Genomic DNA, 58,409 nt, shown 5'->3' with positions numbered 1-58,409 from the left:
AATAATAATAATAATAATAATAATAACAATAATAATAATAATAATAATAATAATAATATCCACAAAAATAATAAAAATAATAATAATAATAATAACAATAATAATAATAATAATAATAATAATAATAATAATAATAATAATAATAATAATAATAATAATAATAAAAATAACAATAACAATAATAATAATAATAATAATAATAATAATAATAATAATAATAATAATAATAATAATAATAATAATAATTATAATAATAATAATAATAATAATAATAATAATAATAATAATAATAATAATAATAATAATAATAATATCAACAATAATAATAAAAATAATAATAATAATAACACTAATAATAATAATAATAATAATAATAATAATAATAATAATAATAATAATAATAATAATAATAATAATAATAATAATAATAATAATAATAATAATAATAACAATAACAATAATAATAATAATAATAATAATAATAATAATAATAATAATAATAATAATAATAATAACAATAATAATAATAATAATAATAATAATAATAATAATAATAATAATAATAATAATAATAATAATAATAATATCAACAAAAATAATAAAAATAAAAATAAAAATAATAATAATAATAATAATAATAATAATAATAATAATAATAATAATAATAACAATAATAATAACAATAATAATAACAATAATAATAATAATAATAATAATTTAATAATAATAATAATAATAATAATAATAATAATAATAATAATAATAATAATAATAATAAAATAATAATAATAATAATAATAATAATAATAATAATAATAATAAAAATAATAATAATAATATCAACAATAATAATAAAAAAAATAATAATAATAACAATAATAATAATAATAATAATAATAATAATAATAATAATAATAATAATAATAATATAATAATAATAAAATAACAACAATAATAATAATAATAATAATATTAAATATATTATTTTTTAAAAAAAATTTTAAAAAAATAATTAAATAAAAGCGAGTCGCGTGCGAATCGGCCGCGGCTCAGTCGCACTAAACCCGTGACTCGGCCGCGGCTCAGTCGCACGCGACTCACTTTTATTTTTTTTTAGTTTTTTTAAAAAAATTAAATTTAATTAAATTCGTATGAAAATTACCTCGATTATTAATTTGCGGTTTGATTTCCTTAACTTTTGTTGCACAAATTTTAGGTTGTAATTTAGTTTTTTAACAGTGATAAGGGTGTTATTTAGTAACGTTGGAGTATATATAAAAAATTTTAAGTCTAGGAAAAAAATCATAAATTCATTAAAATAGAGGTGACGATAAAATGAAAAGAATGACTATGTTTAAAAATTGTGATTAATATTTTGGATAGATACAAATATGGGGAGAATGTATTCGCATCGCACCTACCTGCCCACTTCCCATCCCTAGCCAAGGTCATTTGGTTTAACAAATTAAAGCCCATATAATACTCCTTTCGACTACCAACTTTATCAAGCTTATATATTAGACTATTAGTACTTTTCTCTCTCTAATTTGATACGAGATTACATGTGAATTATGTATGTTATTTTCTCGATTGACAACCAAAATTTCAGTTCGGATAAAAACATTATTCACTTCATTTCCTTTTGCTTGTCCACTTTACTTTTTACACGTATTTTAAAGCAAATTTTAGCTTCAATATCTCTAAATACATATCATTAAAAAATAGTAAAATTATTTTATTTATTAAAAGAATTTTGCATTAAGACGAATCTTACAACATCCTATATGAATATATTGTATCTTCAATGTATATATCAAAAATCTAATTTAAATTTCTTTCTTCTAAAGTAGAAAAACTTAAAGTGAACAAATAAAAAGAAAAGGAGGAAAAGTAAAATTAGGTAAAATTTAGTGGGTGTTTGGCAATTGACTGTTGGCTTTTATAGTTAGCTTGTTTAACCAGGTGGAAATGCTGATTGTTTTTGTTGGCTTTTAAGTTAGTTGAAAAAACTAACTGTTTGTGGAGATATTTGGTAAATTTGAGTATTAACCGTTAGCTGTTTATTAGAGAAAAAGTACGCCAACAAGCCAAAAATCAACAAAAAAAGTTAATTATAGTAACTTTTTATTTTAGCTTAAAAACCAGTTTTTCAGCTACTTTAAAAATCATTTACTAAACACTTTTTCTATATATATATATATACACGACGCACGCGGATCCGGATCGTCAAAGATACGAGGCAAATATCCCAAGACTCATTTATCAACAACAACGCCCTCTTTCTTTTAGGTAAGCTATTGAAAACAACACAATTCACAGGCTTCATAATATTCCAAATAAAGTGAGATTTTACTTAATTTATTGATCCCAACACAATATTCTTCTTTTATATTACCTTTTTATACTTATTATAACACTTTTCAAAATATAAGAAAATTTTTAAATTAACTTATAAGAGTTACTCTCTTATATTTTGTTCTTGTGAAATATCACTTTTTTTTTCATTATTTACTATTTATTTTTATTTTATATTTTAATCTTGATTTTTAAATTAAAATATAATAAATTAAAATTTTGTTTATGTAAATTTTATTAATAATATTTTTTTTATAATTTTTAACCAACACAATTAGAGATATTTAAGGTTGAAATAAAATATCAATAACGATGAGTATACGAAATCAAATGAAACATTTGCTTATAATATAAGAGAATATTATATAGTGATATGAATCCAAAATTATCTAACATGATTATGAACAAAACAAATAAATAGTGTACATACCTAAGAAGACGCAAGTATTTGATTATTTGCTACCGATTCTTTCAATAAAAAAGCAATGAACGACCAAGTAATATAAAACGTATAATATAAAACGACCAACTCAAAATAAAAAAATCCATATAATAATAATAATTATACTTCTATTATTTCAAAATACTTACACTATTTGACTTTTTACGCAGTATAATATATCAATTCAATTCATAATATCGTTAATTATGGATAATAAACAAATATAAAAATTTGATATTAATAATCTTTGTATTTAGACAAATAAAACAAAATCTTACCTAATTATGTTTTGACTTAAAGATTAAAAATTAATCATAAATTAAAGTCGATGAATGAAAAGTGCACTTGTAACGTTGCAAGTAATATAAAACGTAAGAAGTATTAGTTAGGCTATTCGGCCAATACCGTCTCACACAATAATTTGTATTCATCAAATTAAAACTGATAATCCATAAATTTTACCAAGTATTTAGCATACAAGAGCAAAAGGTGATCCAAAATTAACATTGAAATAACCCTTGTAATAAAATTATAATTACTCCATGATACTAATACTAACATTTAACCTCTCTAAGCATTATTAAGCTCTCTAAACATAGAGTATATTTATACTTTATACCAATGCAATGTAATACCCCAAATTAACCATCAAACTCAAGAATCGAGTCTTATATCACTTAAAAGCATATACCATTTTACTCGAACAAAACTCGAGTTCTATTCTCGCAATCCCAACCCTTCCCTCAGCCTAGCCCGCAATAAAACAACAATCAAACTCGTAGCAAATAAACACTAAGTTCCGGACCCCCACTTCCATCCGGATCCGGGTTCACCATATAAAACGCTTCCGAATCTTTAGATCCGACAATCCTCTCAAATTTAGCTCTCATATACATCAACTCCCCCTCAAACTGAACACCATTACCATCCTTTTCTACGTCGGCTCCGCCGGGCAAAACACCCGCCCCCATCGTAATGGGCCCCAAAGATTGTAACACCCGCCACTCATGGGGCCCACAATCCCGGCGCAAAGCATACCCACACTTTTTCCCATTACAATAAGCCCTCCAAAGAGGCTCTTCCAACAATTTCATCCCCTTTTTATCCCACTTTTTATCACATTCCAATGCAACCCTTACTAACCCAGAAGCCATTTCTCTAACAAGAACACTAGTAGGAGTAGAAAGTTCAATCAAAAAAGCAGGTGTAGTTTTAGGGTTTTGTTGAAATGCAATATGAACATGCCCACGTCTATACCCAAATAGAGTACCCACAAGTTTAGACCCAAGATCTCCTGATTTGGATTTTGTAAAAAATGATGAGAATTTTGAAACTGAGAGTTTCTTTTTAGTTTTTGTTTTAGGATTATAGTAGTGGATAGTTTCATCATAAGGAAAACCAGAAAAGGAATGAGAAGATGAATCAAAAGTAAGAGATTCTTCATCATTTGTAAGATCTTGATCTTGATCATGATCTGGTTTCTTTTTCCAGTTAAAATATCTTCTTGAGAATGAAAAGGATGTTATTTCTTGACCCATTAATGTGTTCATGTTTTATATTTTCTTTTAAGGGTGTGTTTGGAGAATTTGTGGTTGTTATGGGGTGGAATGTAGGAGAAATTAATATAAGGGTTGTGAAAAGTAAGGATGGGAAATGTTTGTTTGTTTGTTTGTGTGAGGAATGAAGAAGAAACAAAAAGGGGAGGAGGAGAAGGAAGGTGATCAGTCTTTACCTAATTAACATTAACAGAATCATTTTAAGTGAATTGTTGACAAAACAAACAGACAATAAGTAGACTTTTTGAGCTCAAAATGAGGAGGAGAAAAACATGAAAGAGAAAAGAGTTGAAATTTGGAAGGATTGGATGGGACACTCACAGGAGTACTTACAAACTATTCATTGTTGGAATTTATTTTTGGTGTATTTAATTTATGATTTTTAGCTTACTTTTTTTTTGTTGGATTTTAGTTTTTGACTTGTTCGTTGGTCAAACAGCAAAAAAAATATTTGAGTAAAGTAGCTCAAAAAAAATATTTTGGTTTAGTTTTTTAGTTGGATTTTGGCTTCTAACTTGTTCGTTGGTTTTTAAAGCAGCTGGAAAGCTGACTATTAAACCAAAATAAAAAAGCTGCTCTAGCTAGATTTTTGGTTAGCTTTTGGCTTGTTGGCCCACTTTTTCACTAATAAACAGCTAACAGCGAATACTCAAATTTACCAAACTTATCCACAAACAGTTGTCTTTTTAAGCTAGCTTAAAAGCCAATACAAACAGCCAACACTTTCAGCTGATCAAACAAGCTAATGAAAAAATCCAACCGTAAACAGCCAACAACCAATTGCCAAACCTTATTTTTATACTTTGCAACTAATGTGTAAGAAAAAATATAGTCGAATACTTGTTTGAATTGTCAAATAGCATACTTTCATAATATTAAATTTTTGTAATTTATAAATGTGTATAGATCAATATAAAAATTATCAATATAACACAATACATTGCATAAAAATTCAAATATAATAATACGGTGGAACAAAAAAAGTTTATTTTTTGAATTTTAGAATAGAAATAAGAAAAGAGGATATATGCTACAGGTGATATTCGATTTCAAAATCTTAAATAAAAAAATATGATAGTTTTATAACTTTTGGATGTGATGTTTTGTAATGTGTATTTATATACATTGAGATGTCTAAGATTAATTTGAAAATAGTGAAGAGTTAATGAAAATGGGAAAAAAAGAGCGAAAAGTAGTGAAGAGGGCATCCAGCATATTATTCATCAATAAATACTGTTTTGTGTATAATAAATATTATTGATTAAAATATTATTAGATTTATTTTAACGTATATTTTTATGATATTAACCTATTATAAATTTTAATTAAGCATGATTAAAACACTCAAAGGTCAAAATAGCACATTAAACAATAAAAAAATTAAAAAATATATAGCAAGTAAATCAAATTAAAAAATTTTCGGTTTTATTTAATTTTTCTTTAATTTAATTGGAGTATTTGTTTAGATTGCAAATTTGAAAAAAATATTAAAAAAATAATTTTTTAAAAATTAGTCCGTATGTACTTTATCAAAAGATATTGTTTTATTTTTAATACGTAAAGCTTGAGGGAGACAAAAGCTGTGTCGCATTGGGTGGCTTATACTGTATTTCGGTTTGAGGTCCCGGCAAAGAAAATAGAGGCGCTGTTTTTTTTCTGGAGTCTATATGCTTCTAGTATGCTAGAAATAGATTCTGTAGTAGTAGTATTGTACTTCCTCCGTTTCATAATATTTACTATATTTTTTATTTTTAATAATTTTATATTACTTGCTACATTTTTATTTTTAGTAATAAATAACCATATTAAAATTTACTTTACCCCTATTTTTATCCTACTTTATACCTCATTAACTTTTTTCTCTCTTCAATTAAGAATTAAAATGGAGGTATGTTGTATTTTATATGATGTGTTTACCTTTTCTTAATTCTCATGTCCATGCGAATGTAGATGCGAATGTAGCAACAATATCAGAACAGAGAAAGTATAATACTTGGTTCTTTCAAACATTTGTTTTTTTATGCAGTTTAATGTCTTAATTAAATTTTTAATATCTAATTATGTATCATAAAAAATTATAAAAATTTGATATTAATAATCTTTGCAATGAGACGATTCAAATAAGATTTTACTTGACTATGTTTTAATCTATAGATTAAAAATTGATCACAAATTAAGAGTGTTGAATGAATTGTGCCATTAATCTAATGTTGCAACAACCCCTCTTGTAGGAAACCGTCTCACCGTAAAACATGTTCTATAAAAGTTTCATTATGATAAATGTTTCTTTATTGGGCTATTTAACTCAAGTATAGGACACTTCTTATGATGAAACCGTCTCATACAAGAATTTGTAATGTTGTAACTAATTTAAAATGGAGGAAGTACTCATTATATTTCATTAGTAATATTATTTATGTCCAATCTTGTTTCGATAATTCTGACTTATGCATAATTAATAATACACTCTCTGTTTTCATTTTTTTTTCCATTCACTTTTTGCACATATTCTATGCAAACTTAAACATTAAATAGTTTTAATTTTTAGTTTTTAAAAATTTTAAAAAATTGATATTTAAAAAATACGTACTGAGAATCTATGAAGATTCCACATGATTGTGTTTTTCATATAGATCAATAAAAAATCATAATCAAGATTTGACGCTAAATTCGTAAATTCTATTTAAGAAAAACATATAAATACAGAGGGAGTATAATAATATAAGATCTTGTTTTATTCTTCTTAAACCCTAATTTTTAATAGGTAATTTTCATAATTTTCCGTTTAGTCAAATTAAAGATATGTAATATCAATATATATATATATATATATATATATATATATATATATATATATATATATATATATATATATATATATATATATATATATGTATATATATGTATATATATATATATATATATATATATATATATATATATATATATATATATATATATATATATATATATATATATATATATATATATATATATATATATATATATATATATATATATATATATATATATTGAATTATGTGCAAAAAGAAATACAACAAGTATTGAGTAACGGAGGAAATAGGTCTCTTTTCCTACAAAATTTACCCTACTTTCGTTTTTAATCAATTCTACTAGGTTTACTGTATTTTCTAATTTCGGTCATAACTCACTTTCTTTTTTTATTTTATTCGTTCTTTTAAATTTTTTTCATTTAATTTACCTATTTCTCCCACTACTTTCTTTTTTAATCAATTGGTTCTTTATTTTTATCTATTTTTTTTTATTTCCCTACTAATTACTTAAGAGGTAAATTTAGTGGGGATGTGTCATTAAGGTTGTATCATTTAATTATCTAAGTTCTCAATCTGTGAGTCTTTTAAAATACATATTGCAAACTCAATAGAAAAAAAGGAATACTCTAAACAGAGTAGACTGGTCAATAGAAATAGCTTGTATGAGTTGTTTTATTCGTTTAAGCTGAAATCTATTGCTAAACTTTTTAGGGTTGCTGAAAATATAGACACAACCAATATTGACTTGGAATCATATTCATCATCATCATACCTAATATCCCGCTCGAGAACAGAGTCTGGGTGAGGAAAGTTGACGGAAAATTCATACCCGCACTCCCTTCACAGGGAGAACTAGAGGAAAGCGGTAGATTTTACCCCCAAACAGAAGAAACCCGACATAAGAGAATATGAGTGACAACATTGTCTTAAGATAGCACCTGCTTGCAGTGAAAGAGTAGGTCTACATAAAATAACATAAAAATAAAATACAAATAAAAGATAAAAAGATAGATAAAATAAAGCCACGATGAGAGAAAAAAAAAAGAAACAAAAACAGAGTGGGTAAGAAGCAACTAGACACTAGGTCATGAAGGTAGCTAGCAAAACTGATAATAGTCTAAGATATGGATCTGACGTCTCCATTTATTCCTATCCCTAGTCAAGTCCGCAGAGAGTTCAACTCACTCAAATCATTCTTTATTTGCTCGACCCACTTTTCTTAGGTCTTTCTCGATTTCTCTTACTCTCCACTATGATGCTTTCTATCCTTCTAACGGGAGAATTAAGAGTCTTTCTTTGCACATGTCCAAACCATCTTAACCTATTTTCACACATTTTCTCAGATAATGGAGTAACGCCTAACTTCTCTCTAAACTCCTTTTTCTTAATTCCATCCACAATTGTGTTACCACACATCCACCTCAGCATTCGCATCTCTACTATTCCATCTTTTGTTCATGAATCATCTTAATAGGCCAACACTCTCTCCCATAAACAGAGCTGGCCTAATGGCACATCTGTAGAATTTACCTTTTAGTCTTATCGAGAACTTTCTATTGCATAACACTCCTGTAGCCGCTCTCCACTTAAGCCAGCCCACTTGTATACGATGTGTTGAATCATATTGACTAGTAGTTTGTACTTTGTTGCTTGAGCTTCATCATCCTTTTCAAAGGACTTAAAAGTATACCATAAAATCAGACTCCGTCTTATTTACTATTATGTTCTATTTGGTTTTGACATATTTGCCAATGCATTATTTCAATTATAGATATTTCTAATTAGGCTTGATTAAAAATTATAAAAAGTTAATATTAATAAAATTTGCATTAAAACGAATCAAACAAGATCCCACTTAACCATGTTTTACTTATAGATCAAAAGCAATTCACATATTATGACTAATAATGTTCAAAAATTAAATGGGACAAAAATAACGAATAGGAGGAAGTATTTATCATCAATGCCTAAATATGAGATTCATTTTGTACATGAAAAGCTCGAACTTGAAAAATTCTGCACTTTTTGTCAATATTTTCTTCACTAATGGTCTTTCGTGCGTACTCTGATAATTTTTGAGACAATCTTAGTATTTGTCTTTTTTCACTACTGTGAAGGTGTAATAGTTTATGTGTGTATTTATTATTATTATTATTATTATTATTATTATTATTGTAAATCATTTATTTGACCAACTATAAATACATGTATATTGGTTTTCTCTCAATAAAAAAGCATGTCAAATATTTATGAAGGTATTTTGCACTAGCATTAGTACGCAATAGTAGCAACAAGAGTACTAGTAAGGTAAAACCCCACCAAAAAACATGGAACATGGAGCACTAACTCACATAATGATAACCAAAACACTCATTGCTTGCAATTTGGTGTCATCTTTTTCCTTGTTTTCCTCATATTTCTTCCCCTTGTGTGATTATTAATCCAAATGCAATTCAATCATGCTTGCACTATGTATACCATTCTATTAACCACATACTTTTATTCTTATTATTACTTTTTAGGTCCAAGTTTCTCAATGTTTCCTAATGGATTGTACCTTTATTATTAACCAAATGTGACATGACATCTTATATTTATAAGGTAATGGAAGCGAAAAGAACATTAGGTGAGAATCAAATTCAACACTTAATCTGAATGACACTTGCTCTACCACTAAGATAAAACTCAATTTTCATTTTCGTACATGTTAAAATGTACCCCACCTGGAGGTGTTCGGGTCATCGAGTTGATTTCGGGTCAAATATTTCGAATCAATTCAAAATCTAGTTTTTCGTTCATATTGGTTTTTACATAATTGTAAATCCATTTTTAAGTCAGGTCAAATCGAGTTCGATTACAAAGTCAGGTGAACATCCAACCATCTAGTCTATTTTAAACCCCTTCCCATCCACAAAAGAAACCATATTCCATTTTCAACCCAATTTTCACCACCATCAAGAATTGATCACTTTAAAGTGGAAAGGGGACTTACCTAGGATGCTCAACACATTGAAGAGCAGGTAGCCAGCAACCAATCAAAAGAGTTTGGTTGACAATTTGTTTTAGTAATCAAAATAAATAAACAATGAACATAAATAAAATATTTAACAATTACCTGAAAATAACCCATAAAAGATCCAAGGAAATCAGAGCATATTGCTTCGACAAACATGAATAAGCAACAAAGGTCAATGTTTATTATTAAATTAATATCAATATGTATTATTTAGTTATTATTGGTAATCTGATGGCCACACAATATTATAAACCTAATACCAATCTTAATGGGGCCAGGTCAAGTTCACAGATGACCTAATTGTTGATCAATAACCAACCTACCTTAAAGCTTTTCCTTTTAGACACTTCTGGATGAACCCACTTACCCTTCAGCACCTTACAATACTACAACAAACCAGATTGTAGCCTAAGATATCACATTTCACGGCATAACAGAAACCGATACTGAGAATGACATGCATACTTCACTTAACATGTAACATACATATCAGAGTTTTGATTCTTAACAGAATTACATGAGAAAACGGATGAATCATATGATCATCTAAAATAGCGGTTATGATGGCAATCAATCGGTTTGTTTTGATTCCTAACACTATTAAGAGCCGGCATGAATGAGGTTAAAAACTCATCATCATACGCAATATCCCGATCATAAAATGAAATTAAAAACTACCATGTTTAAAATGAGGCCTAAAATGCATTCTTGTGTCACCTGGTCCGCCATAATGGGGCCTTTCGGGAATTGAGATACCTCTTGGGCTGAATGACTCTCTTGGATGATAGTTGTGTCGATCTTGATGTACCGGAGGACTTGATCCAGCACTAAAGTGATTAGGAGCGTTGATGTGATTTCTTGATCGGTATGCATCATGGAAAACTCGATCATTCTGAGAGTCTAGGGGATAACCCCATCTATTTTCTGGCAGGTGCTGGTTCCAAGAACAATCGGGTGCTGGAACTATGGGCGGCATCCATTTCCTGTGGTCTGCATTCACTGGTATTGGGGCATTGATTCCGGGAAATTCTACTCTCATTTTCTTTGGAGATTGTGTAGCATCTAATAGAAGTTCACTCTTTATATGTATGTTTGAAGTTTCTTCATCACCAAATATTGCAATTCCTGAAGGCTTGTCCTCTTCTTCTTCATCTGATGAAAAACAGATAGGAGTTTAGCAGGGTGTTCCGATAGCAATTCAGAGATAGGGAAAAGGAGGAAAGGGACGAAACAATTGATCTTGATGTTTTCTTGCATATGTTTCCAACTATTGTCGTATATTTTTTATGGAGTCAAAGATCTTAAAATTCTCCAATTTCGTAATATAACATAATATCCTCTATTTCTTTTTACTTGCAACACTTTGACTTTTACACTATTCAGAAGGTATGTTTTGACCTCCTTAAGCAAAAAATATAGTCGTATGAAATCTTATTAGATCTCTCTCAATATGTATATGTAGTTTCAAAGACTTCACTTTTTATACTCCTAATTTTTACTTATGTTGTATAACTAAGTGTATTACCATTTTATTATTATTATTATTATTATTATTATTATTATTATTATTATTATTATTATTATTATTAATTTCTATTATATTATTATTATTATTATTATTATTATTATTATTATTATTTTATTATTATTTTAATTCGATTGTAAGCAAGAAAATCCTTACAAACAAAAGAAAAAGGGAATTAATAGGACTACAGTAAAAAGACTTATTATAACATATGTGAAGTTTGCAATCAAGGCTCATTCAAAAACAACCTTTTTGCTATGACAATAGTAAAGTTACGTATATCTGATTCTCAACCCCCTAGGAACCACTTTGAATTGGATAATGTTATGTTGTATATTTCAACCTTTTAAAAGGAAAAGTCAAAAAAGAAATGAAACCCCTCCATCCTTTCCTTTCTCTTTACAGACATATATTCCAAAAGCTCAAAATAAGTGTAACACCCTCCCCTTCCACTTTCTCTTCAAGTTCGGTCTTCCAAACGTATTCTAACAAAAACCTCATTGTAAACTGTATTTAAAAAAAAATTAACACTTTAAAAAAATAAATAAATAACAAGTTTTAATGTTGTTGACTTATTCAACCTAACAAGTATATTATACCAAATTATAGGCAAATAAAATATCTAGTTCATTCATAAAAGAAATTTTGAATTGCTTACCAAGATATCCAGGTGGATATCCCAGTTCCCGCATCCTATCAAGCCATGGAGGAGGATCCAGCTCCTGTAACACAAAGTAAATTTACTGTCGGTAATGTACTATGAAAATATAAGCCCGTCATTGAGCTTTTCCATTGTATATTCCAAGCAAAATGTCAATTCATCAGAAAAAAATGCTAAATTTTCCTTGCAAACTGCAATGCAGAGTATAGACTCTAGAAAGAAATAGATAACACCAAATTGCCGACAGACTGAATATGAGATGGACAGTAAACTCGATAATCAAGAGATCTCACCCCTAAACCAAGCAACTTTTTCGTTTCATCTGAAAGGGATCCTGGTTTAAGCCCATCAAATTTACCACCTGGAGATTCCTGATAGTAGCGGGTTTGGGTACGAGGACCAGTATTCTGGTTCTTCTTGTCTAAAAATTGTTTGCGAGCACTGCTTACAGTAGCTTTATTTATAGGCTTTTGACATTCATTGAGTGGGTGATTATACGATCCGCAGTTGAAGCACCGGGGAGCTTCACGCAAATCTACAATGCTGAAACCAGGAGATAACTATAATTTTCCAATAAATAACATGAACCCCAGTAATCATAGTGCTCTTCAGGCAAATAGATTTCTTCACTAACAAGCAACATCAGAGTATTCTAAAGTCTAAAAAGTCCTAGGAAGATGTCTAAGCAAACTTAGATGTCTACAACATCAGTATGCAATATATTCTATTTGGGAATGTTATTAGCAAAATTCATTTTAAAAAATTTGAAATATAACTCTTACTGCTCTTCAGTAGTCTCCTCCTCTGATGCCAAACCAACAGCATATCCTCGATCATACAATGGTGAGCAGTCGTTATTCAAAGGCGATGCCTCTAACCGTTGTCTTTTACGGACATAAACATCCATTGAAAATGACTAGCATCCATAAAAAAAATTACGTCAATAAAATGATTAGAATTGTGGGGAATTTTCTGATCTCCATTCAATCTCAGAGTTTATGGAGTTTATGAGTCATAGAAAAGCAAGCAAAAAGGAAACATGAATAACTAGAAATGCCAATATAATCTTTCTGTCCCCTGGAATTAGTAACATTTCCTCTTTAAACCATCCCATGAAATTTGATGGAAGTAAGAAACATACCACAGCTGAAGACTTCTCAGAACCAACACATAAAGCAGGAAAATGCGTTTCTTCACCAGATTCTAAACAGCCACCTGAATCCTAATAGTGTCATACATTGAAGACTTCATTGTCAGTAGGCATGTAAATGGTCCCGTTTGGTTTAAAGCAAAACAATTTTGTGCTTGTGAGCCTGGTGTCTTGAAGAACAAAGCTCACCTCAGCAGACATAAAATGCTGAGCATGCCACTCAGACCACTGGTGAAGTAGTTCGTCAAGCTTTCTTTTACTGCGACTGCAAGAAGATATAGAAAATTTTGAAGCAAATAAAAAGGCCAAAATCATAAGAAGTAGTGTAGGAAGATGTAAAAAGGTATAGGCATTTTCATTCCAACCTTGGCAAAGAACTATAGACCACACGAACTGATGACTCTTTCTTATTTTGCTCATCTTCACGTTCTTGAAAAGTTTCTAATAATAATAAACTCACATCAAGAAAAAAACTATAAACAAAAGGCATCACATATATAATATATTTCTATCCAAATATTTAAAAGGGGGAATAAGATAAAGCTAATTAAGAAAAATTCATACTCAAACTTATAATATTCAACTTAGTTTCAGTGAACACAATTTAATACATCTAACTATTTATCAACAAATTTATTTATTTTCTTTAATTTTCAGTTCTACACCATTAGACCGATGGTCATCATGTGATCGAGGTGTGCCCTTATAATTAAAGAGTAAGTTTTATCGAATGGCCTTTAGAACAAGTGACAACGCTATTATATGGATCATAATGTTGGACTTTTAGAAAAGATCATAGTGGAATGACGGAGTAGTGGAAATGAAAACGCTTTGATGGATGAGTGGATATACATTGAGCGATAGAATTCGAAACGTATATATAAGAAAGGGTTTACGAGTTACAAATATTGAGCAAAAGATGAAAGGATAATCGTTTAAGATGGTTTGGGCTGTGCAAAGACAAGGTTTAGTGAACCGGTAAAGAATATCAAAAGCTAAAGCTCGGGAGATTTAAAAAGAGGGCAAGAAAGACCGAATATGACTTAGACGACAAGAGTGGTCAGTGGTAAAGGATACGAATGACCTATGCTTACAAATTGAGATGGTAAAAATCAAAATGAATGGAGAAAAATAACCCATTTGAACGACAATTGAAACTGATATATTACTTCATGTAGCTTACCCAAATCTTTTGATTGTTGTTGATAGTTGTACTCCATAACCAAAATAACACTGACCCAACATCCGTAAATAGAATTTCACTTGTAATAATATCTTTGTACAATTTGTGTCGGCAAAACCTAGAATATTCCAGCATTGGTCTACTTAACCGAAATCGAGTATGACTCAACCCAACCCGAAAAAACCGTATTTTAATATCAATTAAAAATGTCAAGATATTAAACATATACTCAAGAACCAAAATAACCTCCCCTAAGCCCCCAAATGCACACCATTGCCAACACCTAAAAGTCAATAAAACTAAAAGGTTCATGGGATAGTTTTAATAAAGTATAATTACATGGAATAATTCCACAAAGTTTGCCGACCTTACAAAGTCATTATATTTTAAGCAACTCCATTTAAGTCATTATAACAAGTTGAAATCACATAAATACTTACCGCCAATTTTGTCTGCAACAAGTTCTTGACCGACCAAGGAACCAATACTAACCGGCAAGGATTCGACCAATTGAAGATTCTGTGTATCATTCGCATTATTTCCAATGTTGGATTTGGAATCCATATCATTCATACTATCTGAATCACTTGATTTATTGGGCTGTGAAACCTCAACCATCCTTTGTAGTTAACTCTTTCCCTAAATATCTAGCTATAAAAGAGCTTCTTTAGCAAAAAGAGCAAATGATTTTATAGATTTGCATGAATGTCATTTTACTCCATAACTAATCAGAATCAGTGGATGTTCAACAAATGTTAAGTAATGAGAAAAAGAGTGAGAATATTATAAAGAGAAAGAACAAGGGGGTACATTAACTCATAGCTATGGGTTGAATTATAGTTCGTAGAGACGTGTTTGGATCAATGTACTTGTAATTGATTTATTTGAACAAGTAACGTGACCTGTAAGGACATGAACATTATAGCACACTAAAATTATGTGTATCAAATGTCTTAGTAACTCCAAATGTACAATCCTATATATGAAAGTGCTTCTATATAAGACCCTTCATCAACAGACTTAACTTGCAAAACATCTAAAAGTGAATCAACTCCTTTAAATTTGGACTAATCTTCTCTCCATCAAAAATTCTTTGGAAAAAATAAATATTGGCAACCACACAAAAGTCAACAACCTCATGAAAAACTACTAAATGGACTTGTATTTCCCAAATTTGAGGTTTTCAAATAGAATTGTCCCGTTTAATTCAAATCTTTGTTTTACCTAACACCCTCATCATTGTTCTATGCAACACATGACCTCCACGAGCAACTAGCCGGGCAATATTTCTTTTTGGAAAAAACTCACTTTCAAGTTCTATCCTCAATTTCTACCAACTATCGAATATCCGTTTACTATCTAATCTAGTCAATGTTGAACGTTCAAATTTTTCACCAAATCTCAACTAATGGTTGAATAGAAGAGACAAGTTCAACCATATCATAATTTGAAAATCTATTTATCATAGAAAATTAAGCCAAAAAGTTGGGTAAGTTTTACTTCAAATTCCCATTCATGATCATATTTCATAAACCATGTTAATAACAAAATAATGCATTATGTTTCTTCGTCTCAAAAACACATTTATTTCATCCGCTTTATTATAGTCTTATTCTCCCATTAACAACCAACCATAATCAATATTCTATAAAACATAAACCTAGAAAATTGAGGAAAATAAGGAGTATGAACCATTTAAAAATATAGAAGGTTTCTATTTTAAATAATTGTAATATGTAAAGAAACCTTGATCAACGAGGAATTTGCAAAAAATTCTTGAGTTAAATATGGACAATGATATTGAATCATTTATTAAATCAAGGGTTCCATATTTAACTACTATTTCCCAAAATGTTGAACCAAATGAGACCAAAAGTGCTATCTAATCACATTAGCTTAAGTTCAATGATGTCAGTAAATGTTGGTCTCGTGTCCATTGCCTCACAAGGACCTTTCTTTTCTCTTCCCTTTCATATCTTTCTTTTTATCTGTAATCTATATTGTTCATGGACAAACAACCAAGCCCAACCCAGGAAAGCAACCAAGATTCACCGAGGCAGAACCAAATCAAGTGGATAATACTACTTGTCTTGACTATAGTTGTTACAACCATAAACATACTGAACCCCATCCTTAATTTAAGTGTTGCGTCACTGTGTGTGGGTATGACCTATTGTCAACATTAGTCTTTTCCGTAAACTATATAGGGTCTTTCCACAAGCATGGCTCATAACAAGCAAAGTCATCTTCCTCATAAAGCTTTGTACGACACAATTACCAAACATGGAATCCAATCCATCTTACCAAAATTTTATATAAGCTTTTTTAGGTATACAAGTATGGGTTTTGCGTGAAAGCAATTATTGAGCTGACCAGATTAAAACATTCACCTTATAAAACAAATGATCCCTTCCATCATAAAGATTAAAGACCATGGGGACTGGCAAGGTGTCAATCCCTCCTTCCCAAAACTAAGTTTTGCACCCCTTAAAATTTAAACCCTAAAACATGATCTCAGGCCCTCAACCAATACACTTCATATACCACGCTTCCAGTGTACTTGATCATTCACACACTTTATGTCAAAACAGTAAAAAGCATAAATTCTTTCTTCTAATACAATTAAGCATCAACTAAAAGCACTTCACCTCTATTAAACAAGGCCACATTTCAATCAAAACACCCCATCAATAAAACCCTAATTGTTAGTCAGTTGTCAGTCCAAAATTAAGCTTATAAAGCCCTAATACATCTAAAACGATTATCAGACCCCACAGCCACTTAGCCAAACTAAAAAATTCAAGCAGAAGAATAAGATAATATACAAATATGACTAAAATAATATCAACCCAACACCTTCAAATGCCTATTATCCAAATCAATTAACTTCAAGAATCAAGACCCTCCCAAAATCTTCATCAAGACTTAACACCTTTCCTTATTTTCTTTAACAGATAAGAAATTATTGCAGAAATTTGTCTTTTATCACAGATTCACAATTTGCATCTCAAAAAAAGAATAATAAATAAAAAAATCACTATCATAAATTCATGACTGGACTAGGAAAAATATAGAAACCAAAGAAATTAGATAAAAATAGCAAAAATTAGCAGAAATGGTTTCATATAAATGAACAACAAAAAAATCGCTGAATAATCCATTGAAGTGAGAATCAAGCAAAATGGAGACAATTGCAAAAGAAAACCCCAAAATCAGTAAATGGGGAACTTTATAAGTGCAGAAAGATTGGGTTTAAGGTAAGCACTAACCTTTTGTTGAAGGGAGTTGAGCCAACAAAGAATGGGAAGCGGTTCGCCCGCCTTTCAAATTTCAGAGCTGTAGAGCTTCCAGATTCCGAGGGAGGAGGAGAGATTCTTTTGTAGACACCTTCTCCCCCAATATATAGCCTCGAGTATAAACGAATAGGAAAAAAAAAATTATCAACAATAATTTAACTTTTATATGATTTTCTACGATAATCTCTATCTATTGATTAATTATAGATTATTTAAATTTTATGTGATATTTTCCTAGAGCAAACTTAGATAATCAGATAATTTGCTAGTTACTTTTATATAGTTTCTAATATAATTTTTTATGTACATTTTTAAAACTTTTTTTCTAATTTTATATTAATTTTCAGTTTAATTTTTTTGGTAAATTATCTTCTATAAGTTACAGATCATCCAGTTACTCAAGTTTACTCTAGAAAAATATCTCATAAGTTAAGAATATTCATAATTAATTAATAGTTGAGATTATTATAGAAAAATCATAAAAAAATTAAATTATTCTAATATAATTATATATCATACAAAAGTAGATAAACATGTAGACCGAATAAAAAAATAAGTTAAATATCTACATAAAAATTAAAGAAAAAGAGGTGAATTTTTACTTTAAAAAATAGATTTTGGGTGAATTCAATGGAGAACTTTTATACGGGTATGGATAGGATAGTCATTACACGTGCACTTTATTGCTCATGAATCGTGATTAGGGTGTGTTTATCTTAGAGCTGTCCATTCGATGAAATTTGGAATATTTATTTTAAATTAAAATAATTTCGCTTCTTAAATATATATCAATATCTTGAAGATATGAATTTAATTTTTATATACGAGTTATAACGATTGGATCGGGGTATACTCAATTTTGATAAATCTGATCAATTAGCATAGCTTTAGTTCATCCCTAGTCTTAAGTTTAATTTTAGGAGTAGACTATTAGACAAAAAAAAAAGGAATCTTAAGGTGAATCTTTGATTTTTAATATTTGAGTTAAGACTTAAGACTCTTGTAGACCCAAGCTTTGCACAACTTATCATATATTGATTGGTACAAGTGATCTTTTTATAAAAGATTCATTTTTTAACGATATGAAATGGTTTTGGGGTTCAATCTATAAGTATCTCTCTAATATTTAAATTTTTAACTGATTTTTAATTCTATTTTAATTGTAATCTTAACTTTTTAGCTTTGAACTTTTAGTTGTATTTTCCAACTCAAAAATAATTTTTTTTTAAACTTTAACTAAAGTTATTAATCTACTTTAATATTTTTACCGATTAAAGTACATCTAAACTAGAAGATGTCGGTAATACTTGATGTGGTTGATTAAAAAAATTCACATCAAAGTCAATGTTACTTCTGTTACGTAACGAATAACAAGTGCGATTCAAATCATAATACCGTTATTGCCCACAACTTTGATTTTTCAATTGAAAATAATAAAGATAGTAGATTCTTTGAAGAGATCCAAAAAAAATATAACTGAATATGTAGACCCTAAAAAATTAGATTAAACACAAGCAAACAAACAATGGAACATATACTACACAACATCTAAAAGTTTGTTACTTTAATTTATATAATCCTATGAATTATATACTCTTCCCATCCATTTTAATTTGCTACACATCTAAAAAACTGTTACTTTAATTTACATTATTTAGCAAATTTAATGAAACATATGAGTATATAATAATATGCTTGTAGATCTTGGTAAATTTATAAAAAGATAGTACACTTGTTACAATTGGTTCATCTTTAGAGCATAATAAGCCAAAATTCTAAAACCCACCAACATAATAGTAAGGGCAAGAACATCAAACCCTAAATTATGAACACCAAGATGCTTAATTGTAGGATAATCAAGCACCTTACACCTAATCTCCAACCCGCATTCATAAACTTCATATCCTTTATATTGAACTCCAACAAGAAGCTTATAACAATAATGACTAAAGGAAACATACTTCAACCAAGCAATAAAATGTGGTATATGTTGAATGTAATACCCTCCTGCTAGCAAAAGTACGAGCATTATGACCGAGGCTAATGTTGTTGCTTGCTTTACGTCCATTAGTATCGCACCTAGGGCTAGCCCGAGCCCTTGGGAAACGAGCACGTTATACAGGATGATTGTAAGGGTAAGGATAAATGTTATCGGTGAAGGCTTGAGCCCACTCATATAATATGTAATGCTTATAAAAATGGTTGGGAGTACAAGTTCCATAGGCAAGTCACCTACTATTCTTGCCATATAGTATGCTGATAGATTGTACATGCCTGAGGCTCGTTCCCTTATTAGCATTTGTCTTTCTTGTGGGAAGGCAAATATGGCATTGAATAAAGGGAAAAACCCCCAAAATATGGAGAAAAAGAAGAGTAACCCTATCTGCCCAAATGGAAAATTTATGAGAATTTTATTATAAATAAGAATTAGCTAGTAAGAATTGTTGACATGTAATTTTGTAAGTTCTGTTTGACAATAATTGTTGACTGCCAAAATGAAATGTTTATGAGAATTTTAAAAGTAAGCATTAGTAAGAATTGTTGAATTGTAATTCTGTAAATTTTATTTAACAAATGACCGTTGGGTGAAACTATTAAACGGAATGATAAACTAGAAGTATTGATTAATTTGTTAACTGTTGTTATAGAGATATTTGATAAAAATTAATTATTATTAGCTATTGATTGTTTTTTAGAAAAAAAAAGTGCAAAAATACTCAAACCCAATCAGGCTCTCTCTTAAGTTTGAGAGAGAAAGATGAATAGTTTTGTCATGAAAGAGAAAAAGGAAAACTAAAAATAGAAGTTAAAAAGCATTTTTTAGAAAATTTAGTTGTTTTTTTTTTAAATTTAAAAATTAGGCTAGTCCAAACTTAAGACGTCTTTTGTAAAGATAGTCTCAAGTAAGAATTTGTGAAATCCTATAATTAGCCAAACACTTTTTATTAAGAGAGTGTTCGATTATTTAACTAAATACTTTTTTTTAATCATACAACCAATAAAAAGCCAAAAGTCAAAGTCAAAAAACATACTTCCAAAGTTCTAACAAGGAAATTTAATTATTTAAGAAAGTGTGTGATTTAAGGAGAATTAATAGTACAATATAATGATCCATGCTTTTAATTATTTTTTAAAAATAATTTGAATATTAGAATTTAAGAAAAAAAGGAAATTGACCTGATCTTGAATATGAGTAACATCGGAGTGCCACCACAAAAGACCAGAAATGATGGCAACGGATAACACTTGGAAGATTCTTAGACCAGAATATGATTCATGTCTTCTCTCTTTCAACCCTCTTTGTAACAATATTTTGAATTGTTCCCACCATGATGTGCTCCATTCATTTTCTTCACTACCTATAATTTGCTTAAGAAATTAAGTATGATAAGTATGACGTTAATATTAGGTTGTGACAATTCGTCAATATAATCATCCTGTGGATTCACTCATGTGGATACATCTATGGGCTTGGGCCCATAAATTCATAAATAATGAGTGTTGATTCACAGGTATACTTGATGAAGTTTATTATTTCCTAAAATCATATGGTAATAAGAGAATTATTCACTAAACATTATGTACAACTCTACAACCCAATATTTTAGTGATGGCGATCTTCATCACATGTGAAGTATATTTCTTACACATGATACTTCCTAGTTTGTTAGAGTATATAACATATCCTAGGGCTTCAACCATCAGCTTAAACTTTTGGTTGAGTTGATTTCTTTACATGGTATAGAGCCAAAGTGACAAAAGATTACAGGTCCGAATCTCAATCACCCTCATTAAAAGTGTAATAATTAACTCCTATACGCATTCACAATTCTAGCCTAATGGACTCTCGTATGAGGGGGCGTGTTAAAATATATACCATATCCTAAGGACTCAAGCATCAGCTTAAGTTTTTGATTGAGTTGGTTCGTTGAGATAGTTAATCCTTTTTTCATTTCATTTTATTGATTACGATTAGAATATTCAATATAAAAATATAGATAAATTTAAATATAATTTTTAACAATATATTAGACTTGAATTATACTTTACAAATAGTAAAATACCTGATGATGGATTAAGAGTTGAATGATTTTGATCTCCGAATGTGTGGTGAGTTTCAGCCTTTAAGATAGGATAGAGGTTGTTCATATAGGAAGTTATGAGAAATTGCTTGATACAACTTGGACTATTATTATCTTGATGCTCCAACTTTGTATAGTGTTCAACATCTTGATCTTCATGCCTTGTGTCCGAGTAAATTCCTGAACATACATTAGATCATATTATAATAAAAATTAAATTGAAAAATGTTGTAAAATCAGAGTATGTTATAAAATTAGTCTTTTTTAAATTTACATAGTAGGCTGAGAGAAGATGAGAGTTAAATGAAAATCAAGTTTATGACATTTTCTGATACGTTGTAATTATTATCCAAGTAAGACAAAATTCAATTCTTAGAACAATTTTAATTAAAACCACGAGTGATTTTAGAATTAAGTGGGTCAACTGAATACATACTAAAACCCAAAAAATCAAATAGTTTAAAACAAATAATAGTTATATATAACTTTCTCTCAATTTTTTTGAATACCTAGTGGTAAGGAATTTACTATGATAAATGAGAAATTAGGGGTTTAAACCTTTATATAACCTTTGTTTTGGTAATTTATTAGTTGTTTTTTCTTAATTTAATTATTAAAATGGGTGGCTTGATAAATAAATAAATGGTTGATTTAAATTGATGATAAATCAAAATTTTGATATGTATAGTACGAGTTAGTACCTTGATTATGATTATTTACTGCATGATCTTGAATTATTTAAAAATTAGAGTTTAATTTTATTTCTATATTTTTTTTCTTAATGTAATTGCTTTATAGCTTATTCAACTTGTTGTTTTTTATATGAAATATGAAATTTTAGACAATAGAATAAGTTATTTGATTTGATAATAAAGTTCGAACCAATAGAGAAAGATTCTTCAAACAGCCATTGAATTTAAAGTAATATTAGTTTGAAATTAATTATATAATCATGCAAATTATTTTAGTCTCATAATCTTTTAGTTTGACACAACTTTAACAAAAGATAAATTATTAAATCAGAATTTTATTATTAAAAGTTGACATAATGCAAATAATTAGAGAAAAGATTATAATTATTAGGAGGGGTATCTTGTACCTTTACTAAAATTGGAAAAAATACGAGCGTTGAGTAGAAAGTTGTGCCTTTATGATGGACAAATGCATCTTATAATTGGTGATCCAAAATTATTTCTTTCTTGTATATTATTTTCACGATTCACGAATAAAACCACGTAAGACATAATTCTCAAAATTCTCAAATATGAAAGCAAAAATGAAAGAAAATTTAATAGTGGATGAATATTTTCTCTATTTCCAACGAATTGTTAGAGTTGTATATGACACAAAAATTTTAAAATTATAATTATATAAGAGAGTTGAAATATATAAATGAAATAAAATAAAATGTTAAAAATATTTTCATTAAAATAATAATATAGCAAAGGAAAATGAACGGACTAAAAAGACGCTAATAACAATTTTTTAGGGACAAAATGAATATTTTACACTTCACTTAAAGATAAAATAGCATATGGAATATCATCATTCATCAGCACGTACGTGTGAATTTTTCTTTTCTTGATTTCATTTCTAAGCGTTGCTAAACCCCTTAATATTTTTATTCACTTGGTTCAAATATGTCTTTGATAGAGTATTAAATTTCAATTTACAATTTTATGTGCGTTTTTCCTTTAATATGATATTAAAAACTAACTTGTTAAGAAATCAACTCAATAAAATTTTACGCTGATGATTGAGGCATTATAATTTGTTATATACTTTAATACACCCCTTCACATGAGAGCTATCATAAATTCTATTTATATTTACCGCTGAATATTCTACTTTGAAATTCGAACACATAACCTTTTATTATCCTAAATTATTTTATTTATATTATCCATCTGTTGTGAATAGGGGTAATTTTTGAGAAAAAAATTTTAAAATAAAAATGTGTGCTGACTATTATTTCACGTGTATGTGACAACTAATGCAATTTCACGGGTATCAGTACCAACATACCTTTAACTTGCGACTAAAGTTATAATGTTGGGTATGCAAAACACATGAGTCTTTTTATTGATGTTATTATTGATTAATTACCATCATAATTGTCCTAAAAATATAATGAAAAGACATTATATTCGGAAAAGAATTAATAAAGATGATTACAAGAATATATAAAGGAGTTAAGTAATTAAGTGCATGTACGTACCATTAGTAAGATCAAGTAGAAAATCAGCTGGATTAATGAAATTGCAACCGGGGGGTAACCCGATGGAGCAAAAATAATCTATCACATGGCTTGCTCGACCGCAATAAATTGGGTAGCCTTCAGATAACACGACCACCTTGTCGAACATTTGGTATAGTCTACTCGAAGGTTGATGAATAGTGGTTACCATAGTTCGTCCTCCACGAGCTAGAGCTTTGAGCGTGGCCATCATTCGATGAGCTGTGGTTGAATCCAAGCCTGATGTGGGTTCATCCAATAATAACAAACTTGGGTTCACTAACATCTCTTGTCCTATACTAACCCTTTTCCTTTCTCCGCCTGACACCCCTCGAAAGAGGGGACCACCGATCATGGTGTTTCGACACCTTGTTAGACCCAACTCAGAAATAACCATATCCACTTGATCAATTTTGTCTTTTCGAGTTAGGTTTTTATGTAATCTTAAGAGGGCGGTAAAAGTTAAGGTTTCTAATACTGTTAAGTGCGGATACAGTACATCATCTTGGGTAACAAATCCAATTTTGCGCTTGATAGATTTGGAAAATGCATGGCCATTATAAGTTATTGAACCACCGGATAATTTACCCTGGAGTCGGCCTCCAATGGCGGTCAAAAGGGTAGTCTTGCCACTTCCTGACGGACCTAGCATTCCTAGGAGCTCCCCAGGGCGTACAATTCCTGTTACACCGTTTAGGATCACCCTGGTCGTTGGACTTGGACTAGTTGTAGACTCTGTCGTTGGAGGCAATTGAATGTTGTAAATAACATCTTGGAACTGCAACATTATAATTTTAGTCAAAGTATAACAAATAAAATGAAATAGATACGTTTTTGGCAACAAAATACCTTGAGTATGATAGGTCGTAGGGATCCATGCAAAGTAGAGAACCGAGGAGGACTACTTGAGTCTTGACAGAATCTTTGGACCTCTTCCAAACAAGGACTAACAGCTCGTGCCGAGGCCAATGGCAAATCAATATGAGGACTAGGAGGGAAATCTTGAGGGTTCATATTGAAAGATGGACTTGTAGTATTAGACGTTGGATCATGGTCTATAGGCATCATTTCTAAGGCCTTGTTTTGGTTAAAATTACAAATAGCAAATATATAGTTAAGATAATAGGGAAATAAGATGGATAGAGAAGTCACATGCAAGTGAAAGAGAGATTATATAAAGGGGGAAGAGAAGTAACGATATTTAGTTGTGACTTGTGAGTTGTAAACTAGCTAGCATGATGTTGGCTTTTATATAAGTGAGTAGAAAGGAATGGGAACCTTGAAAGAGCTTAGTGTGGGCCAAGGTCCATTAATGTTACAGCATTTGTAAAGTTTTCTTGAATTTTTCTTGAATTTAGATGTACTGGATGTCATCTTGTCGATTTAAGAAAATTTGAAATACATAAGAAAAAAATAAAAAAAATTAATAAAATAATCTAGATTTTAAACTTATTCCAAAAATAAGCGTGAAATTCTCAAACTTGAGGTTTAGGGGCTGTTCGCAGTTACTAACTGCGAATAGGTCAAAACAGACAAAATAGTTGTTCGCAGTTACTAACTGCGAACAGCTATTTTGTCTTTTATAGCTGTTCGTAGTTACTAACTGCGAACAGCTCCAAACCATAAGTTTGGGATTTTCACGCTTATTTTTGGAAATAGTTTGATTCTTAGTTTATTTAATTAATTTTTTTTAGCCTACAAATTTTAAATTTTCTCGATTTAATAGCTCAGTTCTAGTTCAGCTTGTTTAGTGATTTACAGATGACTTTTCTTAAGCAGTTGTCTATTATAATGTCATTAATCTCTCTCTTTGTAGTACTTTTTTTATTTAGTGGTTTACTTGTAGCAACCCATTCTTATAAAACAAAAAAGATTTGCATAGTACATAAAAAGGTGTTACTTTTTTATAAAAAATTATTATATTTAAGAGATTATGATTTTTACAATTTTTATACAAGCTTAAGTCCCACTTGAATTTGGTTTTCGTTTAAATAAACAACAAATAAGGAATAGTGTTTTAGTAGTTTTATTGCAAGTAATTAGAAACAGAGGAAATATTAGTGTATGCCCCTAAAGTAGAACATAATGAACACTCGTGTGTAAACTTCAACCAAAAGCATGAATGACAACCCAATCGCGCCTCCTAGAAAGCCCCTCGATGCATAAGTCAAAAAAGGCGACGTTATTGATGTGACAATAGCACAACGGATTTTGCGAAGTATTTTTAGAAGTTTGTACTGATGATGTCATTAGGCGATGTCAACAAATGACGTCAGCTCTAGACGGAATATTTGTTACTGAACTTGCTCCCTTGGAGCATGAATGGGCATTGCATGTGAGTTATTTCCTTTGGGGCCTCATCTCCAAAGAGGTACTACACTTGAGCAATGAACAAGTCCCAAGCACAATTATGTTTCTGAATCTGAGGTACCGAAAAAAAATGACGATGAGTCAATGACTACAAATGTTTGTATCGTACCTTGTTTAGTAGAGCCAAATCGAGACTGTAGATTTTGAACCAGCATCTGAACACTCTATCAGTCATTCTTCCGTAACATCTTGGATCAAGAGCAGTGGCTCCAGCAACAGCGAAATTCACCCTCTATGGAGAAAAATGCCGATGACCAAACGTCCTTTGGATCAATGACTAGTTGGATGAATATCAAAGATAAGTCTCTATGTTGGGAAGCTTACATCACCGGATAATATTGGATCAAGCACAGAAGTTAGAAGAAACTTTCCAGTTCAGTATGAGAGTCGCCAAAGCGTTGATCAATTTTGAGATCTACTGCTGGAAAGTCAACTGCATCCAAACAAGGCAGAAAGGGTAAAAAGAACACGAAAAAGGTCATTTTTAGTTGAATCTTCTTCAATACATGAGTGTCACGAATCAGAAGTGGAAGCTTTCCATAAATCAAAGAAAAATGTTTGAAATTACATCAGGGACTGGTGAGATCCAGTATAGAAAATTGGGATCTAATTGAATTTCAGATATGTATAATGCATGTGTATTTACAAATAGAACGTTGCTGTTTTATAATAGCAAAAACAATGATATCATCTCGTTTCGTTGGAAATGAACGGTATTTAGAAGGGACTAACAGCACGAGCCAATTTCAGCAAGATTTCGGGCACCATACGTTTCCTTTGAGGAGCCATAGCATCCTTGGCTTGTTCTTCTTCATCATCCGCATGAATTATAGCAACTAAATCTTCAAACATCGGATCATTACCACCCCTCATTGGATCCTAATCAACAAGTGAACTTATTAGAATCATTATGTAAAAACATGCTTTAAACATGAAACCAATTAACTTCGTACGCTAAGGACTCGTCTTACAGGCTTATAATTTATGGGTGTTCAATGGGCCAAATACGATCCGGGTTGGGCTTAAGCAAATATGGGCCGGGTAAGATATGATGAGCACTCATAGGCAACTATCACAAAAAAATTTGCTGATATTCAAAAGATTCAACGAAATGATTAATTGTTGAATTTACCTGAAGAAAAACGTCAGTATGAGTTTTGCCTTCATATAATATTGATTGAGCTTCTACGCCAAGTCCTTTTAGTGTTTCAGCAAATTGTACGCTGATAAAAGACGAGTTGATCGAGCTTATTAGGCCAGAAAGCAACAAAGACAAGGGAAAAACGTACAAATTCCATTCAATTTATTTTAGGAGAACAAATAAATCAGAAAAATACACTCATCAGTGCTAATGGAATCAACAACGGAAACTATTTCTAACCCCATACGGCACACAAACTTCACTGCCATCCCCTAAATTAAGGCTTTAAGGTGTATGAAACCATTAGCCTACAAGAAAACATATGGCTTACGAATTTATTTGTCTTTTTCCTTTCTTTATCCGGCATTCAACAGAAATTTCTAACTGTAGCACAACAATATTCAAGTGACGTAACAAATAAACGGAAAGAACACATAAGCCTCCTCTATGTCAAAAACAAAGGGGGGACAGAGAGAGAGATACCTATCATTAGATGGAATGGAATAATCAGCAGTACCATGGAAAAGAATCATCGGGGGTAGTAAAGACACTGCATTTCTAGCATTTGGATCCTGCACCACAATTTCAGGCGAGTAATGCCGCAACGATTGCTCCCCACCCATGATACTAAAGCAGAGATTGCGTAAGCTTCATGTAAGTATAGTAACAAAATCAATCGAAATGTAGGATAAAAAGGGAGCATACCTCAGAAATATGGAACGGTATAATCCCCTATTGTGGAAATGATCGACTAGATTTAATAAATTATACCTGACATTGAGTTTGATATTAAAAATATTAATCAAAGTGAATTCATGTAATCCAAAAAAAAAAACAAGAGGACAAGTTTGCACCCAAAGCTAAAATTTAGACTAAGGGGGGATCATCCATTCAATACACTAGCAAAATAATTATAGTTGAATGATCGACAGTTCGATACACTAGCAAAATTATATAAAAACAAATTGAAATTCTAACTTTTTGTTTTTAAATATAAACATGTTATGATTGGGAATTAAAAAGTTGGGAGGATATAAAGAGGTAATTGATAATATTGTGAGTGTCTTAAAAGACAAGAACATTATTAGTTTTTAAGTTGGGAGGATATAAAGAGGTAATTGATAATTCTGTTTGTGAATGGCACTCCTTCTGATTTTTAAGCTAACCGAAGCTTAAGACAAGGTGATCCAACATCTCTTCTTTTGTAATGTCTCCTTTTCTTTTTGTAACAGGCATGGACTTATTAATTTAGCTTTGATTAGAATTCATCCTATGTGCAGAAGCTTGATTGTCAATCATCTGATGATCTCTTGGATTTTAGTAAAGGGGACAAAATATCAGTGGCTCTGTTCTTGCAAAGTCTTGAATAAAATTTTTGCTGATACCTCTAGATGGAGTTTATGATTCCAAGAATGCCATTTATTCTGCTGGAATCATCAGATATAAATCGATTATGATGATGTGTGATAGAGCTAGGTTCACAAAAGGTAGTCTTTTTTTAGATATGTAGGTGGCCAATCTCCCTACACAAACAAATATCAATGATGGGATAGTGTTTTTTTTATGACCTGGGTATCTGGATTAGCTTGTGCGCACCAACAATTCCCAGGGTCCCTGAAGTTAACGACCAAGAAAACCTCCAGTAGCCCTAAGGGGAATCGAACACGTGACCTCTAGGGTATAATATTATAATCCAAGAGCTCAACCAGTTGAGCTACCTCCTGAGTGTTAAAAGATGGGGTAGTGTTGATTAACAGAATCACTAGGAGGATTAAGCAGAAGCTTAAGACATGCTGCCGAGGTGCAATTCATCAATTCTGTTTTGCTTAGTATCACTTCATATTGGTCTCAATTTGTGGTGTTTCCTGAAGGGTTCTCAAGATGATTGATGTTGTCGGTAGGAGTTTCTTTTGGCATGTAACACATGCACACATGGCCCCTAGTTTTAGCAATGTTAATTAATGTTAATTGGAGCAGCAGTGTGTGTAGTAAATCATGTGAGCAACATAAACAAGACCCAAGTGGTGGCATGTAGTAATCGAAGCACACCATCTGACTTTATACATGATTTAGACTACTTAGAAAAGGGTTTAAAAATCAAACAGAGGTTGCGTGAGCATAACAATTCACCATCACTAGGACTCGCAAAACGTTAAATGACATTTGACAGCATGCGATAAGGTGCAAGCAAACACATACCCTCCTGATAATCCAAAATAAGCTTTAATCTGTGAGATGCTCCAAGAAACACATTCTCCCTCACCACCAGCCTCTTTGACAGCTTGTTCAACAAGAGTACAAGCAGAGATGTGTGCACCAGCTGACTGCCCCATCAAATATATTCTACGATATAAATAGGAGAATATCAATCACCACAACCACGAATGGCATTTTGCTAACATAATGAGATGAGTCGATTTTAATACCTGCGAGGATCACCTCCATATTCTTCAATATTATTGCAGATAAATGCAATTCCACGTGAAGCGTCTTCAACCATATCTCTCATTGTGCCTTGAGGAAAATTTCTGGATGTATATATTTACAAAAAATATATTATTCTGATATTCAACTATAAGTAAGCTAGACAGATCCTGCCGGAGATGACCGCCAAATATCACAGCAAGACTGCATGTCAATTTTTTAGCTTTTGGCTATTCTTTTTGGTATCCGATAATTCCCATCTTAAAGATGATGTTTACATCAATGAACTTAAGGACATGCTTGGATTGGACGTAAATATTTAAGGGGGAAATAAAGTCAAACTAATGATTTGAAAGCAAATAGAGATGCATTTGAAGTAGTTAAGATAGTTGTGAAGAAGGTAAAATGAGAATGAAATAAAAATAATGAAGAAAAAAGAAGACGATTTCTCCAATTATGGAGGTAATACATTTCCCCACCCTCCCTTAAGATAAATATTTACCCCATAAAATTGAGAGTTCCCTTCATTTTTCATTACTCAGCAACCATTCTTCCACTTCTACAATAATCAAATTTCACTAATTTCTCATTTATCAACTTTGTTTTCTTACTTTGACTTTCTTTTACCCCTTAAATATTTACACTCAACCCAAGCATGCCCTAAAAAGAAAAATGGGGAAAAGGGACTAAATGGAATCCGATTTACATGAAGATACACCAATAAAATGTGGCAGGTCCCATAAATGCATTACAAGCAACAACAATCTGAGGTTAGTCACAATACATGTAAGTTGAAAATAGAAATTACTTGCCTGTAATCTATACACGCAACCATAATGTCTCTATCAGATAAATGTTGACCGAGGAGAGAACCCCATGCTTTGTAACTGCATCAACAGCAATAAGAAGAACTTCAAAAAATCTGGGATTTTAAAAAAATGATAATGTGAGCACCACTAGAGTCTATACTCGATTAACAATGTTTTTATTTGGACCTCTATTTGGACTTCCAAACCAAGTAAAAGATGTATATGCCATTTAGAACTACTAGGTTCTACGACAGAAAGTATTTATCGTAGGAATAAACATATAAATCCATTAAGAATATAAATCGCGTCGGTAAAAGCAGGGATTCAAAAAGATTTTTGACGACTCACCCAATTATCCAGGCTCCACCCGTTACAAATGCAATAACTGGCTTTAGCCCATCGTTATTCTTGGGTAAGTACAGATCAAGGCTGCCAATTACCCAGTATTAGCTTCAGTTCAACGTTCTAGGACCAAAATAAAAAGACTACCAACCAGAACAATTATAAATAACAATAAACCTACCTATTTCTAGGTTGCTCACCATAGATTATACCTCTGCGGATACGACTAGAAAAGAAGTAATTATATCCAACTGTACAAGGATGAAAACCAGAGTTAGGATTTAGGAAGACAACATATTTGAAGAAATGGAAAAAACTTGAGCTTTTAAAGACAAACCTTGAACAAAACCAGGCATAAGTAAAATGGCATAACAACCAAGAGCGAAAAATCTTATGATCCATCTGTAGCCTACCCTGGATAAAGTAAAAATAAGACATGGAATACCTGAAAAGACTATTATGAATCACATATTTAGGTTAAATTAAAAATCTTATCAGTCACCTCTAATGTTCTTTGACTATCACAAAATTATACGTGCAATTACTTGCCAAGAACAAAAGCAAAAACAGCAATGCAACTCTGCTTCATTGTAGAATACTGTGCTTGAGATACAGGAAGCTAACCCCTGATTGTAAGCCTAATGGCAAAGTATTATAGATGACAACGGATCAGACAGAAACTGAAGCTAAGTTGTACAATGTACCATCGAAGCCCCACCTGATAGCCAAAGATGGACCCTTTTTTATGTTTTGACTTTATTTTAAGCTTTTTCAAAGCATTTATAAACATTGAAGCCAGGCCTAAGTCTCTCATGCTTGGGCTCTAAAAAGGCTTGTATCTCCACAAACTAAAGAGGTTAGCATCAGATGCTACCTTTGCAGATTCCAAAAGAATGCAACACCAGTAAACAAAGTTAAAAGATTTTTTGGCACATCAGTTCCTACAAACCCCAACCTGTCTCCTATGTTTTAAGCTATCCATATTAAAGAGAAATTCCCTATCTTTTTAAAATTGAAACATAGCATAATTTCACGGATCGTCTCCTAAGCAACCAAACATGGAGTGAGACGCAGCATAACATGGTGCCTATTAGGGTACCTGGTGGCTGGTGCTGCGTGTGCTATCAAGAGGCTTAAGTGATATTTGGCTCCTAACCCTAGTGGACACGCATATAACAAAACTGTAATTATGTAGCATTTTAGGAAAACGTGCTCTATTAACCACGAAGTTTGGTAAGGATAATCTTGGGCATACCACACACAAGGACGACGAACCTTCAAAAGTCCAGAATTTTCCAAAAAGTTCGAGACTTCTCAAAAGGGGAGCATTTTAGTGCACTATAGGTCTAGAGGGTTCTAAGGGAGGCAGGAGGCTAAAACCCTCTAGAAACCTGTGGGTTCATCTAGAATGTTTTGATGGAGACTAAGACACTCTAAGAATATTCCATAAGGATTTTTATGTTTTGGGTTGTACTAGGAGAGCCTAGAACACCCATATTATCAAGGTTTTTGGGCTACCGCAACTGATATATAGGTTGAATGACCATGAACAAACTATATTTTTACACTACACCTTCAAGGCATAAGATGTGAAGATGTCTTACGTTAAATGTCACCAACTTATAACAACCTTGCTTCTCTACTTGGTCTTTTCACTATAGTACATGATTTATTCCAACAAAAAACGAGGTATTTAGAAAAACTTCAAAGAGAGTAATTTGCTAAAAGTTTGCCTTAGTTTGGATCCCAAGATATCAACATAATCTATCCCTCCTCACTATCCAAGAAAGGGTTAATCAAGCTCAAGTATTTCAAGAGTAAGAATAACAACAATGGCAAAGCCTCAATTCTAAAAGATTGGATTAGCTATATTAATAAAAGATTAGTTTCAGTGGTCATCCATATGAGTTCTAATTCACAACACATTTTATTTTTCACCATTGTAAATCTAAATTCTACGTATTGTTTTTCACTTTTGCCCTCCTCTTTCTCTCCCTTTTTCTAAGTCCACTGAGTTTCAAATTTCTATCTTCCTTGTCGGTTCACTAATACCCCGTATTTGCACATATCCAAAGCAACTTCAACATTCCTCTTTTATTTTTTTTTCAATATTTGCAACACCTGAATACTTATATCTTTGTTTTGTAGTTTATCCTCAAAGTATGTCACAACTCATATCTCGTCCATCGAAGCATACACATTTCTGCTAGTCTCATCTTGATATGATGTCCTTTCTAAAAGTTTAACATCCTAAGTAGTGACTTGCGTCGATCGAATAGTCGTGGTATAAAACTACCTCAATCACATAATATCTAAGTAGTCGCTCTTTATTTTTGTCACTCACACTTAATTCTATGCGTTACACCTTGTTCGGATATCCTTTACTCTAAAACATACGCCCAAGTTATTTGAAGCATTCACTTGAATGATTTCTTTGTCTTCCAAATTTATAGTGTTTCTATTCATTTCATTTATACTAAATTCAAAAGTGACACTTCACGTACTTGGTCTTACTCCGACTTAATTCAAACTCTCATAACAAAACTTTTGTCTCCATTGTTCTAAATAGCATTTACCCTTTTGCAGTCTCCTCTCTCAAAACAATATCGTCAACAAACAACATGCACTTCAATACACTTTGCTTTCAAGCGGCGAGCACTTTAATATAGACACTTGTTTACACAATACACAACTTGTTCATCTTGTACCGTATCTTACATAAACTTGAGAACAAGTGACCAAAATAAGATGGATGAGCAACTAGGATGCCCATTCACTAAAATATATACCTAGTTGGACTTCAACACAAATGTATACATCCCAAAGTGAGATCATTACTTTTCTAAAATGTGAGTTTTTGGGCTTCAATTGAACAGTTTAAGCATGACATACATGTCAAAATATGGTCATAAAACACCAAATACTCTTCAGTCATCAAAATTTCAGTTAAAAGAATGATTAATCAAAATCTAAATCACTCATGTAATCATAGATAAAATTCACCCATTATCTCTCTAAAACGAACAACCCCATTACACTATCAATCAAATCATCGTTATTAAAAAACAGAAAAGAACAAAAAAAATCAAGGGAAAATCAAAAGTACCCTAAATAACCAAGAAGTTTAAAACTGAGCCGGGTGATCATATAAGTCTCGGCTGCAGCATGCTCAACACTGGTAGCAAGTGACGAATCCTCTTCCCCACCATTGGCAACAGAGAGTAGATTATCATCACTGACACTGCGACGTCTTCGCTGTTGTTGGGTGGGTTTGGTGGGTTTTCCGGTGAAGCTAAAAGCCCTTGAAAGAAGGGATTTTCTTTCCAAAATGTGATCGTTTTCAATAGGAGAAATCAGAAGATGGGAAGTGGGTAATTCATAACTATTTCTTGGAACAAACATGGTGGAACCAAGATATGATTTTGGTTGGTGATTCGTAACAGGAAGAATTGGAGGTTTAGATTTCATCGTCATTTTCATTATTTTAGTATTTATAATTAATATTATGAATCAATTTGGAAGCGAAATTAATGGGAGGAAAACAAAATTGATTTGAATTATGAAAATTTTGGATTTTTTGGGTATTTTTTGGAGGGACGAATGTGTTTATGTGGTGAGCTGTTGGTGAGTTGGTGTTGTGGACAAATCGGCAATTTTTTATTTTTTTTTTGGAAATGATTTTGGCAATTTTGTTTTGTACGTGGAGATGCTGAACTATTTGGAGTTTTTTTTACCAATCCTTATAATTCGCCACCCTTTTCATTTTTTCGCCACCCCTCCTAGTAAATTACCATATTGCCCTTGGTTTTTGAAAAATTTACAATTATGCCATTAAAGCTAAAATTTTCTATATAAACCACAATCACACTAAAAATACTCTCACTACAACTAAAAACCAACATACAAAAGCAAAATTTGGGAGCAAAAATTAAGTTCAATCCGGAATTTATCAATCGAGGTAAGTTATTTGTAATTAAATTTAATCACGAAAAAAAAAAAAAAAAAATTATAGGAGTCGCCCAGATCTGGGCGACTGGACCCCGGTTCAGTCGCCTAATTTTAGGCGACTGAACCGGGGTCGAGCCGCCCAGATCTGGGCGACTCCTATAATTTTTTTTTTTTATTTTTATTTTTTCCGTATGTATTTTATTAATTTTATTATTATTAATTTAATTATTATTATTATTGTATTGTTATTTTTGTTAATATTAAATATATGTTAATGTAATTATTATTAATATTATTATTATTATTGTGATTGTTAATTTTGTATTATTAAATATATGTTAATGTTGTTATTATTAATTTTATTATTATTATTGTTATTGTTATTTTTATTTATTATTAAATATATGTTTATGTTTTGTATATATAAAATTTTTTTTTTTTTTATTTTTTCCTTATATTTAGGAAAAATATATTTAAAGTTTGAAATTTTAAAAAAAAACCTAATTTTTATTAATAAATTAAGTTATTTGTAATTAAATTTAATCACGAAAAAAAAAAAAAAATTATAGGAGTCGCCCAGATCTGGGCGACTCCTATAATTTTTTTTTTTTTTTTTTTATTTTTTCCGTATGTATTTTATTAATTTTATTATTATTAATTTAATTATTATTATTATTGTATTGTTATTTTTGTTAATATTAAATATATGTTAATGTTATTATTATTAATATTATTATTATTATTGTGATTGTTAATTTTGTATTATTAAATATATGTTAATGTTGTTATTATTAATTTTATTATTATTATTGTTATTGTTATTTTTATTTATTATTAAATATATGTTTATGTTTTGTATATATTTTTTTAATTAAATGTTAATAATTTTTTGTTTTTTTTTTGTTATTTTTTTCCATATTTTATTTATGATTATTATGTATTTAGAAATATTATTATTTATAATATTGAATGAAACCGTAAAAAATTGTAGAAAATGGCTGGTAATCAAGGAAAAGGAAAGGGTTTTTTTAGGCAATTGTTGAGACGTAATAGTTCTAGGCCTACCTTACTCAGAGGGGACCCGCATGAGAGAGGGGTCACGGGTTCTGCTAGGAGGGCTAGGCAGGAAGAGGCGGCCAGACACAGTGAGGCCCAAAGGTCGAGTACGCTGAACCAAGTGCGTACTCATTTTGATGACCAGGCTGATAGCCTCCAGAGTAGTTGGGGGGTTTATAGTGATGATGATAATGATGCTGATGATGTTCAGTTCCAAGGTCCTGAGCCTGCCCCATTGGACTGGACTATAGTTCGTGGCCCCGAAGGCAGATTTGCTCGTGGCGGCCCTAGTTCTTCCGCCGCATCTGAGCGTGCAGGAGGAAGTTTTGTCGATAATGAGCCGCCACGGGGCAGGCCCTCACAGTCCACTAACACAGACTGGTTAGTGACATCACCCCAGCCCGGGGGGCCGACAGATACGCGACTGATCCCTAGCTGTTGTTTTTTATCTGTAGGAAATTTGTTTTTTAACTTGGCCTGTAAGCAGGTTGAATGGACTCCCTACAATTGTGGAGCTGCTGCGTTGCTGAATGAGCACCCACGCACCACAGTCATCGGGGGTATCACCTGCTTTGATGTTGTGGAGGTGTATTTGCCGGAGCGGGCATTGCGACAGATTGGGTTCGTGCAGTCTATTCCTCCAGCTCCTATGAGACCAGCCAAGGCTCTTTCTTTTTATAACCAGGTCGGGCAGCATTATCTACATTATCTACATCACCCCTAAGTTTACCATAGCGGTGACATCTTAAATAACAACTAACTCTGGAACGTCCTTCTTTCTTTTTATAAGAAGCACGTGTAAATAGAAAACCGATTGTAATTGCTATCGCATCGGCCCAACTATGTAACTCATCTATGGAGATAAATTCCCTATCCGTAACAAAGCGAACGGAGTAGTCTACGTTGTCTCCAAAATTTTCAAACTCCTGCACATTTGAAATGATATAAATTAAGTACATTAATGACTACAATAATAATATTTGGATTAATAATAACAACAACAACAACAACAATAATAATAATAATAATAATAATAATAATAATAATATTTATAATAATAATAATATTAATAAATAAATAGATAACGATAAATCAAATTAATAATGACAATAACAATAATAATTTTAATAATAATAAAAACATTACGTTAACAAAAAAAATTTAAAAACATTTAAAATAAATAAATAATGACAAGAAAAATAATAACAATAATAATAATAGTTATAACAATAATAAATAAATAAATAATTATAACAATAATAAATAAATAAATAAATAATAGTTATAACAATAATAATAATAACAATAATAATAATAATAATAACAACAAATACAACAATAATAATAATTATTATAACAATAATAAATAAATAAATTACGTAAATTAAAATATTAAAAAATTTAAAAAATAAAAATATCAACAATAAAAATTAAAATAATGACAACAACAATAATAATACTAACAATAATTATAATAATAATTTAAAAATACATTAATACGTAAATTTAAAAAAAAAAAAAAAAAAAAATAGCAGTCGCACAGATCTGGGCGACTGAACCATGGTCCAGTCGCACAAAACTGGGCGACTGAACCATGGTTCAGTCGCCCAGTTTTGTGCGACTGGACCATGGTTCAGTCGCCCAGATTTGTGCGACTTGACCATGGTTCAGTCGCCCAGATTTGTGCGACTTGTTTTTTTTTTTTTTTTTTTCTTCGAACGGCAATTTTACGTACCGCATCCGACTCATAGTCGCTTTCGTTAGCCATATTCAACCAACTACGCCTTACAACTTCTTTAACACTTTTTAGAGAGATAGTACCAGTTTTTAGTGAGATAGTACCGTGTTTCAATTCGTATTTCAAACGCATCTCAGAGTTCGATATATATAGACAAATCATCCTCATTAAATTCTTAATAGTGTTATTAAGCGTGATTTACATTTATTAAGCGTGATTTACATTTATTAATTATTTTTTAACTCCAATGGCATTTTTGTAATTCTTTTAAATCCAGGGGCAATTAAGTAATTTTGGAGGGGGGTGGCGAAAAATAGCAACACCCTTTTTTACCAATCCTTATACCAAATCACATTTCTAAAGAAACACGCAAGAAAATTAAGTGAAAATTAAATTTGATATCTTATTTAAAGAAAACTTATTTTACCCGAAACCAAATCACATTTCTCACACTAATTTATTTTTTATTTTCATTCTACTTACTTTCTTTTAGTTATGCACTTAGTCTTTTGTTATTATATTTTTAATCTCTATAAATAATTATTCTTTTACTTTAATTAGAATACAAAAATTGTTTTTTTTTTTAAAAAAATCATAAAGAAGGTTAATAGGGTGCTAATATCATTTAGTCTTATTAGTATATTATTAGCCTTTAGTCATATTACTATTATAGTATTAGTCATAATAATATATTATTAGCTGTATTACAAAAGTATTAGTCGTATTTACATAGTATTAATCGTATTAGGGAAGTATGAATCAAATTAGTGTATTATTAGTTGTACTAGTTTAGTATCATTTGTGTTATTAGTACAATATAAGTTATATTGGTAAAATCGTATTAATATTATTTGTCGTCAGGCCTGTTTTTAGCTTATGAGCTTCTTGTTTTGAGGCACAAAAATATACAATAGTTGATTATAAATTTTTTTTTAGATGATAGTTGTTTATAATTAAGAATAAAAGGATTGTATAGCACATAGTTATTTCTTCAAGCATTAATTAAATGGGTTTATTAATGATAATAGAATACCACTAATAACAGGGCTAATTATGATATCTTTGCAAATTTCACTTTTTTAGTCAAATTTGTTCCAAAAAAATGTATGTTAGAGTAGTAATTAATTAAGGAGAGAATTGTTTCCAACAGAAGATGCACTTAGAGTAGTATTTGGGCGGGAAAAAAAGTTCTGAGAGCTTGATACTTGTCATTAAATGGTGTATGTTTAAGTATTAAATAAATATAGATATAGATGATTATGTTGAGTTAGTTTACTTATTTATTTTTTATTTTAGGTAAGTTAGAGAATTCTTAGAAAGGAAAGGAAATTATCCTCCCTATATGGTGAAAATTTAACCTTTTTTATAAAAGTAAAAATAAAAGCTTTAAGTCACAAAAACAACTCATAATTTTCTGAGTCTAATTTATCTTAAAATATTATATATCCCCTTATATATTAGTCATTTTATTATGTTTATTACATTTGTTTTATAGTATAACATATTAATTACAAAATTGAATATGATGATATGTTATGTTAAATCATCCAATAGTCATTCAAATTAAAGTGATACTTTAAACTTTATACTGTGATTTGGAGCCACTTATATGTTGTATAAATCCGAATCTTAAAGTAATATTCCATTTTCTTGAGTGTAAGATTATTTTTGTATTTTTTTGATGATGTGCCTAAAAAAATTAAAAAAATAGACCCCAAGTCTTTAACCATTATTAATAACTTGTACACGTGCCTCATATGAAACTTTCTCATATTAAAAACGGAATCATACAAAAAGCTAATTTTTCTAAATAATTATTTAATATTATAATTAATCACTTTAAAAACATTAAAAGTGAATAATTAAAACTATAAGGGATAACTTTCGAATTATAATTGATCACTTTAAAATTATAAGTAGTCACTTTTTATGATTATAAGTGTTCACTTTAAATTTGAGATGGAAGATTTGAAATCATCTAAATGTCGATGTTAATCATCTTGGCGATGGGGTTATATAAGCAACTATTATATATAAATCTAATATTGATTATAAGACTTATATTTCAATGATTACACTTACACTTTCTAATAGCTCTCAAATTTTAGTTGCTATTCAATCAGAGCAGTTTTTTGTTCTTTGTGTTTTGTGATGACGATCAATAAGAGTTATGGACAATCAGTATTCCATGTTGAACTGTTTCTACCTAAACCTATTTTACTCATATATGTTAGAGTATGTAACATATCTTGGGGCCTCAACCATTAAGCTTTTGGTTGAGATGGTTCTTTGACATGGTAGCAGAGCCAACGTGACAAAGATCACGAATTCGAATCTCAACCACTCCTCATTTAAGGGGAATATTTACCGCATGTATGAGGTGGGCCTGTGCTATATACACACTTTTAGCTCAAAAGGCTCTCGTGTGAGGAGGCGTATTAGAGTATAAAATATATCTTGGGGCCTCAACCATCAGTTTAAACTTTTAGTTGAGTTGGTTTCTTGACAATATAGGATAAGAATGGTAAAATATGTAACGGAACCAAGAACGTTATATAATAATAGAGGCTTTCTAAAACATCTAAATATTAACATTTAATACAAACAATGTTAAAAAAGACATGCAAGGGGTATGTCTAGCATAAACAAATGACAATTACATGTCTGAAATATGGGCACCTATAAATGATACAATTTGTCGTTCGTTAATTTTCAACAATCAAATATTGAATATTCTAATTTTTGTTTACTAATTAATTATCAATATACTAAGATTTATTCCTTATATCATTTTGCCCCAATTAAAAATACACAGACAACAATGTTTATTTACTAAAAAACACACAGAGAGAATATATCTTGGAGGAATCTTAATCTAGAATCACGTTCTTAGAATTTAGAATAATATTTTACTATATTTTGGAAAGCTTGGATGGAGAACATCAACGTTGGATTATCTTTAGGAATTTAGGATCCATTTTTGTGGTATTCATAAAAATAGGACCTTCTCATAAATTTTAGGGCTATATGTTAATTTTTTATATTATACTTTAGATTCTTATAATTTAAGAAAAAAAAAAAATAAATCAACATACTAGTTTTTGATAAACATCTGCATTAATATATAAGTTTTTTTAAACGGAAGTGAAATCTTGAGAAAGAGATAGTATAGTAAAAGTCATTAGCTATTAGGTCACGTAATTTGAAATAATTAATTATATTTGTCTTTCTATTCCTTAGTTAATTTGGTGTAAAATAATATAAAAATGGCTAATTAAAAAATAAAATGAATATTTGATACCCTTTCGATAATAAAGTTTAGTACTGTAGACTCTCTTTGCGCATATTAATCGACGCCTTGTATATAATAATTAATCCACTCAAGAATCAATATATCATGACATGACATAGTTTGTTATTTACTCCTCTCTATGAAATTGCCATAATATATTTTCTTTTTACCTTGTTTTCTTTAATTTGCTGTAATTTTCTTTTGTGGAAATATTCTCACTACTTTCGTTACACATTTCAACTTTCTTTCACTACAAAAACGTTGCATATACCTAAACTTATTTAGCCGTGCTTATTTAAGTGTGGCCAGCTATTTCGTAATTAGGCATACCTTTTACATTTAGACACACTTATTAAGTTTAAGAATTTTAGTCTCACTTTATAAATAAGGCTAAGAGGTCAATTAAATAATGTATTATATGTAAATAATTCAGCCACACATATAAGTGTGGTTACATGTTAATAAAATAAAAAATAATCAATTCAACTGTACTTAATTAGCGTGGGTAAATTTCAAATTTAAAAATATATAATCAATTTAGCCACGCTAAATAATCGATCAAAATATCAATATATCATTAAATCACCCACCCTAAATAAGTAAGGCGTTAGCAACTAAAAGAAACTATGCACCCGTTAGCCACACTAAAAAGCGTGGCAAACAAAAACTGAAAAAATTAAGTTCGCGGGCTAAATGCAGTACAGTACTGGCGTTTCATCTTCAACATATTCAGCCCCAAATTACTTCCCACAAGAATCAATTAAATAACCCTAATTTCATCTGACTGCCAAAAATTCTGGGTTAATTCTCGTTTTGTGGCTTCATCTTTTCCCACAAGAATCAATCCTTCTTGCAGCTTCATATGTTCTAAAGTAAGTATTTAAATTATGAGTTGTATTTGTTGATTTGTTTTTCTTGGACTGATTTTTAAGACTTGATTACGTGGTAAATTGTGCACCTTCATATTGTTTATTTGTACTGTTAAGACTTGATTTCGTGCTTCATCTTGAGTTGTATTTGTTTTTCTTGTAGCTTCATTCTCGCCTTCATTTCTGATTTTTGGTACAGAAAAGGTGTGGTTTTGCTTTCTGATTGCCCACTTTTAGGTGTATGAATCGTAATTTGTACTGGATTGTTCTCGCTGTTCATTCCAGCAGTTTTCTACTCTATAATCATGTCTTCCCGCTTTCAGAAGTGGGGGTGATTTTTAAATCTTTTCCATTTTGATCTTGATTATTGAGTTTTGAAAAGATGGGTTAATTACTGGGTTATTGTAACAGAATTGTGGTTACACTTTTTTGAATCTTTTCCATTTTTATCTTGATTATTGTGCTTGCTTTTATTAAGTCAATTGAATTCATAACCTTTGGGTCAGAAGTTGAGTGATTTTGCTTTTTTACTTGCTGAAGTTTGGAAATTGCAACAGTTTTTGATTATGTCTTAGACTTTTAGTTATGTGGCTAAATTGTGCAATATCTATAACACTTCAGTATTCTATAACTGCTCCAACAACACTAATATATTACTGATTCTACTTTAACAATATCATGAATTTTCATTTTGGTTTTTTTTTTTTTTTTTTTTTTTTTGAGTAAATCATTTTGGTTCATACAATACAATAAAATTCAACATTTATAGTCATATGTAAAGAATTAATGTTAAAGTATATGATCTTGTAGCTATGTTTCTATGAAGTCATTGAATATAATAAGGTTGTACATTCATAAATTTAAAGAGAATGTTAATTTTAATGAAGTAATTAAATTACTGTATTATTAGTCGAAAATGTCATAAATTTTCATTTTGGTTTTGTTAGTGCTTTATTCTATTCTTAAGAGTCATTAAACAAATTAAAAGGATAGCTTAACTGATCGTTAAACTAATTATAATAATTGAAAACCAACTCTTATAGTTCTTATTTGGATCCAAAGGGGATTATATGTCCTTGTACTAAATGCCAAGTTGGAAAAAATGCATGGTTTAGTAGAGAAATTGTTACACGTCATTTAATGTTAAATGGATTTATGCGTAGCTACAAAGATTGGGTATACCACGGGGAAACAATTTACATGCCAACATCTTCTAATCTCAATTCTTCTAGAACTAGCATGACCAATATCGATGGTGAGATTGTTGGTGCTGTTGATACTACAACATTATTGAATGATATTTTTGAGACTATTGGACAAGAATGTGTCGAGAATAACGATCTTGGTCATGATTTTGAAATGGGAGATCCTATAGAGGAGGAAGACGATGATACTGATAATGGTTTTTATCTTGGTCATGGCTAGGCTGTATTGCTGTACAGTCCACATCCTCTGGTCCACACGCCCAATTCAATGCGTTTTCTAAATCTGCCTACGTAGCATTTGATGAAGCAATACACGCCCAATTCAAGCCATCTTGGTAGCGTTTTTATTCAGATTTGTTTTGCTATAATGTCTGTGGAAGTTAAACCATGGCGTCCGAAGTTTATTCCAGTGGAGCAAAGTCAAATCAGCTTCAATTAGTGGCTCTGAAGATTTGTGTCTGCTTATTTGAAATGTTTTCTCAAGTTTGATGTTTTTTGAATATATTCAGCATGAATTTAGTAAAATCGATCATAGCACTAATTAAGTCACTTGTCTCATGTGCTCTTGAGAAGACCAATGATTTCGCCAGCATCTTATTCATCCAATCATTACCCAATTGCTGCTGGTTCGTTGATGTCCTAGAAACGTCTGAATGTCTCAATTAGTAACAATGAATGTATGGGTGCCTCGTATTTTGGATGTATAGCTTGTTTTGCTGTTTACAGCTTTTTTTAGTTGGTTCCTTGGTTTAGGTTGTATAAACCTTAATTTAGTAATAGAAAATTTTTTTGCCAAAATAATAATAATAATAATAATAATAATAATAATAATAATAATAATAAATAATAATAATAATAATAATAATAATAATGATACATCATTTAGCCTCGCTTATTAAGTGAGAATAGTTTTCAACACCTATAAGCGTGGCTACAAGAACTACTAGACATTCTTATAAGTGTGACAATGAGCAATTCTTGCCACGCTTACTAAGACGTGCCTAAAATTTACCCGCACAAGCACATACCTCGCTTTTTTAAGCGTGGCTAAATCCATCAGCCTTACATATAAGCGTGCCTAAATGCATTTTTAAGCGTAGGTAGCTGCAACTTTTTTTGTAGTGTTTTAATATTATTTATACAATTTAAATGTTTTCGCTATTTCTTAATCTTTTTCTAATACACAATTGTTGTAATTTCTTGAGTATGAAGGGAGTAATTTTGAGGTGGCTTACTTTGAAATTAGAACCTTTTAAGTCTCATCAAAATGTTTCCGTCTCACTTACGATTTTGTCACTATATCCAAAATCAGTGAAATTTAGTCCCTAATAAGCACACTAAAATTTATTTTTAAAGGGAGATGAAGCAAGAGATGGTAGTCTTCTCATCATCATCATTATATTCAGTGTATTCCGTTCATAAAAATTATAAACAGCGTGTCCTTAATGAGTGAGTTCATCTATTGGCTTTCTTAAGCTTGCGTTTGGCTTTTTGGGGTGATCAACCACCACGATTATACACGCATATGCCTTTTTTTGCTGCCCTTTGACGTTAGGTTGGTCTATGGTATAATGGTATTATGCCCTTTTTATTCTTATAGCTACTCATTGCCACAAATTCAAAAAATGGATCATTGTATTCAAATTCCCTTTCATAATGTCTGGTTACTAGCTAGATACCCCATCCTTCTCCAAGAAATTGCCGCAATTGCTATATATCATGTTCTCTCTATGGAGAGAATTAGATATCGATATGACATGTATGTAACTCCTTTTATCCCGGATTCTGCTATTCAGCGAAATTTATTGGATATCTTTATTTCCATGTTATCAGATACATTATTTTTAATTTTAATTCTCGTTTCGTTCTAATTTATTTTTCCATTTTTCGTAATGAAAAATTTTACAAAGTTTATTCATTAAGAATCTTTCTATTTTCAAAAGGACATCACTTATTTACATTTTTAACCCATAAAAGTTACTCAATCTTTCATATTAATACCCTCCGTCATTCTAACTCCTTCCTCTTCTTATTACACTCCTTTAATCCTTATGATTTCATAAAAAAAATTATACTCAATTAAAAAGCGTTTTTCCTCATTATTACTTAATTTCCTTGACTCCTCTTATTTTAAGTGGAAGCAACATAAGAGAATAAAGGGATATATATCTTTAGTTATGTATAACTTGAAAACTATAAAAGTTGATATTATATAAATATGCATTGAGACAATCAAATAAATTTTATTTGATCGTGTTTTTTCTTATAATAAAAAGTAAAATAGTGTCTTGTTGCAGTTCAAATAAGTACGGTAAAGTCATGTATTTAATATACATCTAATTTTTTTCTTCTCTCGGCTTATCATGTATTTAATTCATCAGTGGATCTTTCTCGAGTTGAGAGACTCTTTGACTACACTCTCCTTTATGGTATGAGTTGTCGCTTTCCTTCCCTCTCTAGACCCTGATCATAGTCCTATGAGTAATAATGAGTGAGGTACACTGAAAATAATGGTGACGATGTTCTTTCTTTCTTTAATCAAATACCTTACTTCTCCGTTTTTTTGAGTTTGCTATTAAGAGTTATAATTCTCTTACAATACATTATATTTAGTAGCAAATTCTAAATTCGCTATTAAGAGTAATATTTTTCCTTAAAAAAGATAAATTCAATGAAACAAATAAATTACTGGCAAATTTTGGAATGTACTTATGTCCCTAGTTTACAATTACTATATTAGGAGCCATTTTTTATACTTTATCTCAATTCTTAAAGCTTAAAAGGTGCTTAAGTTTTATTAAAATCCAAACATTGTTCAATTTTTATACTTGGATGTTTCTATACATTATTATTATTTATATATCATATTATCATAATAGGAGATGACATCACCTTAGCTCATGGTTCCCGATAAAGGCCTTTTGTGGTATGTTGACAAAATTTTGTTACTTTGTGTATTTGTTTATTAGTTATTTATCTAACTAGTTATTGCTTATTAGTGACTAACTTGTATTTTTGATGCAAAATTCAAATAGGAAAACTTATCGTAATTAAATAATGTAAATTTTTATTAATTTTTTAATAATAATATTAATTTTTTTTATTAATTATGAATAGTAATACTAATTTAGAGGTGATTGTTTAGAATAATACTAACTTTTGAATGATAAAACCCACCCATAAACACTAATAATATATAAAAAGTCATACATGATGATACCTTTATATATATATATATATATATATATATATATATATATATATATATATATATATATATATATATATATATATATATATATATTAGGAGTTGGAAATTCATTGTAGTTGGAGAATACGATTAAAAAAGGGATGGTCGAAACAACACGTAGATGAGATAAGATTATAGTACAGTAATAAGTGAGACTATTGTTAAAAAATAAAATAGTAGAAAATAATTGTGGCAAACTAAAATAGAAATGGTGCAATTTCATAGGTATAAAGGGAGCAACATCTTATTATATCACATATCATCAAATAATTGATTTAAAATTGTAAGTAATTACTCAAACACTATAAAAGTGATCATTTTAAAACTGTAAGTGATCACTTTTAAGGTATAAGTAATCACTTTAAATTTTTAATATAATAAATATATATTAAATCAGCCTAATAAAAATAATTTTATCTTGAAATCATGTCATTTGAGGATTTGCAATTTTTGAGGGAGGTAGGCAAAGCTATTTTTCAGAATATCGTTCACAGGAATTAGCATGAGATTTGTGTAGTTTCACATGTATAAAACAAGTTACATGAGAGGGTTAATTAATTACTTGACGTCCAATAACTAATTTGTTTCTTGTGATTAATCATATTTTATTGGATCTTCTCATCATGCTTGATTACTTGCCCAATTTCTATCCTAAATTGAGATGGTTTGGCAATTTTAGTTTTTATTAAATTAGTTAGTTAATCCTAATTGTTTAAGCATTATTGTTATTTCTAGGTAATTTTGATTTTAAAACCAAATTAATTAGAAGAGAAAAAAGTTTTAATTGAGTAAAGGATAAAGAAGGGTTCCTACAAGCGAAATGAAAAATCAATGATTTATATAAATGGTGAGAATTAAATCATTATCACAAGGGTGAAAGGGAAAGTCTTCAACCACTAAACTAAATAATTCTCATAGTAATCAAGTTTCATTTTCATTAATTGCATTTAGATTAGAATTCATAAATTAATAATAAATTTTCCAAATATCAAATAAAATTATTTTAAATTGTAACAACACAACATCTCCAATCCAAATTATGACAAAAAAAAAAGGGGGAAATAAAATTGAAAGTAACTTTTAAGAAATCAAATACAAGACATGCAAGAGGTAACTTTTAACTATGCAAGAAATAATATTGAAATAAGGAGGGTCCCATACACCCAATAAATGCACCTTTAGTTGGGCAAAATCTCAATATAAGAAGCATACATATGATAGCAATGCATGCTCCAAAAACAAGAGATCACCATATAGCTTAGCTCTTGCTCTTCTTGTGGTGGGCATGCCCATTTTTCAAATCAATCTTGCCCACATTTCTTTGTTATTCTTTCTCTTTTACCTTGCTCTTATAATCAAGCAAGTGGAAGAAAGAACATAGAATTGCTATCTTAGAATGTGCTTTTAAAGAATCATTTTTCTTCATCTCCTACTCCATATATACTTCCAATTCATGCCTTCTTTACAAATTTCACACTACTCATTTGTACTCTCTTCTTCACCTTATTAACAAAATCGACTCAAAAAATGGTTAAGTTCTCTAAAGAGTACGAGTCACAACTCGTGCCCGAGTGGAGAGAAGCATTTTTAGATTACTGCCAATTGAAATATGAGCTTAACAAAATTAAGCTCTTAAACTCTAACAATAATTCTTCAAAGAAACAAAACAATAGAATTTTTGGGTGTTCTTTTATTTCTTCCCTAGAGAAAATCTCTTTAATTGGCCGGAAACGTACTGATCATGCCGTTATTCATGTACTTCCTTTACTTTTTTTCCTTCTTAATTTTCAATTTTTTTTGTGCTCAATTTACAAGACACAAGGAGGGCTAGCAATGGCCCCGCCCCGCAGCCCACCCTCGCAGCCTTTTTTATTAAGTTTGGCTCATATAATTTTTTTTTTATTATATACTAATACTAGTATATTATAACTATTAGAGTGATAGTCTAAAATTACACCTATTAGCTAGTTTTTAGTTAAGTTAATTTATTAATACGGTATCAAAAATCAACATGATAAAATGTCATAAATTCAAATCTAGTCCACTCTTTATTATTTCAAGTGGAATATGATGATTAATAAATAGGTGTTGCATTCACGTTTCTAGCCCAATAGACTTTCATATAAAAAGACGTGATAAAATAATATAATAAATTCAAAAGCTATAACTAATAGCTAGAGCAAGCTTTTGGTTGATTTATTTTATTCACGTAGAGTAATAAAAATTTGATATAGTAAAGTATCTTTAGTATGGTATGATTTAGCAACAATAATCTAATAATAATTTTGCTTCATATATTTTAGTCCCCTTTTTAACTATAATTTTTTTTAGCTTCGCCCCGTAAAAAAACTAATGGTTTGAATTAAAAAATATGATTTATAGGTGCATAAGAAGCTAGCATCTTCATTAAGCAAGGGAGACGTGTATGAGACACAACTTTTAGAGCAATTGGCAGATATTGAAGCTGCAAGTGAATTCTTTGCTTGTTTGGATCACCAACTTAATAAAGTGAACCAGTTTTATAGGATTAAAGAAAAAGAATTTATTGAAAAAGGAAATTCAGCAATAAAGCAGCTTAATTATTGGATTGAAGCTAGAAATCTTCTTAACAAAAATAAAGAACATGCATCTCAGCATTCTATTGATGAAGATTCCTCTATTTCAACTTATTTCTCATCTGGTAGGTATTAAAGTATATAACATTTTTTTTTTAAATGAAACTGTACCATACATATTGCGCCTATATATATATATATATATATATAATAGTTAATGAATATAAAATTTAATTGTCTCTTCTAATTGACTCCATTTTAATTAGGATTAGCTTAATTTTATTCTTGATGATTTTTGATAACAGAGTTAGAGTTATGTGAAAAGCCCAAGAAAAGTGAAAGTGAAGAAGAAGATCAGACTAAAGAATCTCCAAAATCTAAAACTAGGGTTTTTAACTGCCATGGTAAAAACATAGCCATGAATATTCCATTAACAACTCCAACTCAAGCTATATCAGCAATAAGTTCCTTGATTTGGGAAGATATAATTGGAAATAATTCTTCAAGAGGATTTCATACTAAAAAAGGAAACCTTCATCATGCAAGAAAAATGATTAAAGGTGCTTTTGTAGAGTTGTATAAGGGTTTAAATTACCTTAAAACGTACAGGTATGTTTAATTTACTTAATTTGATCATGTTAAACATGTTTTACTTATCACATGGAAGTTGTTCTATGCTAAATTATTTGGCATTGTATACCATGAAACTAATTTCTTGTGGGTTATCATCTTTTGTAGGAACTTAAACATGCTTGCCTTTGTTAAAATTTTGAAAAAGTTTGACAAAGTAAGTCATTTATTATTGAAAAAATTAACATTAATAATTCAATTTTTTATTATTCGCTGTGAATAATCTCATCTTTAAATAATTTAATTTAATATTTGCTCACAACATACCGTATTAGTAATAATAGGATATGATGCCAGCAAACTAAGACAAGTGTTAAATTATTCAACTAAGGGTATACATTGGATTTTAGAAAACAATCAACTCACAGCAGATGGATAAAAAATTGAATTATTCATGTCAAATTTTTCCTTTATTAATATATATGTTGCTTTTTCTAACATTTGTTTTGTAGATTTTTTTCATAAATTAAAGTATTTTGTTACTTATTTTCAAATATCTTGGGATTAATTGTTTATGATTATAACCCAGGTCACCAATAAAGAAGTGCTACCGATTTATTTGAGAGTAGTGGAAAGCTCTTATTTTAACACCTCTGACTTGGTAAATGTCCTATTCTGAAAAAAAAATTACTTTTATATTCCGTTTAACTATTTTAGAAATTAAATTTTTATAAAAATATAAATTAGTGATAGTTGATGAATTATGATTAATTTTCTCTTTTGATATATTTATCCCAATCTCATACTTAATTTTAGGAAAGGAAGGGAATTGTGGAGCTAACATGAAACAAGCAATCAAATCATGCACTCAAAAAAAAAAGCATGAAAAATATAATTGGTCTTAGGTCTAGTAGGCTATCCATTGTTTTGTCTCCGCGTAAAATTAATTGAACATAATCTCTACTGTTGGTTTTATATGAGACTGTCTCACCACAAAACAGATCTATATGATTAGTTAATTTTTTTATTTGATCAATTTAAATTCTAAATAATTACTTTAACACATTAAATATATATATATATAAATAAGCTTAATATAAATAGTCTAATCACGAGACTGTCTCATTTAAGGATTTGTATTTTTTTATAAAATATTACTTTTAGTAGCAATTTCAAGTAAGACAGATAAGTATATGATTAGGTGCAACAAATAACCCAAACTATGTGAAAGGACAATTGCAAGTGGAAATCTAGCTTCATGGTGAAACACCACAAAAGTTCATTATGCCTAAGATTTTTGTACAACAAAAAGATACGTTTGTCTAACAATGCAAACAGATACTGAAATAATTAATATATCACTCTTGTCAACTGTTATTATTGTTGAATTTGGTTTTGAAATAACTCATTTTGCATGTAAGAATCCATTAACATTAGGATGGGAATTAGGAATAAATTGTCCCTTACTCATCTACCCAATTGGTTTAATATTTATTTTACATGCTTGGATTGTACGTAAATACTTTGTTTAATAAATTGTGCAACATACAATTCATCTAACATGCAAAATTTTAATAGGTGATGCGATTATCAGATGAAGTTGAAGAGCTATTCGTGAAGCATTTTGCTGAGGATAATAAGAGGATGGGCATGAAATACCTTAAACCAAATCATCACAAAGAGTCTCATGTAATAACCTTTTTTATAGGTAAATCAACTACATTTAACTCCATTATTTGTATTTCTATATGTTTTTTCGTTAGAAAATTGACTGAGAGAAGAAAAAAATAGGCTTAAATCTAACTCAAATATATGTTTTAGCCAATAAAGATCTTTCTATAAAACTACCCACAAAGATAATATTTGAAACTCTTAAATAACATAAATCTAACCTCTTTTGACCCATCTTGTATAATGGTAACTTGGAAACTGATTATCTCATCGTTTATTTCATTATTGATAATAATATTAATTTAGTAGTATATACTTACTAAATAAGCATCAAATATTTTTGTACGAGACAAGACAAACATACTTTACAAACGGCTTAATAGTAAATATAATACTCTCTTCGATTCATATTTGTTCATATTTGATGTTCTCGTTCTTGAAAATTAAGAAAAGTAAAATCTTTCAAATGGTGGAGTTAATATTTTAATAAATAATTAAGTTAAGGGAGAAAAAGTAAGGACCATAAGCATTAAAAAATATAAAATCTAGTAGAAATAAATATAGGGTCCACAAATATTATAAAATGTTAAAATAAAATTAGTCAAAAATATTAAAATTAAAGTGACTATGGCTAGTTGTATTCGATAATGTGATATAAATAGAAAAAGATTTTAGGTGAACCACAAATGCAACAGCCTAAAATAGAAAATGAGAATATCAAATAGGAACAGAGAAAATGAAATTATATATATATATATATATATATATGAACTTATTTTTGACTGTGAAACATGTCTCTTATAAAAGTAGCTAATTAGACAAAGTGGGGCCAATAGAGCACTAAGATCACAAGGGCCATACATGGGCCAACTTTTATGGGTGGGATAGTAAAGGAAAAGATAGCTTATATTGTTGTTTAATATCAAGCCTGAAATACAAACAAACAAAAAAAAAAACAGCAAAAAAAAAAAGGGCCAATAAACACCACATAGTATGACAACGTTAAATGTTTTTTTGATGCTATAGCAATAGCATGCTCTATTGCTCATTTTGGTGGTCTATGCTTTGCATGTTAGACTTCCACTATACTTTGTAATTCCCTTTGACGGAATTCCAAAATCTTTTTGATAAGACAATTGGCTTGGAATACTTATTATTGTATAGTAGATAGTATATAATAATTTAAGTTATCAAGATTTGATGGGTTAATAATAAAATAAGACAGAAAAATAAGAAATATGTAAATGAAATAAAAAGAAAATTAAGTTGTGTGAGTGATAATAAAAGCAGACAAAAAATTTTAGCAAAATGAAGATTAAGGACGAAAGGAGTTTTAATCCTACACTGGTCAACTAGTACTCGATTTTAAGAAACAAGATTCAAAGGAAATCAAAAAGGAGGGTAAAAGACATTCATATATGAATTTATTGAGGGGTCTGAGAGTGTCCAGACCCCACCATAAATTATAAATTATATGAATTTTCATAAAAAATATTGAAAATAATGTTGAATATCTTAAGTAAATATGTCATGGTATATCTTTTTTTCTCTAATTATTATACTCTGTTGTTTCTTTTTGTTTTTCACTTTATAATATTTTAATTTAAGAGAGATAAATTTAAATAAGGTTTTTAAGCGATATAGAAGATAAAATATTAATGTGAGATTTTGTAGATTCATTTCGATATAAAGTTTTGATTACACATTTTTTAAAATTATAATATGTATATAAAGATACTGAGACTTGAAGTTTGCTCTAAAAACTTCATAAAAAGTAAAGAGGATAAATAATAAGAAACAAAAGGAATAATGAATTTTAAGGACTCTCTATAATTAAATTCCTGAGTTTGCTAATGGTAAAACAGTAGTTTCTTGGCTACAAATTTATACTTCAAGGGTTTGATATTATGAGATGAAAAGCTTAAAATTAACAATAATTAAAATTGATTCGTAATTAAACAAAGCATGAATTATTGTTTCTTTCTTCATTTTCTTTGTTGGCTTTCCAAATTAGAAACTATTTGAATACGAGAAAATAGGTGTTGATTTTTCGAAGACAATTTTCATAGTACACTTGAATATAATCCATTAAAAACAATACCTTATATTTTCGCAAATAGAAAATCCTAATCAATCATTGTGATTGGTAATTCACCATAAAAGATCAAAGACATATTAATAAAATAAACAAAACACAAAAAGATAAATTACAAATTAAAAAATATCACCCTATTAAATCCCTCCACATGGGTGTAATTTACCAAATTGGCAAATAACAGTTATTAACGTAAAGTTGCTCTTTTGCAAAATACAGGTCTTTTTGCAGGGTGTTTTATAGCACTAGTAGCTGGTTATGCAATCATGGCTCACTTACTAAAAATATACACCAAAGCATCTTCTGATTCAGTTTACATGGAAACTGTATATCCTGTCCTAAGGCAAGACTTACTCTCATAAACAAAATCCATCCATATATACATTTAATTTTTGATCTAAAAAATACTGAAAATGTAAATATTCTTGAATGGTTTTCCAGTATGTTCAGCTTGTTCTTCCTGCACATCTTCTTGTATGGATGCAATATCTTCACCTGGAAAAAATGGCACATAAATTACAGCTTCATCTTGGAGTTAACACCAACAAAAGAGCTTAAATACAGAGAAGTATTTTTGATATGTGCAGCCTCAATGACTACTATTATTGGGGTTTTGTTCATTCATTTATCCCTTCTTGCCAAAGGCTATTCTTCCACTCTTGCTCACACTATTCCGGGCTTCCTTTTATTGGTAATTTCTTAGACCCTATTAGTCTTATTTAACTACTCTATCCATCTCCCTGAAATTGCTACACGACACCTGAAACATCTTCTCATTTCGATTTGTGTAAAATGTAGCAAATTCAAAAGGCAGAGAGTGTGTATTACCAAGTTATTACCAATTAATTACAACCATTTTGTTTTTGTTGATAGTTCTTCCTTCTGGTGCTGTTCTGTCCCTTCAATATTTTGTACCGATCAAGTCGATACCGATTCCTTCAAGTCATAAGGAATATTATTTTTTCACCTTTTTATAAGGTACTAACTCATCTTATTCTGAGGCTTCAACCGTAAGTTTTAGTTTTTGGTTGAAACGCCAAAACGTATATATAGAGTATAACTTCAACCAGTAACTTAAGTTTTTGGTTGAAGCCCCAAGATATTATTATATATTCTATCATTGCCCCTTTACATAAAGTTTTTGGACTAGATGTGTAGATGTTGTACAGTCTCCTTATATCTGATGATAAACTATAACTTTTTGTCACATTTACTAGTGAATTCTGATATCATGGCAGAAGTACAACCCAATTAAAAGTTTTAAGCTGATGATTGAAAGTAGAATTGATTGTTTTTTTTGTCTTGTGGATAATAGAGCCTAAAAAGCATACTGAATCGTTTTTTGGGTGTTTGATGTGGGTCATTACTTTGCAGGTTGTTATGCTAGACTTTTTCATTGCTGACCAACTTTGTAGCCAGGTAATCATCAAAATCAACAGCCATACTAAATTACTTGAACAAAAGTTTAAAACAATAATTGAACTATATCATACTTACAACTGATAGTAATATTTCCCGCACAATATGTTACAATCAGTTGCAAGTATAGCAGAATTTACAATCAGTTGTAAGTTAATATATGCTTAATAGTGTCAAATGACTAAAACGTAACTTTTTAACTCTTAATAGGTGCCTTTGCTCAGAAATCTAGAGTATTTAGCTTGTTACTACATAACCGGAAGTTACAGAACGCAGGATTATGGCTATTGTGATAGGACTACATACTATAGAGACCTTGCATATGCTGTTTCCTTTTTACCATACTACTGGAGAGCGATGCAGGTAATCCATTACCGCAATGCTAAAAATTAGGCGGGGTTTTGGAGTCAAATGTATGCATACTTACCCTTATTAGTGTACGCATACATCCAACTCCCAAACCTCGTCTAGGTGGGACCCACTTAGAGCAATGCAAGTAATCGATTTCATTACCAAATGTCATTATATGGCTCTCACCTATGCAGGGTTTGAGGGTCTGATGTACGCGGTCCATCCGACTCCTCAAAACCCGCCTAGGTGGGAGCCACTTAGAGCTATGCAGGTAATGCTCAACAAATTTTAGAATTCTGAAAAGAATCTGATGAGCAGTAAATGAAATTTTACAGTGTGCAAGGAGATGGATTGATGAAGGGGAGATCACCCACTTAGTAAATTTGGGTAAATATGTATCAGCCATGCTAGCAGCAGGAGCAAAACTGGCATATGAAAAAGAGAAGACAACAGGATATTTATTCCTTGTAGTAGCCTTGTCAAGTGGTGCTACTGTGTACCAATTATATTGGGACTATGTTATGGATTGGGGATTACTACAAGTTCATTCCAAAAATCCTTGGTTAAGGAATGAATTAATGCTACGCAACAAGTTCATTTACTATTTTTCCATGGTATACCATTTTTTCCTTTTTTTTTCGTACAGGGTAAACTGAGGAAGGGAAGGGCTTGGGAAGAGAGCAATGAAAATTGAACCCAGGTTCCTCTTGGAAAAATCGATACATACTTCAATTTAGACAAGACTCAATTCTACCATCTTAATAATTTCTTTCCAATTCTTCTTTGTGTTTCTCTAGTTAATCGGTTCCCTTAAAAACCAACCCATTTGTGAGGATTTCTCTTAGATCTAGCTTAAAAAACATTAGTTGATCTATTGTAGAGAAAAATTGGATAACCTTCAACAAAAATTGTTGTATGAGACGTTCTCACAGAGAAAAGTGTCTCATATACGAGTTAAATAGCTCATCTCATATATATGTTATGAGGATATAGACTCTCTATTCGAGGTTGTCTCACTAAAAGACAGTCTCTCATAAGAGTAGCTCAATTTACTAACATTGTAAAAATTTGCAGGTAATGAACCTGATCTTAAGGCTGGCTTGGCTACAGACAGTGCTACACCCCAATTTCGGGAATATAGATAGCAGAGTGATAGGGCTATTTTTAGCAGCTTTAGAAGTAATCAGAAGAGGACAATGGAACTTCTATAGGTAATTTTTTACATGATTACTAATTATTTGTCACTGAATCATAAATTTGCGAACATTCCAAATACTAACAGAGTATATATAATAAAATGTTGCAATCTTATTTCAGATTAGAGAATGAGCATCTAAATAATGCAGGCAAGTTTCGTGCAGTGAAGCAAGTTCCACTTCCCTTCCATGAAGTGGATGAAGATGTATTAAAATAAATGGAATACAATCCTAAATTTATGGAATATAATCCTTTTGTGTCCCTTGATCATCAAGTATATTCCTAGGACCAAATTATTCATACCTGTGCATGAGAACGATTCGTCGAATCAATTGAGTTCATGTGGTTGCCATGTACAAGTACCATTGTCCATTAGATTCTTTTTCAGGTGGCTTTGACAAACATTCTTATTCTGAAAATGAGATCCAATACTTTTTCAGTTTAAAGATATTAGATGCAAAAACTGATCCAAAATGATATATTCTTGGTTTCATATTGCAACAACTTACACTGTAATTTGCATCAAAATCTTCATGTTTATGTTCAGAGTTGTACGAAATAGATCCAACCTGAAACCAACTGAACACCCGAATGTACACCTCCAACCAAAAGTGTTCAGATTTTAGTAGTGACGGGACAAATCTACATATGTATGTTTATTATTCCATTTTAATGGTAAAACACCAATGGATGCTGACTGGTACCAAGAACAGGTTTTCAAGGACTTTACAGCTAAGCTAAGTCTATCTCAGTTCTCAAAACATGTATGGAAATAGGAGAGTATGTTTTCCCTAGAATCCAGAAACATCTCAATTGTTCACAAAATCTCATGAAGTTGATATAAAACAGATATACAGAAACAAGCTCAATCCTGAGAAACTGATTCCCTAAAACAAGCAAATGAGTAAACCATTTGAAAGGCCTAATGACCCAACCTGCTAACTACAGCTGCTAACAACTTGTGACGTATGTTCGGGAACATTCAAATGTGTACTACCACCAAAAAAGGCACCTCCTGAAGCTGAATTAATCTGTAACACACCAGAAAAGGATGAAGCACCCACATCGACAACATCCTCATTTTGACTTCAAGAGGTCTCCAGGAGGGATGGATCCTCATTCCTCCCATCACCATTTGTTTCATCTGCCTCATCTCTAGAAATCCATGTTTCACCAGCAGATCCACTTGGAGAGCTCCATTGAAGCCGAAAAATGCCAGCAACAATATTCAACAAAACCTATCTGTCCTTTAGCAAAAATGCTCTCATTATTTGGCCCTTCCAATGATTCCCGTTCTGAGCCTACTGGAACTAAGTAATCTGTGCCATCAGCCATTGGATCTGAGGATCCCTTTACATACCCTATTGATGAACGCTTTGAATCTAGTTTCTGTATCCTTTTCTTCTCAGACTCAGGACAAGAAACCCCGGACACATGGTCTGAACCTTTCTTTTGTATGTCTGTCTTGTCAGTATCTGCTTGAGTTGGCCTTCCAACATGTGTATCCTGTCTTGACGCTTCAAATCTGGTTTTCGCAATTTCTTCTCAGAACTAGTCTCACAAGTTGATGCTTCATGGCTCATCTGCTTGAAAAATTCACCAATAACCAGATTTGATGATTCCTGGCTTCCTGCATTTGTACATCAGAAACTAGCATGCCCTCTGGAGAATACTTTTAACTGGTCTTGAGTAGGCTGTCATCGTGTTCGCCATATAATGACGGAGTCCTTTCAGAATAATCTGAGTGTACTACTGGGGCCAATATCAATTGTCCCTCCCGCCTCAGGTAATTGGGACCTTCTGTCAACGT

General features: G+C 30.4%; 5 protein-coding genes across 7 annotated transcripts; 1 reads left to right on the top strand and 4 right to left on the bottom strand.

Annotated features, from left to right (window-relative positions):
• Positions 1-3,142: 3,142 nt before the first annotated feature.
• Positions 3,143-4,671, bottom strand: LOC130807434 (protein MIZU-KUSSEI 1). Its single transcript, XM_057672640.1, has one exon. It carries the CDS (start codon positions 4,345-4,347, stop codon positions 3,568-3,570), a length of 780 nt encoding a protein of 259 aa, XP_057528623.1. The 5' UTR covers positions 4,348-4,671; the 3' UTR covers positions 3,143-3,567.
• Positions 4,672-10,608: 5,937 nt separating this feature from the next.
• LOC130807432 (uncharacterized) lies at positions 10,609-18,091 on the bottom strand. Of its 2 annotated transcripts, none has more exons than XM_057672638.1 (9): positions 17,953-18,091; positions 15,124-15,334; positions 13,866-13,941; positions 13,690-13,765; positions 13,492-13,572; positions 13,133-13,266; positions 12,644-12,893; positions 12,348-12,411; positions 10,609-11,316 (listed from the first exon to the last, which is right to left on the bottom strand). In XM_057672638.1, the coding sequence occupies exons 2-9, from the start codon at positions 15,299-15,301 to the stop codon at positions 10,832-10,834; spliced, it is 1,344 nt and encodes a 447-aa protein (XP_057528621.1). In that variant the 5' UTR covers positions 15,302-15,334; positions 17,953-18,091; the 3' UTR covers positions 10,609-10,831. The 2 variants fall into 2 exon arrangements, with proteins under 2 accessions (XP_057528621.1, XP_057528622.1); XM_057672639.1 differs by having other exon boundaries at positions 15,124-15,330.
• Positions 18,092-19,606: 1,515 nt separating this feature from the next.
• LOC130807431 (ABC transporter G family member 21) lies at positions 19,607-25,520 on the bottom strand. Its single transcript, XM_057672637.1, has 5 exons — positions 25,147-25,520; positions 24,280-25,075; positions 22,044-22,241; positions 21,157-21,338; positions 19,607-20,362 (listed from the first exon to the last, which is right to left on the bottom strand). Exons 1-5 carry the CDS (start codon positions 25,363-25,365, stop codon positions 19,715-19,717), a joined length of 2,043 nt encoding a protein of 680 aa, XP_057528620.1. The 5' UTR covers positions 25,366-25,520; the 3' UTR covers positions 19,607-19,714.
• A 1,662-nt stretch (positions 25,521-27,182) lies between these two features.
• On the bottom strand, positions 27,183-35,024 carry LOC130807430 (isoprenylcysteine alpha-carbonyl methylesterase ICME-like). Its single transcript, XM_057672636.1, has 11 exons — positions 34,490-35,024; positions 31,721-31,797; positions 31,565-31,634; positions 31,390-31,470; positions 31,045-31,119; positions 30,235-30,336; positions 30,008-30,151; positions 28,514-28,579; positions 28,292-28,435; positions 27,800-27,890; positions 27,183-27,546 (listed from the first exon to the last, which is right to left on the bottom strand). The coding sequence occupies exons 1-11, from the start codon at positions 34,861-34,863 to the stop codon at positions 27,385-27,387; spliced, it is 1,386 nt and encodes a 461-aa protein (XP_057528619.1). The 5' UTR covers positions 34,864-35,024; the 3' UTR covers positions 27,183-27,384.
• Positions 35,025-47,934: 12,910 nt separating this feature from the next.
• LOC130807429 (phosphate transporter PHO1 homolog 1-like) lies at positions 47,935-57,374 on the top strand. Of its 2 annotated transcripts, XM_057672634.1 has the most exons (14): positions 47,935-48,496; positions 49,124-49,421; positions 49,602-49,905; positions 50,035-50,083; positions 50,456-50,527; positions 51,445-51,574; positions 53,852-53,975; positions 54,074-54,323; positions 54,506-54,610; positions 55,007-55,051; positions 55,262-55,414; positions 55,738-56,016; positions 56,477-56,613; positions 56,720-57,374. In XM_057672634.1, exons 1-14 carry the CDS (start codon positions 48,269-48,271, stop codon positions 56,814-56,816), a joined length of 2,271 nt encoding a protein of 756 aa, XP_057528617.1. In that variant the 5' UTR covers positions 47,935-48,268; the 3' UTR covers positions 56,817-57,374. The 2 variants fall into 2 exon arrangements, with proteins under 2 accessions (XP_057528617.1, XP_057528618.1); XM_057672635.1 differs by lacking the exon at positions 54,506-54,610 and having other exon boundaries at positions 47,964-48,496; positions 56,720-56,878.
• The last annotated feature ends 1,035 nt before the right edge of the window (positions 57,375-58,409 follow it).

The sequence above is a fragment of the Amaranthus tricolor genome, chromosome 3 (assembly GCF_026212465.1).
Source record: "Amaranthus tricolor cultivar Red isolate AtriRed21 chromosome 3, ASM2621246v1, whole genome shotgun sequence".
NCBI lineage: Eukaryota > Viridiplantae > Streptophyta > Magnoliopsida > Caryophyllales > Amaranthaceae > Amaranthus > Amaranthus tricolor.
Note: the sequence above shows the minus strand (reverse complement) of the source record. Positions and strands in the feature narration are given on the sequence as shown.

What these genes read in the sequence shown, in the direction of transcription:
- LOC130807434 (XM_057672640.1), bottom strand. Translation starts at nt 4,347, where the DNA reads ATGAACACATTAATGGGTCAAGAAATAACATCCTTTTCATTCTCAAGA.
- LOC130807432 (XM_057672638.1), bottom strand. Translation starts at nt 15,301, where the DNA reads ATGGTTGAGGTTTCACAGCCCAATAAATCAAGTGATTCAGATAGTATG. An exon ending in AGCATTTTATGTCTGCTGAG is followed by an intron (nt 13,573 to 13,689) that starts GTGAGCTTTGTT and finishes TGACACTATTAG; the next exon opens with GATTCAGGTGGCTGTTTAGA. An exon ending in GAGGAGACTACTGAAGAGCA is followed by an intron (nt 12,894 to 13,132) that starts GTAAGAGTTATA and finishes TCCTGGTTTCAG; the next exon opens with CATTGTAGATTTGCGTGAAG.
- LOC130807431 (XM_057672637.1), bottom strand. Translation starts at nt 25,365, where the DNA reads ATGATGCCTATAGACCATGATCCAACGTCTAATACTACAAGTCCATCT. An exon ending in AACTCTTAATCCATCATCAG is followed by an intron (nt 21,339 to 22,043) that starts GTATTTTACTAT and finishes AGCAAATTATAG; the next exon opens with GTAGTGAAGAAAATGAATGG. An exon ending in TTACTCATATTCAAGATCAG is followed by an intron (nt 20,363 to 21,156) that starts GTCAATTTCCTT and finishes CCATTTGGGCAG; the next exon opens with ATAGGGTTACTCTTCTTTTT.
- LOC130807430 (XM_057672636.1), bottom strand. Translation starts at nt 34,863, where the DNA reads ATGAAAATGACGATGAAATCTAAACCTCCAATTCTTCCTGTTACGAAT. An exon ending in GTTGCGTGTATAGATTACAG is followed by an intron (nt 30,337 to 31,044) that starts GCAAGTAATTTC and finishes ATATACATCCAG; the next exon opens with AAATTTTCCTCAAGGCACAA. An exon ending in TATGGAGGTGATCCTCGCAG is followed by an intron (nt 30,152 to 30,234) that starts GTATTAAAATCG and finishes TTTATATCGTAG; the next exon opens with AATATATTTGATGGGGCAGT.
- LOC130807429 (XM_057672634.1), top strand. Translation starts at nt 48,269, where the DNA reads ATGGTTAAGTTCTCTAAAGAGTACGAGTCACAACTCGTGCCCGAGTGG. An exon ending in AATTACCTTAAAACGTACAG is followed by an intron (nt 49,906 to 50,034) that starts GTATGTTTAATT and finishes CATCTTTTGTAG; the next exon opens with GAACTTAAACATGCTTGCCT. An exon ending in TCATTTACTATTTTTCCATG is followed by an intron (nt 56,017 to 56,476) that starts GTATACCATTTT and finishes AAAAATTTGCAG; the next exon opens with GTAATGAACCTGATCTTAAG.